Source organism: Triticum aestivum, chromosome 2B (genome assembly GCF_018294505.1).
Source record: "Triticum aestivum cultivar Chinese Spring chromosome 2B, IWGSC CS RefSeq v2.1, whole genome shotgun sequence".
NCBI classification, from domain to species: Eukaryota; Viridiplantae; Streptophyta; class Magnoliopsida; order Poales; family Poaceae; genus Triticum; species Triticum aestivum.
The window spans coordinates 393,250,819-393,322,907 of NC_057798.1; the positions used below are offsets into that span (position 1 = coordinate 393,250,819).

Consider the following 72,089-nt stretch of genomic DNA (forward strand, 5'->3'; position numbering starts at 1 on the left):
TTTTTCTTATGTATAAAGTTGTGATACAAAAGATTTTTATATTCCTTTATAGAGGGAGTGTCTCTCTGTCAAAAATATATTTATGTGTAACTAGTTACTCATGTCTTTCTAATTCCTTTAGCTGATATGTGGGGAATCCGGCAACGGGGTCCACGTGCCATATGCACCAAATTAGAGTGCACAACTGCACGATAGACACACCCCGGTCGTAGCACCGCAGTGATGCCCAATGAGCCGTCAAATCACAAAAAACCCCACCTTTTCAGCTTTAGTAGTAAGCTGGACGGACAAAACGACAATATTTCACTGGGCCTGAATCCCCTTCTCCCTCGTCTGCTTGTTCAGAGAAAACCCCCTCAGGCGGTTGCATAGGGTTTTCTGTTGGAGAACCAGGTACGAATTCTTCATCCATCCCCGATAAATCCAAGTCCCTTGGTCGCGGGTAATCCTAGGATGGCAGTCACCGCCGTTGATGCATTTTTCTTCCTACTGAATCTAGTGTGTTTCATTTGCAGTGCCCAAAGTGCGAGGACCCTACAGGTTTCTGCACCCTCGGCGAGACGCCACACTTATTCCTTCTCATCCTAACACAGGATTTTAAAACATGCACAGTATGTTCCTAAAATCCTCTTTTCTATCCGGGAGGGTGGGGTTTTTTTGAACATGTTGTCGACTAATTTGGAAATTTGGATTGCTATATTTGGATAAAAGGTACTAGTACGATGGTCAACACTAACATGAAGGAGGAAATTATTTCTCGATTTGGAGTGGGAATACATTGTGTTCTCATATTATTTTCCCTGCAGTGCATTATTTGCTCTGCCAGAACACATGTACTCAAGATGCTCTGCCTTGCCATAACTGAATACACCATTTTAATGGTCACAGTGAAGACAAGCTATGGATATAAGTTCCAAGTTGGGTTCATGAACCAAGAAGATCGCTGCTTTTTTTATGGCCGAACTTGGATAACCTTTCCCAAGTGTTACAGACTGAAAGTTTGCGCACGAATGTTGATGGAAATAGCAGAACCTGGTCTCATCTTCACTGTGATCTTCCACCCCGACGTTGTTCCAATTGTTCATCCATGTTAGTTTTGTATCTGGTTCTTGCTTGTTGCCTCGATTACTTCTTAATCCATGTATTCTGTCTAACTAATCACAATTCAACTTTAGAAGTAGCAACGAATCTCTCACAAAGATGCTACTTCTAACTAATATTTTCTTATAATTGGTGGCACGTGTAGGTTTTTTCAGAGTTAAACAGGCTGCTTGTTTGTTATTCTGTAAGAACTCGACTGTTACTGATGGCACTAAAGTTGACTGGGACGACATCCACAAGTTCCTACACTTTATTGATCGTCTTGAGGTCCTTGTGGGGCGTTTCAATGGTGGAAGGCCACATGGGATATTTGTACCACTGCTGCACTCGTTGAACAGGTCCAACTGTGTCGAGAAACTTATGGTATGAGTTGTTTTCTATTATATATGTTGTTCATAAACTATTGCTTATACACAATTTTACAGATGTGATCTTCTTGAAACATAAACTGCCTAGTTCTATTGTTCCTATACAAATGCCTGACCATGGTCGGGTCAGACTTGCGCTTGGTCACAACATGATGTTTATGTCGACCTACTCCATTCCCCTTGGAGGTGAACAGATACTTATTCATGGGTGGTCTTAAATAATGAAGGCCCGTCCATCTTGGAGAATAGGACAGAAGATTATGTTCCTGCCTTTCCATGGCTCTAAAGCGAATATCCTATTTATTGACCACATTGCGAGATGAAGCCGCTTTTAGAAGGTTGTGGATGCGCGGGGTGGCGCTTGGGCCTTGTCATGGGGCTTGGCGGCCTCACCCTTGGTTAACTGTAGGCAAAGTAGCATTGTTCGAGGCGTGCTTTGTACGGTTGAATCTGTATAAGTACTCATACTGCTTTCAGCTATGGTTGTTAAGTGCCCCTACTGATTTCAGATAAGGTTGTTAAGTACTCCTGCTGCTTTTACAGTCTGTCGTGTTTCTTCAGTCATGTCTTCCTCCAGCCGCCAAAACCAAACCAGCGCCGGCGGGGCCGCCTACTTCCGCCTCCCACAGCTGGCTACACCTCAGCGCATGCATCGCTGCCCGATGTCCGAGGCCTCGCCGTCGTCCTCCGCGCACTCGCCGCGGTGTCGCCCTCTCATGTTGTCAACATGGTCAACAAACAACAGGAATCGGCAGAAGTACGTGGAGAGGATGACAGTAGGGGCCCACCATGTCAGCGTATGGAAAAAGAAAATGCTTCCTCCTGGTGGTTTCCTGACATCTGAGACCCACGACATTGTGAGCGTATATAGTCAATAGACAAGAGAACAACACGAGATCGGCTGACACCTGGGACGTAGTTGCTCGAGCAGTATTTTTTTTGTTATTGTTGAGACGGAGCAGGGTTTCAATTGGGTTGGCCCGTCTAGCCTAGGCTTATATTTTATGTTCACCATATGACCAGCCCAACTATTTTTTTTCTTTGTGAAAATGAGCCCAATTTTTTTTTTTTGGAGAATACCCAATCTAGGCCTACTTATTTTTCTATGCCCTGATGGGCTGCAACTCTTTCAAGACGCCAGCAAATCTTGAAAGTAATATAAAATGGGTAGTAAATATAAAAACAAATGACAAATTGGCAGTTATTTTATAATTTCAGAATTTTTTCACATTTTCAGATTCCTATTTCACTGGGCTTTAACCTAATTTAAATATATCTTCAAAGTACTTTAAATCTGGCTCGACATTTCAGTATTAAAAATAGTTTGGAACCCACAGAAATATGTGAAATTTCGTTTAAATTTGTAACCCTGGCCCTGGCCAACAAAAAAACGGACTGCAATAAATTGCATAAGAAGTTGCAATGAGCTATATATAAATTATTAAAAAAATAGGGAATGGTCTGACTTGTGGGCCTATTAAGTTGACGCGTATGCAAGATTTTTTTAGTTATTATATATGTCAACAAACGATTCTAGCAGACGTAACCGTTGGATGTCAATCCAACAGCCGTCGTGTTTCTTCAGTCTCTGATCTTCTTGCTCTAGCTGCCAAATCCAGCGCCGGCGGGACCGCCTGCTCCCACCTCCCATGGCCGCCTGTGCTGCCGCACAGGCCTCACTGCCCCTACTACTCCCACCGCTGGCCAGGGCATCCCGCTACTCACCCACACCCCATGTTATTCTGCGGCGCTGGCAGCCTCACACCGCAGCCAAACCAGTGAACCCTCATACTCCTCTACGCGTGGGCTTCCACTGCCGCGTCTTCCCCGGCTCCGTGTCGTCCCCTTCCTAGGCCTCTCCGTCGTCCACCGCCCTGGTTCTCTCGGCGCGGCGTGGTCAACATTGTTAAGGAATGACTTCCATTAGAAGAGTACTATACATGGATAGGCTGACAGCTGGGTCCACGGCGGCCGCAAGGAAGTGCCTCCTTATTACGCGCAAAATAATTATTCCTCCACCTGACATCAGGGACCCACCGGACGGGCCACCGTATTTCATGAAAAAAACGTTCCCCCCAGACTGTTGGGACCCACCAGCTACATCTTCGCATGCAAGGAAGTGCGTCCATATTACGGGCAAAAAAATGATTCGCCCCCCTGACTGATGGGACCCACCAGCTACATCTTCGCACGCAAGGAAGTGCCTGACAGTTGGGACCCACCTAGTCAAAGCATACGTAGTGTTGTCATTCTGGTCGCGAACATGTATATACATACTGGTCGACGTAGAGGCGTCATGTCTACTACACAACCTTCTTCTTGTAGACGTTGTTGGGCCTCCAAGTGCAGAGGTTTGTAGGATAGTAGCAAATTTCCCTCAAGTGGATGACCTAAGGTTTATCAATCCATAGGAGGCGTAGGATGAAGATGGTCTCTCTCAAACAACCCTGCAACCAAATAACAAAGAGTCTCTTGTGTCCCCAACACACCCAATACAATGGTAAATTGTATAGGTGCACTAGTTCGACAAAGAGATGGTGATACAAGTGCAATATGAATGGTAGATATAGGTTTTTGTAATCTGAAAATATAAAAACAGCAAGGTAACTAATGATAAAAGTGAGCATAAATGGTATTGCAATGGTAGGAAACAAGGCCTAAGGTTCATACTTTCACTAGTGCAAGTTCTCTCAACAATAATAACATAATTGGATCATATAGCTATCCCTCAACATGCAACAAAGAGTCACTCCAAAGTCACTAATAGCGGAGAACAAACAAAGAGATTATGGTAGGGTATGACACCACCTCAAAGTTATCCTTTCTGCTCAATCTATTCAAGAGTCCGTAGTAAAATAACACGAAGCTATTCTTTCCGTTCTATCTATCACAAAGTTCATACTAGAATAACACCTTAAGACACAAATCAACCAAAACCCTAATGTCACCTAGATACTCCATTGTCACCTCAAGTATCTGTGGGCATGATTATATGATATGCACCACACAATCTCAGATTCATCTAATCAACCAACACAAAGTACTTCAAAGAGTGCCCCAAAGTTTCTACCGGAGAGTCAAGACGAAAACGTGTGCCAACCCCTATGCATAGGTTCATGGGCGGAACCCGCAAGTTGATCACCAAAACATACATCAAGTGGATCACGTGATATCCCATTGTCACCACAGATAAGCACGGCAATACATACATCAAGTGTTCTCAAATCCTTAAAGACTCAATCCGACAAGATAACTTCAAAGGGAAAACTCAATTCATCACAAGAGAGTAGAGGGGGAGAAACATCATAAGATCCAACTATAATAGCAAAGCTCGTGATACATCAAGATCGTGCCATAGAGAGAACACGAGAGAGAGAGAGAGAGATTAAACACATAGCTACTGGTACATGCCCTCAGCCCCAAGGGTGAACTACTCCCTCCTCGTCATGGAGAGCGCTGGGATGATGAAGATGGCCACCGGTGATGGATTCCCCCTCTGGCAGGGTGCCGGAACAGGCTCCCGAGAGGTTTTTGGTGGCTACAGAGGCTTGCGGCGGTGGAACTCCCGATCTATTGTTCGCTTCGATGTTTTTAGGGTATATCGGAATATATAGGCGAAATAAGTCGGTCGGGGGAGCCTCGAGGGGGCCACGAGGGTGGAGGGCGCACCCAGGGGGTGGGTGCGCCCCCTATCTCGTGGCCTCCTCGACGCTTCCCTGGCTTGCACTCCAAGTTCCCAGGATTGCTTCTATTCCAAAAATAACTTTTCCGAAGGTTTCATTCCGTTTGGACTCCGTTTGATATTCGTTTTCTTCGAAACACTGAAATAGGCAAGAAAACAGCAATATGGGCTGGGCCTCCGCTTAATAGGTTAGTCCCAAAAATGATATAAAAGTGTAAAGTAAAGCCCATAAACATCCAAAACAGGTAATATAATAGCATGGAACAATCAAAAATTATAGATACGTTAGAGACGTATCAAGCATTCCCAAGCTTAATTCATGCTCGTCCTCGAGTAGGTAAATGATAAAAACAGAATTTTCGATGTCGAATGCTACCTAGCATAATTCTCAATGTAATTTTCTTTATTGTGGCATGAGTGTTCAGATCCAAATGATTCAAAATAAAAGTTCATATTGACATAAGAAATAATAATACTTCATGCACACTAATCAAAGCAATCATGTCTTCTCAAAATAGCATGGCTAAAGAAAGTTATCCCTACAAAATCATATAGTCTGGCTGTTGCTCTATCTTTATCACACAAAGTATTTAATCATGCACAACCCCGATGACAAGTCAAGCAATTGTTTCATACTTTAGTAATCTCAAACTTTTCCAACTTTCACGCAATACATGAGCGTGAGCCATGGACATGGCACTATATGTGGAATAGAATGGTGGTTGTGGAGAAGACAAAAAGGAGAAGATAGTCTCACATCAACTAGGCGTATCAACGGGCTATGGAGATGCCCATTAATAGATATCAATGTGAGTGAGTAGGGATTGCCATGCAACGGATGCACTAGAGCTATAAATGTAAGAAAGCTCAACAAAAGAAACTAAGTGGGTGTGCATACAACTCGCTTGCTCACAAAGACCTAGGGCATTTTGAGGAAGCCCATCATTGGAATATACAAGCCAAGTTCTATAATGAAAAATTCCCACTAGTATGTGAAAGTGACAACATAAGAGACTCTCTATCATGAAGATCATGGTGCTACTTTGAAGCACAAGTGTGGTAATGAGGATAGTAGCATTGTCCCTTCTCTCTTTTTCTCTCATTTTTCTTTTTTTTTCTTTTTTTCTTTTTTTCCCTTTTTCTTTTTCTCCCTTTTTTGGGGCCTTTTTCTTTTTTTCTTTTTGGCCTTTCTCTTTTTTTCTCTTTTTTTTCTATTTTTTTCATAAAGTCCGAAGTCTCATCCCGACTTCTGGGGAAATCATAGTCTTAATCATCCTTTCCTCACTGGGACAATGCTCTACTAATGAAGATCATCACACTTTTATTTACTTACAACTCAACAAGATATGACTCTCTATGAATGCCTCCGGCGGTGTACCGGGATATGCAATGAATCAAGAGCGACATGTATGAAAAGTATGAAGGTGGCCTTGCCACAAATACGATGTCAACTACATGATCATGCAAAGAGCAATATGACAATAATGATGCGTGTCATATAAACGGAACGATGAAAAGTTGCATGGCAATATATCTCGGAATGGCTATGAAAATACCATAATAGGTAGGTATGGTGGCTGTTTTGAGGAACGTATATGGTGGGTGTATGGTACCGGCGAAAGTTGCGCGGCACAAGAGAGGCTAGCAATGGTGGAAGGTGAGAGTGCTTATAATCCATGGACTCAACATTAGTCATAAGAACTCATATACTTATTGCAAAAAATCTACAAGTCATCAAAAACAAAGTACTACGCGCATGCTCCTAGGGGGATAGATTGGTAGGAAAAGACCATCGCTCGTCCCCGACCGCCACTCATAAGGAAGACAATCAATAAATAAAATTGTGCTCCAACTTCATCACAAAGCGGTTCACCATACGTGCATGCTACGGGAATCACAAACTTCAACACAAGCATTCTTTAAATTCATAATCACACAACTAGCATGACTTTAATATTACCACCTCTAATATCTCAAAACAATTATCAAGTATCAAATTGATCATAGCATCCAATTCACTTTCTATGATAGTTTTTATTATACCCAACTTGGATGCCTACCATTCTAGGACCAAATTTATGACCATAGAAAATACCATGTTGTTCTAAAAGACTCTCAAAATAATATAAGTGAAGCATGAGAGATCTACAATTTCTACAAAATATAACCACCGCCGTGCTCTAAAAGATATAAGTGAAGCACTAGAGCAAATGACAAACTACTCCGAAAGATATAAGTGAATATCAATGACTAGTCAAATAATTGTGCAACTATGTGAAGACTCTCTAACATTTAAGAATTTCAGATCTTGGTATTTTATTCAAACAGCAAGCAAAACAAAGAAAATAAAATGACGCTCCAAGCAAAACACATATCATGTGGTGAATAAAAATATAGCTCCAAGTAAAGTAACGATGAACGAAGACGAAAGAGGGGATGCCATCTGGGGCATCCCCGAGCTTAGGCTCTTGGTTGTCCTTGAATATTACCTTGGGGTGCCTTGGGCATCCCCAAGCTTAGGCTCTTGCCAGTCCTTATTCCATAGTCCATCGAATCTTTACCCAAAACTTGAAAACTTCACAACACAAAACTCAACAGAAAACTCGTAAGCTCTGTTAGTGTAAGAAAATAAAACCACCACTTAGGTACTGTAATGAACTCATTATAAATTCTTATTGGTGTAATATCTACTGTATTCCAACTTCTCTATGGTTCATACCCTCCGATACTACTCATAGATTCATCAAAATAAGCAAACAACACATAGAAAACGGAATCTGTCAAAAACAGAACAGTCTGTAGTAATCTGTATCAAACGTATACTTTTGGAACCCCAATAATCCTACCAAATTAGGAAGTCCTAAAAACTTTGTGTACCAATCTAGAGCGAAAAGAATAAAATCAGAATCACGTTTCTGTGAATTAGCAAAACTATTTTACTGGGTGCACAAGTTTCTGATTTTCAGCAGGATCAACACAACTATCACTGTAAGCTATCCTAAAGGTCTTACTTGGCACTTTATTGAAACAAAAGCTATAAAACATGATTACTACAGTAGAATAATTATGTGGACACACAAAAATATTAAGGGTAAATATTGGGTTGTCTCCCAACAAGCGGTTTTCTTTAATGCCTTTCTAGCTAGGCATGATGATGACAATGATGCTCACATAAAAGTTAAGGATTGAAACATAACGGGAGCATCATGAAGCATATGAATAGCACATTTAAGTCTAACCCTCTTACTATGCATAGGGATTTTGTGAGCAAATAACTTATGGGAACAATAATCAACTAGCATAGGAGGGCAAAACAAGCATAGCTTCAAGATTTTCAACACATAGAGAGGAAACTTGATATTATTGCAATTCCTACAAGCATATGTTCCTCCCTTATAATAATTTTCAGTAGCATCATGAATGAATTCAACAATATAACCAGCACCCAAAGCATTCTTTTGATGATCTACTTGCATAGAAAATTTACTACTCTCCACATAAGCAAATTTCTTCTCATGAATAGTAGTGGGAGCAATCTCAACAAAATAATTATCATGTGAGGCATAATCCAATTGAAAATTAAAATCATGATGACAACTTTCATGGTTATCATTATTCTTAATAGCATATAAGTCATCACAATAATCAACATAGGTAGCAACTTTGTTCTCATAATCAATTGGAACCTCTTCCGAAATAGTGGATTCATCACTAAATAAAGTCATGACCTCTCCAAATCCACTTTCATCACAATAAGATTCAACATCTTCCAAAATAGTGGGATCACTACTTCCTAAAGTTGACACTCTTCCAAACCCACTTTCATCAATATAATCATCATAAATAGGAGGCATGCTATCATCAAAATAAATTTGCTCATCAAAACTTGGGGGACAAAAAATATCATCTTCATCAAACATAGCTTCCCCAAGCTTATGGCTTTGCATATCATTAGCATCATGGATATTCAAGGAATTCATACTAACAACATTGCAATCATGCTCATCATTCACATGTTTTATGCCAAGCATTCTATGTAATTCTTCTTCTAGTACTTGAGCATAATTTTCCTTTTCATCATACTCACGAAAGATATTAAAAAGATGAAGCACATGAGACAAACTCAAATCCATTTTTTAGTTTTATTTAATAAACTAAAGTAGTGATAAAACAAGAAACAAAAAGATTTGATTGCAAGATCTAAAGATATACCTTCAAGCACTCACCTCCCTAGCAACAGCGCCAGAAAAGAGCTTAGTTGACGGGGTGTGAGTGCCGCTTACCTAGCCTCCCCGGCAACGGCGCCAGAAAAGAGCTTGATGTCTACTACACAACCTTCTTCTTGTAGACGTTGTTGGGCCTCCAACTGGAGAGGTTTGTAGGACAGTAGCAAATTTCCCTCAAGTGGATGACCTAAGGTTTATCAATCCGTAGGAGGCGTAGAATGAAGATGGTCTCTCTCAAACAATCCTGCAACCAAATAACAAAGAGTCTCTTGTGTCCCCAACACACCCAATATAATGGTAAATTGTATAGGTGCACTAGTTCGGCGAAGAGATGGTGATACAAGTGCAATATGGATGGTAGATATAGGTTTTTGTAATCTGAAAATATAAAAACAGCAAGGTAACTAATGATAAAAGTGAGCGTAAACGGTATTGCAATGGTAAGAAACAAGGCCTAAGGTTCATACTTTCACTAGTGCAAGTTCTCTCAACAATAATAACATAATTGGATCGTATAACTATCCCTCAACATGCAACAAAGAGTCACTCCAAAGTCACTAATAGCAGAGAACAAACGAAGAGATTATGGTAGGGTACGAAACCACCTCAAAGTTATCGTTTCTGCTCAATCTATTCAAGAGTCCATAGTAAAATAACACGAAGCTATTCTTTCCGTTCAATCTATCACAAAGTTCATACTAGAATAACACCTTAAGACACAAATCAACCAAAACCCTAATGTCACCTAGATACTCCATTGTCACCTCAAGTATCTGTGGGCATGATTATACGATATGCATCATACAATCTCAGATTCATCTATTCAACCAACACAGAGTACTTCAAAGAGTGCCCCAAAGTTTTTACCGGAGAGTCAAGATGAAAACGTGTGCCAACCCCTATGCATATGTTCATGGGCGGAACCCGCAAGTTGATCACCAAAACATACATCAAGTGGATCACGTGATATCCCATTGTCACCTCAGATAAGCACGGCAAGACATACATCAAGTGTTCTCAAATCCTTAAAGACTCAATCCGACAAGATAACTTCAAAGGGAAAACTCAATTCATCACAAGAGAGTAGAGGGGGAGAAACATCATAATATCCAACTATAATAGCAAAGCTCGCGATACATCAAGATCGTGCCATAGAGAGAACACGAGAGAGAGAGATTAAACACATAGCTACTGGTACATACCCTCAGCCCCGAGGATGAACTACTCCCTCCTCATCATGGAGAGCACCGGGATGATGAAGATGGCCACCGGTGATGGATTCCCCCTCTGGCAGGGTGCCGGAACGGGCTCCCGAGAGGTTTTTTGTGGCTATAGAGGCTTGCGGCGACGGAACTCCCGATCTATTGTTTGCTTTGATGTTTTTAGGGTATATGGAAATATATAGGCGAAAGAAGTCGGTCGGGGGAGCCTCGAGGGGCCCATGAGGGTGGAGGGCGCGCCCCCCTATCTCGTGGCCTCCTTGACGCTTCCCTGGCTTGCACTCCAAGTTCCCAGGATTGCTTCTGTTCCAAAAATAACTTTTTCGAAGGTTTCATTCCGTTTGGACTCTGTTTGATATTCCTTTTCTTCGAAACACTGAAATAGGCAAGAAAACAGCAATATGGGCTGGGCCTCCGGTTAATAGGTTAGTTCCAAAAATGATATAAAAGTGTAAAGTAAAGCCCATAAACATCCAAAACAGGTAATATAATAGCATGGAACAATAAAAAATTATAGATACATTGGAGACATATCAAGGCGCGCACGTGTCGTAGTAGAGGCGCGCATGTAGCATGTACACGTACGTACAGTGGATAGGGTGCAAGAAAGTAAATACGACCACGTACATACATACGGGCAGGGTCTCGAACGCCTACTCGCACATACGTACGGCCAGGGCTCGTGTACATGGCTGGGTCGGAACGGAGAAACTGCGCTATCGTGATATTCATGGGGAGCCAACCGGCTGGGTCAGAATGGAATGCATCGCGTGTTCATCGAGAGGGCTTGGACGGAACAGCCGATGGAAACGAGGCGAGGCGTACCGCAGAACGAAGGAAACAGCCTTGTGTTCGACCAACCACGATCGAAACGAGATCCTGTTCATCGGGGGGTCTGGCGTACCACAAAACGGAGGAAACAGACTTCTGTTGGACCTCCTATGGTCAAAACGGGGTCCTGTTGATCGGGAGGGGTGTGGCGTACCGCAAAACGGAGGAAACGGGATTGTGTTTGAGCGCTATGGTCAAAATGGGGGTCCTGTTCATCGGGAGGGGTGTCGCATACCGCAAAACGGGACTCCACGGGATACTGTTCATCTCCACCGTCGACCACCTCTAGCCTCCACGGGCTACTTTTCATCCACCGTCGACCTCCTCCAGCCTCCACCTGTGACTGTTCATCCACGGGCTCCTGTTCATCCAGCCTCCACCGCGCGCTCCTCCATCGGCTACTATTCAACCAACCCTCTCCACAAGGTCATGTTCAACCACCCCTCCACGGGCCACTGTTCATCCAGCCCTCCACCGGCTACTGTTCAACCATCCCTCCACGGGGTCGTCCTGTTCATCCACGAGGTCCTGTTCATCCACCCCCAACCGGCTCGATCGGAGTCTTGTTCATCCACAGGCAACACCACGGGGTCCTATTCATCCACCCCCATCGGGAACTGTTCATCCAAAAAAACCAACAACGCTCACTGTTCATCAAGGGAAGGAGGCAGCAGGGTTTGATCGGCTTCAGTTAGCAGCAGTAGCGAAGGAATCACTCGGGTTCAGTAACGTAGCTAGTGCAATCACTCGGGTTCAGTTAGAGCCCAACGCCTCGCACACACGCGTACGTGTACGAGAGAAACGTGCATCGCTCGGTGCTACGTCTTGAGCTTGCGTTGGTTTTCCTCGAAGAGGAGAGGGTGATGCAGCGATAGTAGCGTAAGTATTTCCCTCAATTTTTGAGAACCAATGTATCAATCCAGTAGGAGGCTCATCAAAAGTCCCACGCACCTACACAAACAAACTGAGAACTCGCAACCAACGCAATAAAGGGGTTGTCAATCCCTTCACGGCCACTTGCGAATCTGAGATCTAATAAAGATAGTAAGATAAGATAAATATATTTTTGGTATTTTATAATATAGATGCAAAAAGTAAAGATGCAAATAAAGGTAGATTGAAAGCAAATATGATAAGAGATAGACCCGGGGGCATAGGTTTCACTAGTGGCTTCTCTCAAGATAGCATAAGTATTACGGTGGGTGAACAAATAACTGTCGAGCAATTGATAGAAAAGCGCATAGTTACGAGATTATCTAGGCATGATCATGTATATAGGCATCACGTCCATAACAAGTAGACCGACTCCTGCCTGCATCTACTACTATTACTCCACACCGACCGACTCCTGCCTGCATCTAGAGTATTAAGTTCATAAGAACAGAGTAACGCATTAAGCAAGATGACATGATGTAGAGGGATAAACTCAAGCAATATGATATAAACCCCATCTTGTTATCCTCGATGGCAACAATACAATATGTGCCTTGCAACCCTTTCTGTCACTGGGTAAGGACACCGCAAGATTGAACCCAAAGCTAAGCACTTCTCCCATGGCAAGAAAGATCAATCTAGTAGGCCAAACCAAACTGATAATTCAAAGAGACTTGCAAAGATAACTCAATCATACATAAAAGAATTCAGAGAAGATTCAAATATTATTCATAGATAAACTTGATCATAAACCCACAATTCATCGGATCTCGACAAACACACCGCAAAAAGAGTTTACATCGAGTAGATCTCCACAAGAGAGGGGGAGAACATTATATTGAGATCCAAAAAGAGAGAAGAAGCCATCTAGCTAATAACTATGGACCCGTAGGTCTGTGGTAAACTACTCACAACTCATCGGAGGGGCAAGGATGTTGATGTACAAGCCCTCCATGGTCGATTCCCCCTCCGGCAGAGTGCCGGCGAAGGCTCCAAGATGAGATCTCGCGGATACAGAAGGTTACGATGGTGGAAATTGTGTTTCGTTGTGCCCTGGATGTTTTCGGGGTACGTAGGAATATATAGGAGGAAGAAGTACATTGGTGGTCGCTAGAGGGGCCCACGAAACAGGGGCGCCCCCTATAGGAGGGGGGCGGCCTCCTATCTCGTGGGAGCCTCGGCAGCTTCTTGGATTGCATTCCAAGTCCTCTGGATCACGTTCGTTCCAAAAATCACGCTCCCAAAGGTTTCATTCCGTTTGGACTCCGTTTGATATTCCTTTTCTTCGAAATACTGAAATAGGCAGAAAACAACAATATGGGCTGGGCCTCCGGTTAGTAGGTTAGTCCAAAACATGATATAAATGTGTAAAATAAAGCCCATAAACATCCAAAAGGGGTAATATAATAGCATGGAACAATCAAAAATTATAGATTCGCTGGAGACGTATCAAACATCCCCAAGCTTAATTCCTTCTCGTCCTCGAGTAGGTAAATGATAAAAAGAGAATTTTTGATGTGGAATGCTACCTAGCATAATTCATAATGTAATTTTATTTATTGTGGCATGAATGTTCAGATCCAAATGATTCAAAATAAAAGTTCATATTGATAAAAGAAATAGTAACACTTCAAGCATACTAATCAAAGTAATCATGTCTTCTCAAAATAACATGGCAAAAGAAAGTTCACCCCTACAAAATCATATAGTTAGGCTATGCTTCATTTTCGTCACACAAAGATGTTCCCAACTTCTATACCCCCGATGACAAGCCACACAATTGTTTCATACTTAAATAATCTCGAACTTTTTCAACCTTCGCGCAATACATGAGCGTGAGCCATGGATATAGCACTATGGGTGGAATAGAATATGATGATGGGGATTGTGTGGAGAAGACAAAAAAAGAGAAAGTCTCACATTGATGAGGATAATCAATGGGCTATGGAGATGCCGATCAATTGATGTCAACATGAGGAGTAGGGATTGCCATGCAACGGACGCACTAGAGCTATAAATGAATGCTCAACAAAAGAAAACTAGTGGGTGTGCATCCAGCTTGCTTGCTCACAAAGACCTAGGTCATTTGAGGAAGCCCGTCGTATGAATATACAAGCCAAGTTCTATAACGAAGAATTCCCACTAGTATGAAAAAGATAACTTATGAGACTCACTATATGAAAAACAATGGTGCTACTTTGAAGCACAATATATGAGACTCACTACATGAAGAACAAGGTGCTACTTTGAAACACAAGTGTGGAAAAAGAGATAGTAACATTGCCCTTTTTATTTATTTGTTTTTTTTCTCTCTTTTTTCTTTGGGCCTTTCTTTTTTTTGGCCTTTCTTTTTTTTCCTTTTTTTTCTTTGGGCAATGTTCTAATAATGATGATCATCACACTTCTATTGATTATAACAAAAGAATTACAACTCAAAACTAGAACAAGATATCACTCTATATGAATGTCTCTGGCGGTGTACCGGGATGGTGCAATGAATCAAGAGTGACATGTATGAAAAATTATGCATGGTGGCTTTGCCACAAATACGATTTCAACTACATGATCATGCAATGGCAATATGACAAAAGTAAAGTATGTCATGATGATTAAAAACAGAACGGTGGAAAGTTGCATGGCAATATATCTCGGAATGGCTATGGAAATGCCATAATAGGTAGGTATGGTGGCTGTTTTGAGGAAGATATAGGGAGGTTTATGTGTGATAGAGCGTATCGTATCACGGGGTTTGTATGCACCGGCGAAGTTTGCACCAACTCTCAAGGTGAGAAAGGGCAATGCACGGTACCGAAGAGGCTAGCAAAGGCGGAAAGGTAAAAGTGCGTATAATCCATGGACTCAACATTAGTCAAAAGAACTCATATACTTATTGCAAAAATTTAGAAGTCATTAAAAACAAAGTACTACGCGCATGCTCCTAGGGGGATAGATTGGTAGGAAAAGACCACCGCTCGTCCCCGACCGCCACTCATAAGGATGCACAAGCCAGGTACACTTCATGTTTCAAATTTGTTACACAACTTTAACCATACGTGCATGCTACGGGACTTGCTAACTTCAACACAAGCATTCTTTAAATTCATAATCACCCAACTAGCATGATTTTAATATCACTACCTCCATATCTCAAAACAATTATCAAGTATCAAATTGATCATAGCATCCAATTCACTTTCTATGATAGTTTTTATTATACCCAACTTGGATGCCTACCATTCTAGGACCAATTTTATAACCATAGCAAATACCATGATGTTCTAAGAGACTCTCAAAATAATATAAGTGAAGCATGAGAGACTAGTAATTTCTCCAAAATTAAGACACCATCGTGCTCTAAAAGATATAAGTGAAGCACTAGAGCAAAAACTATCAAGCTCAAAAGATATAAGTGAAGCACATAGAGTATTCTAGCAAATTCTAATCAAATAGGCTTCTCCCAAAAGGTGTGTATAGAAAGGATGATTGTGGTAAACTAAAAAGCAAATACTAATATAATACACGACGCTCCAAGCAAAACACATATCATGTGGCGAATAAAAATATAGCTCCAAGTAAAGTTACCAATGAACAAAGACGAAAGAGGGGATGCCTTCCCGGGGCATCCCCAAGCTTAGGCTTTTGGCTATTCTTGAATATATTGGGGTGCCTTGGGCATCCCCAATCTTAGGATCTTGCCACCCTTTATTCCAAAGTCCATAAAGGCTTTACCCAAAACTTGAAAACTTCACAACACAAAACTCAACAGGAAATCTTATAAGCTCTGTTAGTGAAAGAAAACAAAACCACCACATAAGGTACTGCAATGAACTCATTCTTTATTTACTTTGATGTTAAACCTACTGTATTACAACTTCTCTATGGTTTATAAACTAATTTACTAGCCATAGATGCATTGAAATAAGCAAACAACACACGAAAAACAGAATCTGTCAAAAACAGAACAGTCTGTAGCAATCTGTAACTAATGCAAACTTCTGTAACTCTAAAACTCCTACCAAAATAGGAAGTCCTGGACAATTTGTTTATTGAACAAAAGAAAAAATAATCAACGCAAAATCACATTCCTGTGATTTAACAAAATTATATTCATGTGCGCAAAGTTTCTGTTTTTCAGCAGAATCAAATCAACTATCATCGTAGGTTATCCTATAGGTTCTACTTGGCACAAACACTAATTAAAAGATAAAAACGCATCTAAACAGAAGATAGATGCAGGATTTATTACTAAACATGAGCAAAAACAAAAAAATAAAGAAAATTGGGTTGCCTCCCAATTAGCGCTATCGTTTAACGCCCCTAGCTAGGCATAAAAGCGAAGATAGATCTAACGAGTGCCCTCTTTGGTACTAAATTCATAAGTAGCCCGCATGATAGATTCATAAGGTAATTTGACTTTCTTTCTTGGAAAGTGCCCCATGCCTTTCTTTAATGGAAATTGGAATCTAATATTCCCTTCTTTCTTATCAATAATCGCGCCAATCGTTCTAAGGAAAGATCTACCAAGAATAATAGGGCAAGAAAGATTGCAATCTATATCAAGAACGATAAAATCCACGGGCACCAAATTTCTATTTGCAACAATGAGAACATCATTGATCCTTCCCATTGGCTTTTTAATGGTGGAATCCGCAATGTGCAAATTTAAAAAGCAATCATCAAGATCATGGAAACCTAGAATATCACATAAAGTTTTCGGAATCGTGGAAACACTAGCACCCAAATCACACAAAGCAAAACACTCACAATCTTTAATTCTAATCTTTATAGTAGGTTCCCACTCATCATTAAGTTTTCTAGGTATAGAAACTTCCAAATTAAGTTTTTCATCATAAGATTGCATCAAGGCATCAACGATATGTTTAGTAAAAGCTTTATTTTGACTATAAGCATGAGGAGAATTAACAATGGATTGCAACAAGGAAATACAAACTTTTAAAGAGCAATTATCATAATCAAATTCCTTGAAATCCGAGATAGTAGGTTCAATGTTATTAGAAGTTGAGGACTCTCCAATCTCACTTTTACCAAATTTAGCATCAAGATCTAAAGACTCCGAATTCTTGGGACGCCTTCTAGCCAAAGTTGATTCATCATCAGTCCCATAATCATAAAAATTCATATTGCAAAACATAGATCTAATAGGAGACACATCAATAACTTTAAGATCCTCATCATTATTTTCATGGAACTTTTCTGGTTTAGCGGCCATCTTATTGACTAAGGTGGCTTGCTTATCAGAAATTTTGGCTATAGTATTTTCAAGACGGGTAATTTGAGCATTAACACCATAAAAATCTTTATTCATATCATCAAGCTCTTTGTTCATAAACCCCAAAAAATCTTTTTGTTCCTTAAGCACTTTTCTAAAGAAATTATTATGCTCAAATTGCAAATTCATAAAGCTTCTAATATTTGATTCAATCTCATCCATCCTTCTGAGAAGGTGGTCAGGACCCTTAGGCGAAGCCATAAAGTCAAAAAAAGCACACAAGCACACAGAAAAAAGGCAAGCGAAAAGAGAGGTGGAGATTGGGAAAGAGAGGGTGAATAAAACGGCAAGGGTGAAGTGGGGGAGAGGAAAACGAGAGGCAAATGGCAAATAATGTAAATGCGAGGGAGATGGGTTTCTGATGGATACTTGGTATGTCTTGACTTGAGCGAAGACCTCCCCGACAACGGCGCCAGAAATCCTTCTTGCTACGTCTTGAGCTGGTGTTGGTTTTCCTCGAAGAGGAGAGGGTGATGCAGCGATAATAGCGTAAGTATTTCCCTCAGTTTTTGAGAACTAAGGTATCAATCAAGTAGGAGGCTCCTCAAAAGTCCCACGCACCTATACAAAAAAACTGAGAACTCGCAACCAACGCAATAAAGGGGTTGTCAATCCCTTCATGACCACTTGCGAAAGTGAGATCTAATAAAGATAGTAAGATAAGATAAATATATTTTTGGTATTTTATAATATAGATGCAAAAATTAAAGATGCAAATAAAGGTAGATTAAAAGCAAATATGATAAGAGATAGACCCGGGGGGCCATAGGTTTCACTAGTGGCTTCTCCCAAGATAGCATAAGTATTACGGTGGGTGAACAAATAATTGTTGAGCAATTGATAGAAAAGCGCATAGTTACGAGATTATCTAGGTATGATCATGTATATAGGCATCACGTCCATAACAAGTAGACCGACTCCTGCCTGCAGCTACTACTTTTACTCCACACATCGACCGACTCCTGCCTGCATCTAGAGTATTAAGTTCATAAGAACAGAGTAACGCATTAAGCAAGATGACATGATGTAGAGGGATAAACTCAAGCAAAATGATATAAACCCCATCTTATTATCCTCGATGGCAACAATACAATACGTGCCTTGCAACCCTTTCTGTCACTGGGTAAGGACACCGCAAGATTGAACCCAAAGCTAAGCACTTCTCCCATGGCAAGAAAGATCAATCTAGTAGGCCAAACCAAACTGATAATTCAAAGAGACTTGCAAAGATAACTCAATCATACATAAAAGAATTCAGAGAAGATTCAAATATTATTCATAGATAAACTTGATCATAAACCCACAATTCATTGGATCTTGACAAACACACCGCAAAAAGAGTTTACATCGAATAGATCTCCACAAGAGAGGGGGAGAACATTGTATTGAGATCCAAAAGGAGAGAAGAAGCCATCTAGCTAATAACTATGGACCCGTAGGTCTGTGGTAAACTACTCACAACTCATCGGAGGGGCAAGGATGTTGATGTAGAAGCCCTCCATGGTCGATTCCCCCTCCGGCAGAGTGTCGGCGAAGGCTCCAAGATGAGATCACGCGGATACAGAAGGTTGCGGTGGTGGAAATTGTGTTTCATTGTGTCGTGGATGTTTTTGGGGTACGTAGGTATATATAGGAGGAAGAAGTACGTTGGTGGCCGCCCGAGGGGGCCACGACACAGGAGGGCGCGCCCTACAGGGGGGCGGGGCGCGGCCTCCTATCTCGTGGGAGCCTCGGCAGCTTCTTGGCTTGCACTCCAAGTCCTCTGGATCACGTTCGTTCCAAAAATCACGCTCCCGAAGGTTTCATTCCGTTTGGACTCCGTTTGATATTCCTTTTCTTCGAAATACTGAAATAGGCAAAAACACAGCAATATGGGTTGGGCCTCCGGTTAGTAGGTTAGTCCCAAAAATGATATAAATGTGTAAAATAAAGCCCATAAACATCCAAAAGGGGTAATATAATAGCATGGAACAATCAAAAATTGTAGATACGTTGGAGATGTATCACTCGGCCCCCGACCACCCATCGTAACCGGGAACTCCCCGAAATTTTCCTCGCCCTTGCTTCTACCACGGTTTTTTCCGTCATGGACGACCCAAAGAATGTCATACAGCTGCGTCTCCGGCCCGCCCAGGATGAAAAGCCCATTTTCTGTCATGATTTTTTGTCATAGAAGTAGGAACCCACCACATCTATGATGATACCGGGTTTTGTCACAATTATCATCACAAAAGTGTCATAAGTATGACATATTTTTTTCGTTCGGCCCAAAATGTCACGGATGTGTCTTTTTTTTGTAGTGACCCCCTTGGACCCCCTCCACACACACACACACACACACCAAATCCCCCGCTCACACACATACACACCACTATTGGGGAATGTAGCAGAAATCAAAAAAATTCTACGCATCACCAAGATCAATCTATGGAGTAATCTAGCAACGAGGAGAAGGAGAGTGCATCTACATACCCTTGTAGATCGCTAAGCGGAAGCGTTCAAGAGAATGGGGTTGAAGGAGTCGTACTCATCGTGATCCAAATCACCGGAGATCCTAGTGCCGAACGGACGGCACCTCCGTGTTCAACACACATGCAGCCCGGTGATGTCTCCCATGCCTTGATCCAGCAAGGAGAGAGGGAGAGGTTGGGGAAGACTCCGTCCAGCAGCAGCACGACGGCGTGGTGGTGGTGGAGGAGCGTGGCAATCCTGCAGGGCTTCGCCAAGCACCGCAAGAGACGAGGAGGGAGAGAGGTAGGGCTGCGCCAGGGAGAGGTGAAAACTCATGTGTTTGCAGCCCCAAAGACCTCAACTATATATAGGGGAGAGGTAGGGGACTGCGCCCCCTCTAGGGTTCCCACCCCAAGGGGTGTGGCAGCCCCTAGATCCCATCTAGGGTGCGGCCAAGGGGGGGAGAGGGGGAAACTTGCCCCCCAAGTAAGGTGGAGGCGCCCCCTCCCCAAACCCTAGGCGCCTTGGGCCCTGGTGGGGGGTGCACCAGCCCACCTGGGGCTGGTCCCCTCCCACACTTGGCCCATGCAGCCTTTTGGGGCCGGTGGCCCCGCCTGATGGACCCCGGGACCCTCCCGGTGGTCCCGGTACATTACTGATAGCACCCGAAACTTTTCTGGTGACCAAAACAGGACTTCCCATATATAAATCTTTACCTCCGGAACTCGCCGTGACGTCTGGGATCTCATCCGGGACTCCAAACAACATTCGGTAACCACGTATATCTATTCCCTATAACCCTAGCATCATCGAACCTTAAGTGTGTAGACCCTACGGGTTCGGGAGACACGTAGACATGACCAAGACGTTCTCCGGTCAATAACCAACAGCGGGATCTGGATACCCATGTTGGCTCCCACATGTTCCACAATGATCTCATCGGATGAACCACGATGTCGAGGATTCAATCAATCCCGTATGCAATTCCCTTTGTCTAGCGGTATTGTACTTGCCCGAGATTCGATCGTCGGTATCCCGGTACCTTGTTCAATCTCGTTACAAGCAAGTCTCTTTACTCGTTCCGTAACACATCATCCCGTGATCAACCCCTTGGTCACATTGTGCACAATATGATGATGTCCTGCCGAGTGGGCCCAGAGATACCTCTCCGTCACACGGAGTGACAAATCCCAGTCTCGATTCGTGCCAACCCAACAGACACTTTCGGAGATACCCGTAGTGCACCTTTATAGCCACCCAGTTATGTTGTGACGTTTGGTACACCCAGAGCATTCCTACGGTATCTGGGAGTTGCACAATCTCATGGTCTAAGGAAATGATACTTGACATTAGAAAAGCTTTAGCATACGAACTACACGATCTTTGTGATAGTCTTAGGATTGGGTCTTGTCCATCACATCATTCTCCTAATGATGTGATCCCGTTATCAACGACATCCAATGTCCATGGTCAGGAAACTGTAACCATCTATTGATTAACGAGCTAGTCAACTAGAGGCTTACTAGGGACATGGTGTTGTCTATGTACCCACACATGTATCTGAGTTTCCTATCAATACAATTATAGAATGGATAATAAACGATTATCATGAACAAGGAAATATAATAATAATAACTAATTATTGCCTCTAGGGCATATTTCCAACAGTCTCCCACTTGCACTAGAGTCAATAATCTAGTTCACATCGCCATGTGATTACACTGATAGGTCACATCACCATGTGACCAACATCCAAAGAGTTTACTAGTGTCACTAAACTAGTTTACATCATCATGTGATTAAGACTCAATGAGTTCTGGGGTTTGATCATGTTTTGCTTATGAGAGAGGTTTTAGTCAACGGGTCTGCAACATTCAGATTAGTATGTACTTCGCAAATCTCTAGGTCATATTGTAAATGCTGCTTCCACGCTCCACTTGGAGCTATTCCAAATGGTCGCTCCACTATACGTATCCGGTTTGCTACTCAGAGTCATTCGGATAGGTGTTAAAGCTTGCATCGACGTAACCCTTTACGCCGAACTCTTTATCACCTCCATAATCGAGAAACATATCCTTATTCCTCTAAGGATAATTTTGACCGCTATCTGGTGATCCACTCCTTGATCACCTTTGTACCCTCTTGCCAGATATGTAGCAAGGCACACATCAGGTGCGGTACACAGCATAGCATACTGTAGAGCCTACATCTAAAGCATAGGGGACGACCTTCGTCCTTTCTCTCTTTTCTGCCGTGGTCGAGCTTTAAGTCTTAACTTCATACCTTACATCTCAGCCAAGAACTCCTTTGACTGATCCATCTTGAACACCTTCAAGATCATGTCAAGGTATATGCTCATTTGAAAGTACCATTAAGCATTTTTGATCTATCCTTATAGATCTTGATGCTCAATGTTCAAGTAGCTTAATCGAGGTTTTCCCTTGAAAAACTCATTTCAAACAACCCTTTATGCTTTCCAGAAATTTTACATCATTTCGGATCAACAATATGTCATTCACATATACTTATCAGAAATGTTGTAGTGCTCCCACTCACTTTATTGTAAATACAAGTTTCTCGTAAACTTTGTATAAACCCAAAATCTTTGATCATCTCATCAAAGTGTATATTCCAACTTCGAGATGCTTACTCCAGTCCTTAGAAGGATCGCTGGAGCTAGCATACCTTTTAGCATCCTTAGGATCGACAAAACCTTTCTGATTGTATCACATACAACCTTTCCTTACGAAAACTGGTAAGGAAACTCGTTTTGACATCCATCTGCCAGATTTCATAAATGCAGCTAATGCTAACATGATTCCGACGGACTTAAGCATCGCTACGGATGAGAAAATCTCATCGTAGTCAACTCCTTGAACTTGTGAAAAACTCTTCGCCACAAGTCGAGCTTCATAGATGGTGACATTACCGTCCACGTCCGTCTTCTTCTTAAAGATCCATTTATCTCAATGGCTTGCCGATCATCGGGCAAGTCCACCAAAGTCCATGCTTTGTTCTGATACATGGATCCTATCTCGGATTTCATGGCTTCTAACCATTTGTCGGAATATGGGCCCACCATCGCTTCTCCATAGCTCGTAAGTTCATTGTTATCTAGCAACATGACCTTCAAGACAGGATTACTGTACCACTCTGAAGTAGTACGCATCCTTGTCACCCTACAAGGTACGGTAGTGACTTGATCCGAAACTTCATGATCACTATCATAAGCTTCTACTTCAATTGGTGTAGGCGCCACAGGAACAACTTCCTGTGCCCTGCTACACACTAGTTGAAGTGACGGTTCAATAACCTCATCAAGTCTCCACCATCCTCCCACTCAATTCTTTCGAGACAAACTTTTCCTCGAGAAAGGACCCAATTCAAGAAACAATCCCTATTGCTTCTGGATCTGAATTAGGAGGTATACCCAACTGTTTTGGGTGTCCTATGAAGATGCATTTTATCCGCTTTGGGTTCGAGCTTATCAACCTGAAACTTTTTCACATAAGCGTCGCAGCCCCAAATTTTTAAGAAACGACAACTTAGGTTTCTGCAAACCATAGTTCAAACGGTGTCGTCTCAATGGAATTACGTGGTGCCCTATTAAAGTGAGTGCGGTTGTATCTAATGCCTAACCCATGAACGATAGTGGTAATTCGATAAGAGACATCATGGTACACACCATATCCAATAGGGTGTAACTATGATGTTCGGACACACCATCACACTATGGTGTTCCAGGCGGTATTAATTGTGAAACAATTTCTACAATGTCTTAATTGCGTGCCAAAGCTCGTAACTCAGATACTCATCTCTATGATCATATCATAGACATTTTATCCTCTTGTCACCATGATGTGCAACTTCACTCTAAAATTACTTGAACCATTCAATAATTCAGACTTGTGTTTCATCAAGTAAATATACTCAGTATCTACTCAAATCATCTGTGAAGTAAGAACATAACGATATCCACTGCGTGTCTCATCACTCATTGGACTGCACACATCAAAATGTGTTACTTCCAACAAGTTGCTTTCTTGTTCCATTTTATTGAAAACGAGGCTTTCAGTCATCTTGCCCATGAGGTATGATTTGCATGTCTCAAGTGATTCAAAATCAAGTGAGTCCAAACGGTCCATTTGCATGGAGTTTCTTCATGCATATACACCAATAGACATGGTTCGCATGTCTCAAACTTTTCAAAAACGAGTGAGTCCAAAGATCCATCAACATGGAGCTTCTTCATGCATTTTATACCAATATGACTTACATGGCAGTGCCACAAGTAGGTGGTACTATCATTACTATCTTATATCTTTTGGCATGAACATGTGTATCACTACGATCGAGATTCAATAAACCATTCATTTTAGGTGCAAGACCATTGAAGGTATTATTCAAATAAACAGAGTAACCATTATTCTCCTTAAATGAATAACCGTATTGCGATAGACATAATCCAATCATGTCTATGCTCAACGCAAACACCAAATAACAATTATTTAGGTTTAACACCGATCCCGATGGTAGAGGGAGCATGTGATGCTTGATCACATCAACCTTGGAAACACTTCCAACACATATCGTCAGCTCACCTTTAGCTAGTCTCCGTTTATTCCGTAGCTTTTATTTTGAGTTACTAACACTTAGCAACCGAACCAGTATCTAATACCCTGGTGCTACTAGGAGTACTAGTAAAGTACACATTAACATAATGTATATCCAATATACTTCTATCGACCTTGCCAGCCTTCTCATCTACCAAGTATCTAGGGTAATTCTGCTCCAGTGGTTGTTCCCCTTATTACAGAAGCACTTAGTCTCGGGTTTGGGTTCAACCTTGGGTTTCTCCACTAGAGCAGCAGCTGATTTGCCTTTCATGAAGTATCCCTTCTTGCCCTTGCCCTTCTTGAAACTAGTGGTTTCACAAACCATCAACAATTGATGATCCTTCTTGATTTCTACTTTCGCGGTGTCAAACATCGCAAATATTTCAAGGATCATCATATCTATCCCTGATATGTTATAGTTCATCACGAAGCTCTAGCAGCTTGGTGGCAATGACTTTGGAGAAACATCACTGTCTCATCTGGAAGATCAACTCCCACTCGATTCAAGTGATTGTTGTACCCATAATCTGAGTACAAGCTCAACAATTGAGCTTTTCTCCCTTAGTTTGTAGGCTAAGAAACTCGTCGGAGGTCTTATACCTCTTGATGTGGGCACGAGCCTGAAATCCCAATTTCAGCCCTCGAAACATCTCATATGTTCCGCGATGTTTCAAAATCGTCTTTGGTGCCTCAACTCTAAACCATTTAACTGAACTATCACGTAGTTATCAAAACGTGTATGTTAGATGTTCGCAACACCCACAGACGACGTTCGAGGTTCAGCACACTGAGCGGTGCATTAAGGACATAAGCCTTCTACGAAGCAATGAGGACAATCCTCAGTTTATGGACCTAGTCCGCATAATTGCTACTGTCAACTTTCAACTAATTTTCTCTAGGAACATATCTAAACAGTAGAACTAAAGCGTGAGCTTACGACATAATTTGCAAAGATCTTTTGACTATGTTCAGGATAATTAAGTTCATCTTATGAACTCCCACTCAGATAGACATCCCTCTAGTCATCTAAGTGATTACATGATCCGAGTCAACTAGGCCGTGTCCGATCATCACGTGAGACGGACTAGTCATCATCAGTGAACATCTTCATGTTGATCGTATCTACCATACGACTCATGCTCGACCTTTCGGTCTCTTGTGTTCCGAGGCCATGTCTGTACATGCTAGGCTCGTCAAGTCAACCTAAGTGTTTCGCGTGTGTAAATCTGGCTTACACCCGTTGTATGTGAATGTTAGAATCTATCACACCCGATCATCACGTGGTGCTTCGAAACAACAAACTTTCGCAACGGTGCACAGTTAGGGGGAACACTTTGTTGAAATTTTAATGAGGGATCATCTTATTTGCTACCGTCGTTCTAAGCAAATAAGATGCATAAACATGATAAACATCACATGCAATCAAAAAGTGACATGATATGGCCAATATCATTTTGCTCCTTTTGATCTCCATCTTCGGGGCTCCATGATCATCATCGTCCCCGGCATGACACCATGATCTCCATCATCGTGTCTCCATGAAGTTGTCTCGCCAACTATTACTTCTACTACTATGGCTAACGGCTTAGCAATAAAGTAAAGTAATTACATGGCGTTGTTCAATGACACGCAGGTCATCAATAAATTAAGACAACTCCTATGGCTCCTGCCGGTTGTCATACTCATCGACATGCAAGTCGTGATTCCTATTACAAGAACATGATCAATCTCATACATCACATATCATTCATTACATTCTTTTTGGCCATATCACATCACATAGCATACCCTGCAAAAACAAGTTAGACGTCCTCTAATTGTTGTTTGCATGTTTTATGTGGCTGCTATGGGTTTCTAGCAAGAACGTTTCTTACCTACGCAAAAACCACAACGTGATATGCCAATTTCTATTTACCCTTCATAAGGACCCTTTTCATCGAATCCGATCCGACTAAAGTGGGAGAGACTAACACCCGCTAGCCACCTTATGCAACAAGTGCATGTCAGTCGGTGGAACCTGTCTCACGTAAGTGTACGTGTAAGGTCGGTCCGGGCCGCTTCATCCCACAATACCGTCGAAACAAGATTGGACTAGTAACGGTAAGCATATTGAACAAAATCAACGCCCACAACAACTTGTGTTCTACTCGTGCATAGAAACTACGCATAGACCTAGCTCTGACACCACTGTTGGGGAACGTAGCAGAAATCAAAAAATTTCTACGCATCACCAAGATCAATATATGGAGTAATCTAGCAACAAGGAGAAGGAGAGTGCATCTACATACCCTTGTAGATCGCTAAGCGGAAGCGTTCAAGAGAACGGGGTTGAAGGAGTCGTACTCATCGTGATCCAAATCACCGGAGATCCTAGTGCCGAACGGACGGCACCTCCGTGTTCAACACACATGCAGCCCGGTGACGTCTCCCATGCCTTGATCCAGCAAGGAGAGAGGGAGAGGTTGGGGAAGACTCCGTCCAGTAGCAGCACGACAGCGTGGTGGTGGTGGATGAGCGTGGCAATCCTGCAGGGCTTCGCCAAGCACCGCAAGAGACGAGGAGGGAGAGAGGTAGGGCTGCGCCAGGGAGAGGTGAAAACTCATGTGTTTGCAGCCCTAAAGACCTCAACTATACATAGGGGAGAGGGAGGGGGCTGCGCCCCCTCTAGGGTTCCCACCCCAAGGGGTGCGGCAGCCCCTAGATCCCATCTAGGGTGCGGCCAAGGGGGGGAGAGGGGAAAACTTGCCCCCCAAGTAAGGTGGAGGCGCCCCCTCCCCAAAGCCTAGGCGCCTTGGGCCTTGGTGGGGGGCGCACCAGCCCACCTGGGGCTGGTCCCCTCCCACACTTGGCCCATGCAGCCCTCTGGGGCCGGTGGCCCCACCTGGTGGACCCCAGGGACCCTCCCGGTGGTCCCGGTATGTTACCGATAGCACCCGAAACTTTTCCGGTGACCAAAACAGGACTTCCCATATATAAATCTTTACCTCCGGATCATTCCAGAACTCCTCGTGACATCCAGGACTCCGAACAACATTCGGTAACCACGTATATCTATTCCCTATAACCCTAGCATCATCGAACCTTAAGTGTGTAGACCCTACGGGTTCGGGAGACACGTAGACATGACCGAGACGTTCTCCGGTCAATAACCAATAGCGGGATCTGGATACCTATGTTGGCTCCCACATGTTCCACGATGATCTCATCAGATGAACCACGATGTCGAGGATTCAATCAATCCCGTATGCAATTCCCTTTGTCTAGCGGTATTGTACTTGCCCGAGATTCGATCGTCGGTATCCCGATACCTTGTTCAATCTCGTTACTGGCAAGTCTGTTTACTCGTTCCATAACACATCATCCCGTGATCAACCCCTTGGTCACATTGTGCACATTATGATGATGTTCTACCGAGTGGGCCCAGAGATACCTCTCCGTCACACGGAGTGACAAATCCCAGTCTCGATTCGTGCCAACCCAACAAACACTTTCGGAGATACCCGTAGTGCACCTTTATAGCCACCCAGTTACGTTGTGACGTTTGGTACACCCAAAGCATTCCTACGGTATCCGGGAGTTGCACAATCTCATGGTCTAAGGAAATGATACTTGACATTGGAAAAGCTTTAGCATACGAACTACACGATCTTTGTGCTAGGCTTAGGATTGGGTCTTGTCCATCACATCATTCTCCTAAGGATGTGATCCCGTTATCAACGACATCCAATGTCCATGGTCAGGAAACTGTAACCATCTATTGATCAACGAGCTAGTGAACTAGAGGCTTACTAGGGACATGGTGTTGTCTATGTACCCACACATGTATCTGAGTTTCCTATCAATACAATTATAGCATGGATAATAAACGATTATCATGAACAAGGAAATATAATAATAATAACTAATTTATTATTGCCTCTAGGGCATATTTCCAACAACCACCCCTCCCTCGCTCGAAACCTAGCCAGGTCACCGCCGCCGCCGCCGCGCCGCCTCCATCCTCAACCTCTGCTGGTCTGAAAATGTAGGTTACCCACCGATATACATACCCTCGCCGCCCTAAGTTCCTTAGATGACGCCTGTGAAACACCCCCTTGCCCTTAGATCCCCATCCCCACCTCCTCTCCCACTCTAGAGCGTCGCAACCTAAACCTGGCTAAGCTTCCCGGGGAGCTCGAGGAGCGAATGGCCTAAAAGAGCTTTACCGCGGCCTCTTCGCCCGACGTCGGCGAGGTGGCCGCCAAGGAAGCTAATGACGATGACTGAACGCAGCCTTTCAATCAGCGGGCTAGAGTACTCTAGCATGTCGTGGACGCCGGCTACGACATGGAGGTCATCGACAACGATGGCTTGACGCAGGCAATGTCACATGTTAAGTTGACTACCCCCAACCCCTTGGGTTCGACAACCATCGAACTCATCGATGGCCCTACCGCTGATCTCTTGCGGCTCGTTATGAACAATTTTCCATCCTTCATCGCCATGGAGCCCATTTTGTCATTTCTGAAGGATACGTTCTGCGATGCTAGCTTGGGATCCTCAACTGCAAAGTCAGACCTCATCGACGGCGACCACGAGGAGGAGCCAATCTGGGACAAGTGAGGAAACCCATGATTTGTTTTGTCGTGCCTCTTCACCAGGGAATTCCATGATTCTCGAACCCCTTTTGTAGTGAGAACCTATCCAGTATTTATTGCTATATCTGGTTGTTTGCATTACGCCTTGTTTATTTCTATGGTTTTTGGTTATTCGGTTGTTTGTAGTTAGCATATGTCCAGTTTCAGTTGCCATCTTTGGTTGTTCGTAGTATGCCTTTTTTATTTCAGCTATTCACAATGTGATGTTCTATATGTGCTAGTATGAACTATGCAGTTCAATTTCATCAATACCAATTTTAACAATAGCTCTATGAATGACTATATTTGGTTGTTGTTAAGCATGTTGTACTCCCTCCTGCCCTTTTTAGTTCGCATATAAGATTTGTCTAAAGTCAAGCCTCGTAAAGTTTGACCAACTTTATAGAAAAAAATACCAACATTTACAATATGAAATCAATATCAGTAGATGTGTCATGGCTTAAATTTTCATATTGTATAACTTTAGCATGGTAGATGTTGATATTTTTTCATATAAATAAGGTCAAACTTTATGAAGTTTGACTTCAGACAATTCTTATATACAGAGTAAAAAGGACCGAAGGGAGTATTTAATACGCCTTTCCATTTGATTTAACAATAACTAGTGTACTTAGACCTACACAATACAAGTTTGAATGACTATGTTTGCTTGTTTTAAAAATATTACGCCTGTTGTAGTTAATAACACACCTTTCCACTTCTTGTTTTTCTTAACTAGCGTGCTTAAACCTTCGCCATGAAGCTATCATTTGGAGATTATGTTCTCTACCATGGATATATTTGGTTGATATTTAGCCTGTTGTGCTTATCATGCCTTTAGATGTACTTACATAGGACAATATTGGGAACATCTGATGTTTACCATCGAGGTTAGTTTCATCCCATGGCTTATATATACTCATTGTTCAGGATATTGGTAGCTGGTACCATATAGGCCGAGAGCTGATAAGGGATTAAACATTGAATCGGACATTTAACTGAATATATCTATAACCCATTTATCGGTAGGTTAACTAGGGCTATATCTAACATATCCGAGGCTACATAGCAAGATGCATTGTACTGAATGACTACATATGCAATCCTAGGCCACACAACAACAAGGAAGGATTGTTTGGTTCTAGGCCTAGGAGTGCCACACTTTGCCATACACTGTTGCCAAACTTGCCAACGGGTTAGTTCTTCAAAACGAGAGCCACAAATTGGCACGCCTAAGAGAATCTTGCCACACATTGTGAGTGTATGTGATGTGGGAACATAGTGTGGCTTGAACCAAACACACACCTAAGTTGGTCAAACTTGCCTAAGCTTTGGTGTGGCAACCTTTGGCAAAAGTAGTCTCAAACCAAGAGTGTTACCTTAATGTTCTGATGATGTCTAGATATACATAGAAGAGCAACAAGAACACCAACAACACAACATCAGTTAACTGTAGTTAATTGGCTGATACTTGTAGAAATGTAATAAACTCCCTCAACCCCATAATATAAGATGTTTATTCATCCACACCGTGAATATATTGGATGCTATAAGATCTTATATAATGGGATGGAGGAAGTGTTGTACCACATCATATTGCAATTGTTGTTTAACTTCTAATGTTAACTTGGTGCTTTTAGGTACATGTCATTGGTAAAGATTCGTGCTTTGATCCTTTCTGCGTATGGGGCAATGAGATATTCATGAACCAACTTCAAGAGAGGAACTGATAAAGATTGTTATTAAAATGGGTCAAAAGATGTCAATCGAACTATTTGTTTACACTTTATGCAAAACAACAGTGAATTGCAGCATGGTAAGTAAGAACTCTGTAGCCTTCTTTTTACCGCCCATAATGAGTTGTGTTAGATGACAATGTCTGAATCTTTTTCCTTTGTAGTGGTTCTCGAAGCAGTTTACTCAAGACTACCTCTCAAATTACATGATTGGTGGGCATGCAAAGGTTAAAGTATTTCTACAACAACACAATGACTATCTAGATGCCCTCATGAGTCATGAACACGGTCGACCATCACAAGGGGTTGGACTAAGTCGTGCATGCCTTCTGCATGGAGGAGAGCACAATACGGGCATTCCACTTCACCTTGTTCAACAACCAGAATGTCTTTTGCATCTTTCTTTACCGTGTTTAATAGTACAAGTATACAACCCTGGTTCATCATTCTTTATTTGGTGCTTATGTACTTCTTGAACATGTGTATCTATGAATCGAATAATGCATTGGTTGTTTAACCTGATGGATATGAATAAAGTTATAGCCAACTTTCAAATTCAAAATCGGTACAATTTTAAATAGCAATGATTTAATTAGGGTCAAAATATGCTCTGCAGGTCGTTATGGCGCACACGGTCTGTAAAGCACAAACGTGTGTGATATACATGTACTTCCGACACGGTTTGCAGAGAGGAAACATGTGCGACCATGCACACAGTTGCCGTTTGCGAAGCGTGTGTGATGTCAGACAATATCACAAACGATGCGAGCAAACTAAATGTTTGTGATAGTCGCCTTATCATACACGGTTTACAGTCATGAACTATTTCAGATGTCGTAGGCATCATAAATGTTGCACCACATAATAGCGTGTGCGATAGTTATCCTATACGACACTGCTACAACGGTCCTACATTTTGTAATCCTATCCAACACTCGTACGATGATTAGGTAATATTCTTTATTACAGATCACATACAGTTTGGGAGAAGTGAATGTGTGCGATAGTCTCCTGATCGCACACGTTTGGCAATCATGAACTGTTTGTGATGGAGTGCGCATCATAAACGTTGCACCGCATAATAGCGTGTGCAATGGTAATGCCAGCACACACGAGTAGTAAAGATGGAGCGTTTGGGATATTCGATATATCACAACCAGTTGTGTGAAGAATCGCGTTTGGGATAGATGCCCACATCGCATATGCTTAGTTATGCAAAACATATGCATTCCTACTACCTATCCCCGACGGTTTCTGAGTCGTGTGGGAAGGACCCCTTATCGCCCACACTCACTAGGCGGCGATTTTAAATGCCGGCGCGGAAAGGGGTTAAAAACCGTTTGTATAGCAGCTCGCTGTACCCATGCATTTTTAGACCTGGGCATGCCAAATAAAATGTGCCAAATCCAAAGATCATGTGATGCAAATACTTCAAGAATGATGGTGGGCTTCTTAACATGACCCTAATATTGCCCTCGTAAAGCCTTCAGACAGTTCTTTCATTTTCAATGCATGCAGTCAAGAGATCCAAGCAAACCTGGGCACTCTCTTGCTTCTGAGATTGCAAGGAGCCTCTCGGTGTTTGCCACCGTTGTTTCTCTTAGGTACCGAGGTCCGAACACCTCGACCAAGGCAGTTGCAAACCTAACAATGGCATCTCTGCATGTGCTCTCAGAAATCCGTAGGTACTCGTCCCACGAATCAGTGGTCGTGCCATATGCAAGCATCTGGAGTGCGACCGTGCACTTCTAGTAACCAGAGAAACCAATCGTTTCCACGACGTCCTTCTTCAGGATGTAGTCATCGTAGGACCAGACATCAGGGACAAAGTAGTCGACCATCAGTGTCAAATGGCCGCGCACCGTGTTGCGGTCGAGCACTCGATGACCCTTGATCGAGCCCTTGAAATTGAGAACATGCTCCTAAGCACGCTCCGTGTCTTAAAGGACCGCCTGCATCATCGTTGTCTCATCGGTGTACTCCTCGTCCGACGATCCATCAAACGACTTAACATACTTCTCGATATGTACTCCAAATCGGAATCCATTGCTAGAAAGAAGAAGGGACACCTGTTTTCAGCTTAGTCGATACATCAAATAGTTGCCGGGCATGGTGAGAATAGCAGTAGCGAATGGTACCTGGCGGGGCGGGCGGAGGACAGGGGTTGGACGGAGACGGAGGAGAAGCGGGTTGGAGGCCTATTGTATCGTTGGAGGTGACGGAGACGCAGATTTCCGACAGGGGTGTGACGTGATGGCAGAGGTGGTGGAGCGGCAGCGACGGCAATAGAGAAAGAAGGCAGGAGAGGAAATGAGGATGATGGAGTCACGGGGTCCGGAAAGGTTTTGGGTGGGCCTAGGGTCGGATTCCTATGTTTTGCGCGTCCGGACTCCCGCAAGGCTTTCCCACTTCTGTCTTTGTTTTGCGATAGAAACTGTGTTCGGATCGCCCTGCAGATCAATACAGTCCCGCGTTGGATGTGTCCCATGGTCCGGACAGTTGGGTCCGGACGGATGGGGGCGGTTTGTGAGTCCGCCTTAGAGATGCCCTAATATATACTAGTAGAGTGCCCGTGCGTTGCCACGGGCTCTTGAAATAGTTTATCAGAATTACATGTTAAAATCCACACATACAAACAATATAACACAAACTGAAGTCCATTATTGCAATGTCACAAGCTGAGTGATGTTACAACTTAACATCTATTACAAAAATATATTAATATCTAGATGATGCGCTTGAGAAATTCTTTCACAATATCAGGAAAGTCTACTCTAGCTTCATTCCCGTGATGTTTTAGCAAGTATAATAAAAAATGCTTCCTCAATTCATACCCATCCTGCAGGAAAAATAAATGTAGTTTGTATGAAAAATTCACGGAGAAGTTCTTAAAACATGTAACCCACAATACTCACCGTGCAAACCGGCTTGACCAATTCTTTACCGTTCCACCAGAGCACAAAATGAAAAACAAAATAGCCAGAGACATTCCTGGAAAACTTTCAATTAATATTATAAATAATATAATGATAACAAAAGTAAATATTCTTGTTACGAATTCATTACCCGTCTATACTCGTTGGAACACCGGCCGAAAATAAACGATGCCATTTAGATATATCAGAATTCCACCCAGGCAGCTTTATTTCGAGTGCTTCTTTGAAATCCCTTGAAAAACTTTTTAATTTCAGTGAATGCCTCAAGTTTTTATCCTCTGACGATTGTGATGATTGAGGATCCATAATATATAGACGACGTGCCTCTTTGTCGATGATGTACAAGATGTATCGGCCGATGGATGCATAGGGAAGATAAATCTACAAGTTGAGATATTAGAAACTAAAACAAACCATGATTACAATGGTCAAATTATTTCATTTACCTTATTGCAAGATGAGATGTCGGTCTCCATCCCAGGCCAGCTATCAAATAATGTTGCCAGCGTCTGGATAGTTTCCTTCTCACAAAACTTCTGACCTCATGTTTACTCTAGCAGCATGGACTAAGTAAAAGAAAAATAATAATGTTTCAACATGTTGATAATAATGACACCTAGAATGAAGAGTTACAGTAACTTACACAAAATCGTAGATCCATGTAGTGTATAGGAGGGTCTGTGAACAATACTCCCTCGTCACATGCCAGCATAAGCACGGCGGTGTTGAAGCAATCATTGTCCATGGGCTGCTCCATGTTAAGTATGAACTGAAGTTTCTTAAGACTTAAGCTCATTGGATCGGGTGTGGAGCTCCGGACCCATACCTTCCTATAATTTGGATGGTAAGAAGAACAATAATATATATCCGCACATTAAATATTGATACATGATACTTACTCCAAAGATCCAGCATCATTAATCAACACGATGTATTTACAGAGGCCGGCAAGTATTTCACGTTGGTCCGTAAGAATGATAGTGATTGGGGCGGGACGATTCTCTTCGACCACGTCAGATGGATCATCCAGTATCTCAAGATCAGAATTAGATAAAGTTTCTTTTTTGAGAGGTTGATGGTACATGGGACATCCTTTTAACTTATTAAGCTCTGAATCAAGCAAAATAATTGCTAATTTTTGTCGAAAATGTTTCATATCCTCCTACAAAAAAATACAAAAACATTTTAAAAGATTTTTTGATAAAGCATTATGAGTTAATGTATAAAACTAAAATACCTGCTAAACTGGTCTAACAGTCCATGTGGTGTCCAGTATTCCATATAGTTTAGCATGAACAATCCACATGATACGCTATAATATTATAAAATAATGCTTTAGAATATCACACAGATGAATCAAAAAACAAACTATTGAAAGAAGTGCTTACCCATCGGTTTGTATTGCCTCCTGAATTTGCTTTACAACCGTCCATTTTGTAACATTGAGATCATGCCACTTATGACTTTTGATAAACTTCGGACTATGCTCTGCAAGTTTCAGCCATTTCTCGAGCCCTAATAACTTTTATAAATATATATGAGAAATGTTAATAATGAAGTCAAACAAAATAAATGCTAAGATGATAAAAGAAATAGATAGTTACCGTAGTAGCAAGGTCATTGCGTTTGACATTCTCACCAAGTGAGTCCAATACTTGGATCTCTCGTTTTTTGGCGTTGGCAACTGCTAGATACCAATGGTAGCCCGGCATGTTAATCGGGATGAACAACTGGTGTAAATAAGATACAAGTCACAATCACGATTAGATACAGTTATTAATAAATCATTAAACATATGAACTAAATAAAAACAATCCATTATTATATGCATGGATTACGAGACAAAAGCTAACCATATCTTGTTGTAGATAACTATTAACATGACGCACGATGCGACGATATTTTGATGGGTCTATGTCTCTTTCTCTGTCTTCTTTTATCTGGCCCGATACAAACGTGCTAATAATGTGTACCTTTTCACCCGCCCTGTGTTGTAGATGCTCGTGAGCAAGCATACAATATATGTAAGCATTTATCACCTGCAAACAATATTTAGATTATATTTATAAATTATGGTATTATATATAATCAATTAATTACAAAGATTGTGCAATTGGTCTTACACCGTCATGTAAGAACATGTCATTTTTTATAAGGCATTCCAAATCGTCTTTTGCTAACAAGGCATCTCCAATGTCCACAAATTGGGTTTTCTTAGGGGCAGACTTGATTGTTTCGATGACTGTAATATCTCTAGGGGTATAAACATAGTCTATGAAATTCATAAAAAAGTGAGACAGCTTAGTAAACAATAAAGGCCAAAAGAGTTGAATACAAAAGACAATATCACAAATAATGTTGATAATAATATAAAAAAATACCTTGTGGGATAACATGTAAATTAGCATCCTTTTTTGGTTTATTACGAGATATAACCTCTTCTACGTGATTATGTTGTGAATTTCCGGCCCCTTGCAGCGACATTGCATCTGAACCCTCAATGGATTCTTTCCGTGAATCTCCAGAGTCCATATCCATGTATACTATATTCTGAGAAAACAAAAATATAAAAACACCATTCATTGTATCGTATATATATATAATATATATACAGAGTAAGGTTAGCTATATGCACCTCTTCTCGCGGTGTTTCAGTGCGGTCTGTCATCGTTGCATCAGTGCGTATGTCGGAACCCATCAATTTATATCTATGCTAAAATATATTTAATATTTTTTACTACATCATAAAACTATACATAATATATAATAGAACTGTATCTGAAACTAAAACAACTGTTTTATCTGATAATAATAAAAGCATTTGGTTATATTAGAAACAAATGCCGCTTAAATCATTATACAAACAGAACAATTCGGGGAAAACAAAAATCTATATTGTTCATATAAGTTAGTAGGCGTTTGAAATTGCTTAAACTATTTTAAATTAAATGATAGGCTATGGAAAATTGGCAAACAAAAACAAAAACAAACAACCCAACATTAACAAAGTTTATTTGTTTCAAAGTTTATGATTTTCAAAGTTTGTTCTCAATATTCAAAAAATGTTTGTGCTTGTAAAAAAATGTTCACGCTTCCAAAATTGTTCAATTCTTTTAAAATGGATCTCATTTTCGAATGTACTTAAAAGATTCAAAAACAGTTTGTGGTCCCAATTCTGTTCAATTTCATCAAAATTTTCATTTGTTTAAAAGTTTCTTCTCAAAATTGATAATAATTTTTTTTTGCAAAATTTGTTCACTTTATCATATTTGCTATCTATTTCCAAAAACATCCATGTATTCAAAAGAGAAATAATGTGATGAAGCAGAAAAGAAATAAATATAAATAAAAAAGAAAAATAATTTGGGCCGGCCCAGTTGGGACGAACCCTTTGCGATGTATAAAAATAATTAAAAAAAAGTTCTTGTATGAAAAAAAAAACCTAATTTAAGTGAAAATAAGAAAACCTAATTTAAGTGAAAATATGATATTTCCTACTGGATCATATAATTATATATAATATATAATAAGAATTTATGTGAAAATAAGAAAAAATTTTGTATGAAAAAAAACTAATTTATATTATTATAAATATATGTTGTTTAAATAAATGTCGTACCCCATGAAAATCCAGGAAAAACAACTAACTATAGTATTCTTATATAAGTAAGTAATTATCTGAAAAATATTTAAATTATTAATTTAGTCTATGGAAATATATGCAACAAAATAAAATAAAACATGCAAACAAACATTATTCAACCAAGTATATTTAATAAGTATAAAAATATATATATATGGAACCAAGTCTATGGAAATAAGGTTAGCTATGTTGTGATGCCCTTGGTTTATTTAATAAGTATAAAAAAAAATATTTTTATGAACCATGTATATTATTATACACTTTTATTGATTTTGTGAGGTATGTATAATTTTTATATATATATATGGACATTTGTTTTGGATACACAAAATTACAGAGGGCCACATAAAAGGCTGGGCCAGGCCCAGCCCGTGGCAACGCACAGGCGACGGCCCACCTCCACCACGCGACGGCCCACATCCCCCGGGCGACGGCGCTCCTACCCCGGCCGACGGCCCACCTCCCTCGCCTCCCACAAAACCTATCGCCACCTACCCCTCGCAACCTTATCCCATTCACTCCTCACTCCACTCTCTTCAACTCCCCTTTCCCCTCCGCCGCCGCATCGCGCGCGCGTCCACGAGACGCCGGCCGCGCGCGTCCACGAGCCGCCGGACGCGCTCCTCCGCCCACTGTTGCCGCATCAGGCCCTCACCTATCCTCTCCACCCTCGCCAGTCGCCACATCTAGCCCGCTCACCTCCCCCTGCCGCATCGTCGCACACGTCGCCTAGCCCCCAACGTCCACGACTCCGCCAGCCGACCACCGCAGCAGTCTCCGGTGACCCGTGTGCGGCCGCAGGTGACGCACACATCGAGCAACATCGACCGGGCACGGGTGCTGGATCTGGTCGCCGTTCGGAGAGCATGTACTAATCTCCGGCGAGTTCCTTGCGCAGATCAGAAGAGGGGTGCCTCGATCTGCCACAGCATATGGTCAGGTACGCCTATCCGAACCCTGAGTTGGATTCGTTGACTGTTGGCTGCTTCCGTGGTTTCGTTTTCTGATGGATGCATTTTTGCTTTGCGCCGTAGGCTTCGGCGGGATTGGCAGGCCTGTGGCCAGGGTTGCGCTCTAGAGCCACGATGTCGAGCTTGTCGCCGTCAAAGACCCCTTCATCACCACCGACTACATGGTACCGTTCTCGAATCTCTTAGCTTATGAGATCTACGGGCACGTATGGTAGGGTCGTTTTGGATCCGTGCATGAGACACCCGTTTATATTCACTGGATCCGAAACCTGAGTTGGATTGTTGACTGTTGGCTGCTTCCGTGGGTTTGTTTTCTGATGGATGCATGCACTGGCGGAGCCTTATGGACGCAAAACGGGGTCGTGACCCCCCATTTCAAACTGCACTTGTGTTACTATACGTATATATGAGGTATATGTATTAAGTGTTTTACCCCAGCCATCGGTGGATGACTCCCATTCAATCCAATTAAATTGTGTAGTCCATATATACTCCATAATTCCATCTGTACAAAGCTATAGCTAGCTAGCACAAGCAGCTTGATTAATTGTTCGTACAAACTTAGGTAGCTAGTACAAGCAGCTTGATCCATAAATGTACGAGTAGCTTCCTGCTTGTTACTTGTTGCATCTTCTGCCATCACTAAGATTTACCATCTACTTGCTACTGCATATGCATGGAATACGACGAGTCGGCAACCAACAATTGATGAGCCTGACTGCCAGAGAATGGAAGGAGCAAGATGTGCTTGATTACCATGTAATTTTTTACGATTCACATCTGTTTTCATGCATATTTTGCTTTGACTTAGAACATTGCCCCCCCCCCTTAATTGCTTGTCATGCTCCGCCACTGGATGCATGTTTGCTTTGCCCTGCAGGTTTCGTCCGGATCGGCAGGCTTGTGGCCAGGGTTGCTCTCCAGAGCCCCGATGTCGGGCTGGTCGCCGTCAACGACCCCTTCATGAGCACTGACTACATGGTATTGTTCTCGATTCTCCTAGCTTATGAGATATACGAACACGTATGGCAGGGTCGTTTTGGACTCGTGCATGGGACACCCATTTATATTCACTGGATTATGAGCTTGGATATGTGCCAAACATGAATGGATTTGATCTTCTAGTTACACGCTGATGCTTTGCTACACAATCATAAGCACAATTAAATAGCGATGTACATGAATCTAGTGAATGTCTCTACATGTATGTCTGTATCATCAGTTAGGTAGTTCCAGATTTGAGGAATCTATTTGTTCCACGCAGTGACTATTGTTCCATTGTGGTATTTATAATATATGTACACCTGGTAGTATTCTGTCTTATCTTACTAAATAAGACACATGCAGGCTCCATGCCAGTTAGTACTTAATTAAAGCATAGCGCTGCTAATTGTCTCATATTATAGTTCTGAATTATGTGCTTGTAACTGGCAGACCTACATTTTCAAGTATGACACTGTCAACGGACAGTGGAAGCACCATTGAGTTAAGGTGAAGGACTCCAAGCCCCTTCTCATCGGTGAGAAGGAGGTTGCTATGTTGTTTTCACTGACAAGGACAAGGCTGCAGCTGACATGTAGGTACATTCTTTCACACTTTCCTTTTCATGGTACCTGAATATTTCTTGTATATAATTTACTAAATTAGTTTTCTGTGTCACCACTTTCAGGGTGGTGCCAATAAGGTCATCATTTCTGCTCCCAGCAAGGATGCTCCCATGTTTGTCTGTGGTGTCAATGAGAAGGAATACAAATCTGACATCGACATTGTCTCCAACGCTAGCTGCACCACTAACTACCTTGCTCCTCTTGGTAAGGTGCTTATCATTGAAGTTTTGTGCAGCTCAAACCAACCGCCAATATTGGGAATTGTATACTGATAATTTGTTTCTTTCAGGTTATCAATGACAGGTTTGGCATCGTTGAGGGTTTGATGACAACAGTTCATGCCATGACTGGTAATGCATTACACTGGGTTTTTTCTTCAACATTTTATATTATATATTTGACTATTGTATGCTTATGTGTGGCTGAAATTTAAATTTACAGCAACCCAGAAGACTGTTGAATGTCCTTCCAGCAAGGACTGGATAGGGGGAAGGGCTGCCAGCTTCAACATCATTCCGAGCAGCACTGGTGTCACAAAGGTATATTAAGCTGGCCTTCTATTATATGATCAGTTAACTGATTGAACAATGTAGGTTGATGGATTATCTGATTCTTGTTGCCCGTAGCAACACATCGTAAAGTTAACTTATTGAATTGTCACGGCTTGGATCTTATCGAATGTTTAAATCTACTATAAGAATATACAAGCTGATGCTTCTTGGTTTAATGTTAGTTTTTCTGGCTCAAATATATTTATGAGATTTCATTAAAAACTTAGGCAGTCAACTATGGTCAGAATAGGCTGTTAGCCTATAATATCTGAAAGAAATGTTTGTATTCAGTTGTAGCCCACCTAATTGGACTGCTTTATTAGATCTAAAATCAATTGTATTGCCTATGATAATTTTATAACCTGGCACTATCTACAATGGTGTTCTTTCTTTGCAATTTGATGGTATGCCTCACCAAGCATGATCCTAATCTAATAACTGTTAAACTTTTACAGAATAGATAGATCCAGAAATTTTCATACCTAGAGGACGATGCCTTCTTGGTGCTCCTTGCTTACAGCAGGTACACCTCCGGAATTTGTCCTCCAAGTCTGGGTATTTTGATGCTTTTCTATATGTGATGGGTGAAGGGAAAGTAAGGAGGGGTGTGAGGGATGGCAGAGGAGTTTAACATATATAGGTAGGGCAAAAGGGGAAGGCTGGGAAGCAGATATCTTTCTAGTTCTACCATGTATAATTATGTATGGTGCAGATATATTTCCTTTTTTCATCATACACATACCTCATAATAAATTAGAAAAGATGTCAGAAATCATAACTTACTAAAATATTAATTTGTTGTATTAATTAATTTGTCAGGAATCATAACTTACTATAATTATGCATGCCATATAAAAACGAAATATCTTATATGTATGTTTAAATATTGATTCTATTTTTATTATTGTTCAGTTTGAAAAGGTAAACATGAACTTTCTATTTAACTTATGTGTATTTAATCAGTTCAACGTGTAAAAAGTTAAATTATCAAACAAATAATCTTAAATGTTTTGTTTCTGAAATATGGCAATTAACTGCCATATGATTTTGTTGTATGCACAATCAAAACACAGATGCACCTAATGCATCATCGATCATTTACAAGGGAGCGTGGATCCGAAACCTGAGTTGGATTTTCCTTTTGCTTCTTGGCCTTCTCCTTTGGCTTCTCCTTCTGAATGAGTATCTTTATGTTTCTCTTCGCGGTGGCTCGAGACAAAGCAACATAGAGCTGACCATGTGAGAACACAGGATTGGGTAGGTAGACACCAACAATCGGGATGGTCTGCCCTTGAGCCTTGTTAATGGTCATAGCAAAGCTAAGCCTTATTGGAAATTGCTTCCTCTTAAACTTGAACGGAAACATGTCATTTTTAGATGGGCAGAGAGGGATTCGAGGAAGGAAGACCCTCCTGCCAGCGTGTTGTCCAACTACGATTTCTGCATCAATGGTGTTCCTCTCAAAACCTCTAACAACAAGCCTAGTGCCATTACACAGTCCATTAGCTGGATCAATGTTCCGTAGAAGTATGATAGGGCAGTTCAGCTTTAGCTTGAGAGCATGCGGAGGAAGACCATTAGGAGTCAATCCATTCAAAAACTCCTGAGCATAGTAGCCATATGGGTCATCCTCCGCACTGTCAAAGCTATGATAGATCACTTCATCACCATGAAAACGCTCTATCATGCGGATGTTTATCTTGTCTACATTGTCATTTGTTGTCGAAAGTATTGCTCGACATGTCATGTAATTCGAATCAGCCATGTTGTCGTCTAGACTCGGAAATACGTGTTCAATAAGCTTCTCTAGGTCCTCAACCTCGCCTGTAGACGGCAGACAAATATCTTCAGGGAGTACTATGTTGCCTTGAAGGCCGACATCCTCAGTGCCATTGCCGACCCTTAGCAAATAATAGGCAAACCACGTATCATTATGAGCCCTCATGTTGGTGATGAGCCGAAGCTGCCGCATACCTTTCCACAGATGAGAACTTCGAAGGGTTGCATCAATTATCTGGCCCCGCGACCCCCTTCTGATGACCGGAAGAACCTGCCTAAAGTCCCCACCAAAAACAACAGTCTTTCCTCCAAAGGGTCGGTCCCGTATTCCCATGATGTCGCGCATGCTATTGTCCAATGCCTCAACCGCTTGTCGCTTCGTCATGCTGGCCTCGTCCCATATTATCAATGATGCCATACGTAGCAACTTGGCGGTCCCACTCTGCTTGGTGAAGTTGCACGAGGCCCCATCATCACAACTCAATGGGATCTTGAACCTCGAGTGGGCAGTCCTGCCGCCAGGCATGATAGAAGCGGCGATGCCGGACGTCACAGTAGCGATACCAATCTTTCCCTGGCTCCTCACAGTGGCAAGCATCGCCCTATAAAGGAAGGTCTTCCCTGTACCTCCAGGGCCATCAACAAAGAATACACCCCCATCACCGCGTTCAATAACCCCAAGTATCTCATCGTATGCGGCCCTCTGTTCCAAGTTTAGGGAAGCTGCCAATTTAGTGTCATCCATGTCAAACTGAACGGTTGATTCCTCTATGACCTCTCGACACTCGCCCTCGGTTGGGTCAAAGGCATCATCGATGCTTGGAAGAGCAAAATCAACAATGTCTTTACCCATGGACTGCAACATACCCCTAATGTCAAGCAACACCAACTGCTCCACCTCGTGCGGGGACGTGCGTGTTCGACGATAGTCATCTGACATAGGCTCGAGATGCCTATCCCATAAACCTTGCACGTCGCCTGGCTCGCAGTGCACCAAGATGGTTGCAAAGAGCCTCCTAAGAGAACATGGCATCGCCCACTGCTCAGCCTCATTAAGACAGTCATCGAGCGTGCTGTCTGCCTCGATAAGACCTAACCGTTCAGCAGCCTCTCTAAAGCTGCCACATAGCACGCCGTCCACGGTGAGCAAATCGTCGAAGGATGTTTTGCCCGTAACATGGTTTAGCAATACACGCAGGTAGTATCGCTCACCTTCGGCAGGATTGGCAGACACGATGCGTCCAATCTGGAAACGCTCGACCCGAGGCTTCCAAGTCTTCTTTTGTTGTTGCCACGTGAAGCTTCCGGGAAAATTCTTGTACAATATATTCCTAGCCCAAGGGTGTTCCTGGTTAGCCTTGAAGTACTCAGTTAACATGGATTTGGAAGCTTTTTCTGAGGCAACAACATTCTTCAAGTCAGCCTGCGCATTGAATGCAACCCTGTGCATATTCGGCAGATGAAGAGGCAACTGCAAGACAGGTGGATGATTGGCGCACAGTGGGAAGCCAAATATCCTCCACATAGCCTCCGGAGGGGTGACCCACCTTGCGTCAACGTGCCTCTTGATCTCATCAATGTTTCCATCGGCGTCGGGCTGGTCGATGCTGAAAGAAGCCTTATCATGGCCCTTGTAGATGTACTTGTAAAGATATTTGACGGCCTTTATGCTAGAGCAGACCTCAACGTTGATGTGGCAATTGAACATCCGCAGAAGGTATGGGTTGTAAGGCACAACCCAACGGTTGTCCAACATCTTCCCTCGGACCTTAGCACGTCTTCCATCGTCTCTGCGGCGATAAACTGGGTACGAGTCCTTGCCCTGTGCTGTGTTGTCATTGAACGGCCGCGGGTATCTGCACTTGCATTCATTATCTTGCATGCAAACATTTTTCGAGTTGAGAGCACCGCATGGTCCGTGCATCATATGTTTTACCACCATTGCATACAATTCCGGATACTTCTGCTTGTCTGGGAGTTCTGCGGAAATGAGTTGGTCATACTGCTCCGGGACAAGAAGTTTATAGTTTGAATCCATGATCAACAAAAAATGTGCGTGGGGGAGGCCTCTTTTCTGGAACTCGACTACGTAAACATAAGTAACAACAACACCCAGGACCATCTTCTTGAGCAACATATCTTTCATAGCCTCTAGTTTGCCATAGAACACGCGAGCCACAATATCAGGTCGGTCTTGCGTCGTCTGTCCGGGAAGCAACTCATTTGTTATCTCTTCCCATTTAGGGTTGCAAGTCATGGTCAAGAAGATGTCAGGTTTCCCGTATGTATGTACAATTGCCATGGCATCCATATGTCTCTTCTTCATGTCGCGGTCGCCACCAGGGTAAGTTCCAGGGAGTACTATTCTCACCCCAACAGCGCTTGCTCGCGTCTCCCTCGATGTTATCGCATCAACAACTCCTTTATACAAATCGGCACGGATCTGCGTCTGGTTCTTCCTGTACCACCTTAACCGACAACTCTCAATCTTGATGTACATGTCAACCGCCCATTGTTGCAGTAGGCGTGCTCCACAGAGTATTGGATTGAAGATCGCAGGCCTTGTTTGCAGCATGTAACAGTAGTAGTCTCTAACGGAGACGCATAACCTGCTATTCCCCTTTGCACACGATTGATTCGGATCGCGTGAGCATTATTTTTAAAAAAGTAATTATTTGTAACAAAGTGGGACACAAAACGACATACCTGCATCATCCTCATCATCATGACACAAACAAGGATTTTGTACAACCTCCCAATCAACATTACGTTTGGGTAGCTTCGGATGCCAACCTAGCTCCCCCATTGGATAGAATAATGGATATGACAACGGGTCGTATGCCCCTGAGGTCACACGTATACTATGCCTTTCGTTATTGTTACCGTAAAGTGTTATCTTGCGGTCAAACCTTTTTGTTAGGTCAGTGCCCTCAACCCAAATTGCAGCGACCTCAGAGGACACCGGTCTATTATATCTTCTTTGGTCAAGCCTCTTATCGGTGTTTAGGTCTATCCTATAATCATCGAGGTTGTCCTTGTGTGCACCCAAACTCCTAAATTGCTGGGAGTATGGGTTTTCTTTGAGTATGTCTACTAACCTCTTCACGACATCCTGGTCTAATTGCTTGGTGGCAGCCTTACGATGATCTAAGTTAGGGTCATCGTCATAGAAGTACAACTGCAGATGTTCTGGACGTGAGCTAGGCCCGAAAGAATAGACATTGTGGTAGATGGTGCCGTGAGCTCGAAATGTGTACACCCCAGACCTCATGTTTGTGTAGTTTTCATCAAGGCTGACGCCAAGGGTGGTGAAGGCGAAATGGCCGTTGAAGAACCGTATGTTCTCCCAAAAATGTCTCAAATCTGCATCCATGCTGGACCATAGCCTCTTTAGCTCTGGGATTGGTTCCGGTTGCTTAAGCTGGATCTGGCCATTGCGACAGCAGAAGCCGTCAGTCTCAGATTCAAACTTCCTGGCCATACAGTGTTTGCAATTTTCATCGAGTTTCAGGACGTGAGTGCTGTCTGGAATGTTTGAGTAGACAGTGTCAAATGGATCAATCTCGCTAAGTTTATCGGTAGACTTGCTCGCTTCCTCATCATCATCCAATATGTCATTATCGGACCCTACGGGGATTTGTTGCAAAATAACGTACAATTCACTAACAACAAATAAATGAGACAACAATAGAGCTCCAAAGTGTCAATAGTGCAGGGTTTGCAATACCTTCGTTGCAAAACATGTAGTACTCCTCATCAATCAATTCATGTGCTTCCTGCTCATGACGCATGGTGCCGCTTTGGAATACATCGATGTCATCTGCATTGTCGTCATACAGATAGTGATAACGGACACAATCATGTTATAACGACATGATGAGAATGAGCTTAAGAAACTGAGATTCGCAAATTCTTACCAGTGGCACCGGCAGAGTATGTCGGCATATTCGTCCCCGGATCATCATCAGATGAATCATCTTTTGCGGCCTGGGAGACGGGTGATGCGTGGCTTGGGCATGTGGGACATTCGGAGTCTGAGTTTGCTAGGTCTGTAAGGGGGATTGCGATGCATTCTTTGCACGGTGTTTTTTTCCTTCGGTCATAATTGGCCTTCCTCTGTGCACTTGACTCCCCCTTCTCATTCGCTGACATGCTTTTGCGGCGTTGCACGCTCCTCTCGCGTCTTTTTTCGTTCATTAATTCTCTGACCTCGGACGTTAATTCGTCACTTCTCTTCTGATGGCATGCTCTGCTCCTTGCGTTTTTCGCCTCCCTTTGATCGTTTGTTAAATTACGTTTCCGCTCATTGTCAGTCTGCCTGCTAGCTAGAACAGTGTCCTGAATGATAGACGCCTGTAAAGTTGAAGGGGGACATGTTGCTCCCTCTTTCGTTAATTCTGTAACGCTAGGGCTATTTTGGTCGTCTGGATCAAAAATAAGTTCAATTCTTATTTAGTTAATTTTGATTTATTGGATTTGGAGGAGTCACTTATAGAATAGCAGGGACTGCCGTAGAAACGGATATTAAACGGACGCGCATACCTGAAGTAGCAGATGCATATTTGTTTTGATCCTGGATACGCTTATCCTTGTTCCTCCAATAAGCAGCTCGCCTTAGGGCATTTCTATGGTCTCTCTTGCGTTCTTCTTCAGTTCTTTCATTTGTTTCTTGTATGTCATTCAAGATCCCGTCTGGAGCCATTACAAACATTACAGAAAATAAAAAATCATGGAACTAAGATGGAAGCAATTTCTGTTATAGTAGAACAAAATAACACTACCTTGTAGCTCTATGTCATTAACGATACCAGTGGAGACCTCCGTTGAATCAGGAAATGCCGACGCATCAAACGAGAATGATGTATAGTTAGAGCTAGTGTGGTTGCCTTGCATACATAAGTTGTCCAGACATATTATTGCTTATTGATAAAAACCGGTCTTAACATAATGATTAAATCATTAATAGCATACCTGATAAATGCAGGTCGTGTGCATGTTCAACTGTAACGGTAGATTGTTTCTTCCGCCGATAGGAAGCCCTCCTCAGGGCGTTTCTATGGTCTCTCTTGCGTTCTTCATCCATTTTATGCTCTGCTTCTTGGGTGTCTTACAAGATTACATTCCCGAATATTAGAGAATAAAACAGATACGCCCACGAAATTGGTGGATGATTAGGAACATTATGATCACCTTGATGCTCGGTGTCACAGATGATTCCAGAGGACATCGTATTTGAACTTGGAAATGACTTCGAGCTGGTTGGGTTGTCTGGTGAACCAGATTTGACCAAACAAAATTATGCTAATTGGTTAAGACGATACCAACTATAATGTTAAAAACATCTTGAACCTTACCTGTTAACACAAGGGTCTTTGCAGTTTCATCTTGGACATTAGGTACCTTTTTCCGCCGATAGGAGGCCCTTCTCAGTGCGTTTCTATGGTCTCTCTTGCGTTCTGCCTCCGTTCTATTCTCTGTTTCTTGGTTGTAATACTGGTTTGCTACTGCATCTGATGTCATTAGGGGGAAACACAATATTAGATAATATAACAGAAAAATGTGAGCAATTTGTTCAATGAGTACTCAAAATATGATCACCTTGACTTTCTTTCTCATTAACGAGACTAGAAAGGCCCGTAGTTGTAATAGAAAACGTTGACGCATCATGCGAGAATGCTGTATAGTTAGAGTTAGCTGGGTTGTATGGTTCACAAAAGTTGTCCAAACACATGTCAGCTAAATGGTTTTGACATACCGAATATCATGGATAATACTCTTTAAGCTTACCTGATGATTGAAGGGCAAGTGCATTTTCATCTTGGACATTAGGTTTAGTTCTCTCCCTATCTTCGAGAACATTTGTGATATCACATAGAGACTGGCGACGGGCAGACTTCCCAATGACTTGTTGGTTACCCAAAACATCTGACAACTTGTTGCGATAAGCAGCCCGCCTACGAGCGTTGATAAGATCCCTATGATCTAATAAGTGGCAAATTATTGTGCATCATATTTTCTGTTATCCGGGATATAAGCACAATATTACCTACTACGCAACATACGTATGCACATCAAACTAAGAGTGTCCATCAAGCTTACCAGATTTTGCAACTACCGGCTGATTCTCATTTTGTAAGCTGACAATATCCTCATTTCGTTTAATCCGATAAGCTGCACGCTTCCTTGCATTGTACTCCGCCCTTGCATTATCCGCGTATTTTTTGCATTCATTATTTAATGATAGAGTTTCATGATGTTCGGAAGCAGTGTCGTCTGCATGTATAAATACAAATAAGAAAACAAATAAAACGACGGTTGGGAAGGTGGATATCATGCCTATGGATACCTTGAGAATTATCTCGTAGCTGCATGTTATGAATGGCATGATGGAGTGTTAGGCTAGCCGTAGGTGTTAATGTTTGACCATCATCATGGTACCCAGGCCTTACCTTTTCCGGTCCTTCTGTAGAGTATAGTAAGCATGAATACAACTTCAATATTTGTCTGGTATGCATGCAATCAATCATGTACCTGTCTCCGTCCTGTAAAAAGGATCAACATCTGCAGCTATGGATATGATGTTTGGATTACCATCTTTCATTTTTGTCACGCTCGTAGGTGCTGCAAGACATTAAGCATGGTACAAGTCATTGTTAGACTTGCACGTCAGGCATCACATCATAGTATTTTCACAGTTTATATACCTGGCTCAATCGCGCAAATAGCATCTACTTGTTCATCAACGGGTACCAAGTTTGCATTGTATTCTTCAACATGTTTTACGCTCGTCTGATCTGCAACACATTATGCAAGAAGCGTAATATTAGCAGAAAAGCAAGTATTCATAGTGCAGTGAACACTACCTGTAGCTATGCCGTCTTCTTGTTCATGTTCACCGGCTTTGCTTCTTGCATTACCCATTCGAAAATGAAATGACCGCTGGCTCTGGTGTTTTTGAGGCCTGGGAGATGATCAGATGGATATAATGTATGCAACATGAATGCAAGAGAGATGGCGAACTTGAAGGCATGAATAAGAAGGTACTTTAATTCAAAGCATCACCAGTCAATCATTGAGTTCCTCGACTTTATTCTATATTGAACTTTACGCAGATCTTGAACTTTAATCTAAACATAGAACACATTTAGCAAAAGGCACATGTAGAGTGCCTGTTAGTGATTACGCAGATCATGGATAAATTGTACAGTGCGTTTTATACATGTCAAGCTGAGACCTGCACAATGATCCTCTTATTCTACCTCGCTGAACTATCGATAAATATTGATTATACTGAACTCTGTTCTTTCTTTGCTGAATAAGAACTCATCTTTTCTCCTTTCTCCTTGGTGTTAGACCAACTGCTGTAGCAGTGGCTAATGTTTCTACTCGAAGAGTGGAATCCTGAGTTCTGATGTTACGGAATATTCCTTTGGCAGGCTTAGGCTGGAGTTTGCCATGTGATATTTGGAGTGTTGGTTGCATCCTCGTTGAGCTATGCTCGGTTAGATTGCTTGTGATGCCTGTCTTTCCTCTTTTACCTTGATATATGGTCCTAACCCTAAAGTTTATAGGGGGAGACATTGTTTCAGACACATGAGAACCTGGAACACCTAGCAATGATGGAGAGGGTTTTGGGACCCATACCAGAGAGCACATGATACGGAAGGCTAGGTTCGTATTTATACCGTTAATTTGATTATCATTTGTTAATTACTCGTTGAGCTATCATTAACAAACAAATTATCTCCATCTGTGTCCTGGAGGTCCAGGATTACTTTGAGAACCAAACCCTTATTATTGGGCTTGTTTCTCAAGAGAATGGCAGTATCTCCACTTGTATCCTGGAAGTCCAGGGTTTGAGTCAGTATCCTTAAAATGTTGGTTAAGAACCTAATAATTCCCTTTCCCAGGACCCCACAACAAGTGGGAGCTTTTGATTCTGGGATAACCTTTGGTTATATTTTTGAGAGTGAAATATATATCATTCTCCTTTTCACTAAAGCTTCTGCATCAAATGTTTTGAAGAACTCTGGCACGTCCTACCTGCAAAGAAATATTTCTTTTATTTTTACACGCAGTCACATTTTTTTTGGCTGTGGTTCCTTAAGTTCTACGGTTTATAGTTGTTCACTGGTTTGCTACTCAGAAGTAGTTTTGGCTCCTTTGCACTAAAGCTTCTGCATCAAATGTTTTGAAGAACTCTGGCACGTCCTACCTGCAAAGAAATATTTCTTTTATTTTTACACGCAGTCACATTTTTTTGGTTGTGGTTCCTTAAGTTCTACGGTTTATAGTTGTTCACTGGTTTGCTACTCAGAAGTAGTTTTGGCTTGCATCTATTCTGTTATTGATTTGTATATTGTGAGTTTCATACCATTGTCTTTGTGTCTGTATGTAAATTTCAGATATGTCTTGTGTGCATGTGCTGGCAGTGTGTATGTAATGGCTGTGTATATGAAATCATGTAAATTTCACGTCTGCTATGTAGGTTCATACCATTGTCTTTGTGCATGGATGTAAGTTCCAGATCTGGATGTAAATTTCAGATATGTGATACCTGGAGGGCGGATCTTGTACGCCGTTGAAGCTGGCGCCACGTCCTGGACCTGTCCAGCGTCAGGTCCAGAAGGGGATCCGCGCCGGCGCAATGGATACCGGCGGTTTTGATCCGCGCCGGATCCTCGAAGCGCTCAACGGGGAGTCGTGCCGCGGACCAGCGCCGGAGCAATGGAGGGATGGCGGTGAAGGACCGATGGGCGGCGGCGGGCGAAGGAGGGCACTCGCAAGATCCAGACGAGACCTCGCTCGAGGGCACGAGTACTCGTTCGAGACCAATGCCGTTTTTTTTTCGCTGATTAATCTTCGACGGTCTGTGGCCAACGGTTTTTTAGGTTTTTTTTGCGTTCATCTCAGATGATAAGAATGGGAGGTTGTGCAGGTGCGGGACTCCATCGTAGGTTTTTTTTGGGTTTTCCACGGTTGGGAGGGAGGTGGGAAGTAGTATCAAAGAGGTATCAAAATAGACCGGGGTAGGTGGGACGAAAATAAACCCGGAACGCGACCTACCAACTGAGACATTAGGAGTAGAGAAAGGTTTTTGACACTTAGCTCGGATTGGGCCCACCATACACGTGCCAGTTGGGTCCCAACACGAGCTCCTTTGGCGCACCCCCGTGGACCCACCTGTCAGTTGCACTGACCGCGCTTCTCCCACGCCCCCCACCTACATCCCCAAAACAATATCCCCAAAAACATGTTTCTCAGGAAAACCAATCGTACTTGTTGAAACCCTAGCGCCATCTCGCCGCCGGCGATGTCCGCTTGACGGACGCGCCGCCGAGAAAGCACCAAACTCCTCCGAGCCCTCCCCTCTCTCTGATCCGTCGCCCGCCCGCGGGATCCGGATCGTCTTCAGCCATGTCAAAGGCCAGGGTCTACGCCGACGTTAACGTGGTGCGCCCCAAGGAGTACTGGGATTATGAGGCCCTCGCCGTCCAGTGGGGGTGAGTCGAATCCGCCCGTAGCCAACCTCGCCCTAACTCTCAAGTTCTTTTTTTTTTCTCTTTTCGTTCCCGTGGCGCATCTGCGTGTCGTGGATCCTTTTCGTCTGTTCGTTGCGAGGCAGTTCAGGGACTATATACAATGGCGCTTCGACTTCTCGATGCGTCTTCGGAGGTCTTGTCACGCACGAGCGTGACTGTGCCGTGCGGTTAGAGAAGGCCCGCGTGTTGTAGATTGAGAGGGGGAGTTGCCAGATGTGCTTGCTCAGATAATTCCGGCAGTTGCTTGATTGCTTCGCTACAATATATCCGACTTCAGTAGTCACTTACTCGATCTCACTGTTTCGTGATACTTTTGGTAGTTCAGTACGAAATTATGCGTCTGTACATCTTACGTGGACTTTGGCAGATTATTCATAGTTTTATACATCTTTAGTGGACTTTCATTAACTTTCCACAAATTGAGCACCCGAATCCAAATGTCAGATTCTGTCACCCGTGCTCATTTACCAGCAATATTCTCCCTGTCCAAATATTTTGCTGAATTGGCAAATTGGGCACTTGAACCTGTCTTGGACTACAACACCAGCACCCAAGTGGAACGAACACTGTCCATGACCTCTATATGTTCTAATTTTATTGTTTTGAACAGTTGCTAGTTCGTGTGTTTTCCCCTTCTTGGAAAGCGTGCTGCTCTATTAATGTCACACTTTGTTGATTGAGCTGGACTGATTATTTCGTGTTATCGCTAGTTTTTCAGATAATATATGGTTGTATTTTCCAAAAAATATCATATCATACCTAATTTTAATCTCAAAGCAGCTGTTCCAAGTAAAAACCACATTTACATTAAGGCCCATGCTGAAGAGAATTTACTCCTGTTCTGTTTCTGTTGAATTGATAATTCCGCTCAGCAACATGAGATAAATAAGGCTCCACTGTTGGAGACCTTGATTTGTGAATTAGTATATGTTTAATAAATACAGTGATATGCAACTATATTTGAAATTGTAACAAGCTCTGCCTTTGTGTAACTTCTCATTGGGACCCAGACATTTTTTTGTCCTCCCTTGAGCTTGACATGGGGTTTTATTGCCCTCTTATTTTTATATAATGAAAGAGGATAGAACTCAAGTATGAAGCATCAGTTTGTAGAAGTTGGGTAATTTGACCTTTGTCTTGCACGAAAAATATATGTACTCGTTTATTTTGATGTAACAATACCCCAAAAGTGTCATGAGATATCTTTATAATAGTTAGGTGTTTTCTCTTTGTTCTCCATCATACAAACAGGAAAAGAAAATCTTATGCCTGGAACAATCCAAACTGATTACTTTTAGCATGCTAGCTGCAAGTATCCCTGCCCCCACAAGGATAGTACACTTACCATTTTGGTTTGAATGGTGTGGTTATTTGTTACTTCTGGTCCCTCTGAAAGATATCATGTGATTGTTAAATTACAGAATGTCCTAATGGACCAGTACATCCAGCGATGAGTTCTGACTGTTATGATGTTTTTCAATCAGTGAGCAGGATGACTATGAAGTTGTGAGGAAAGTTGGAAGGGGCAAATACAGTGAAGTCTTTGAAGGTATCAACGTCAACAATAATGAGAAATGTGTTATTAAGATCCTGAAGCCTGTGAAGAAGAAGAAGGTAACTTATCTGTGCCTTATATGGTCACGGTTTAACTATGATTTTAGTTTTTTCACGTTTGTCATGCTTATCCAGATCAAAAGAGAGATCAAAATACTACAGAATCTCTGTGGAGGTCCAAATATTGTGAAGCTGCTTGATATTGTCAGGGATCAGCATTCAAAAACACCAAGCTTGATCTTTGAATACATCAATAACACAGATTTCAAAGTGCTATATCCGACACTGACAGATTATGACATTCGCTATTATATCTATGAGTTACTGAAGGTATGAATCTTTCCCAAGTTTCTGTTGATATAATATTGCCAAGAACACTGATTGTTAAAACATCTAAAACTTTTTTTGCTCTTCTGATAAAGCCTTGAAGATACATTAAATACTTACATGTGTAACTGTCTAGTTTGAACATCTGGCTAGACTCATTTCCTAGGACCCTTTCTTATGTTCGTGGATGATATTTGTGATAGTAAGGAATGAATAATCCCTTATCAATGCTAACAAGCAACCATACCAGTCAGTGTTTTTCCCCTCTTTTGAGGAGACCAAGACAAGTTGCTGTTAATTTGATTGCTGGACCTAGATGTTTCGTATCCTATATTCTACTTATGATTTATCACAGTTTCCATTTCCGTGTGCAGGCTTTGGATTACTGCCATTCACAAGGCATTATGCACCGAGATGTGAAGCCTCACAATGTTATGATAGATCATGAGCTTCGAAAACTCCGGTTAATAGACTGGGGCCTTGCTGAATTCTACCATCCTGGAAAGGAGTATAACGTTCGTGTTGCATCAAGGTAGGTACATAGAAATACGTTGTTGCTATTTAATTATATTAAACCTACTTATTGATACCAAATAACCTTATTTGCTTGTGCACTTCCCAACAATTGGTCTTCTTCTGGTCACTTGTGAGGCAATACACAGCCAAAATTTAGTTTATTTAAATCAACATTTTATGTGGAAAGGGTATTTCTTTTGGTAATATTTGTTTTCATTTGTAGAAATCTCAACGTCATAATACACATGAACAGAATGAGTGATGTGGTGAATGATTGCTTCGTACAGTAGTTAATGCTCCATTACGTAACTTGCATATTCCAAATATTTCCATATGATCATTTTCAAAATATTTGCTGACATTTCCTTTTTCACTGGGATTTAGGTACTTCAAGGGACCTGAGCTTCTTGTTGACTTACAAGATTACGACTACTCTTTGGACATGTGGAGTCTTGGCTGCATGTTTGCTGGAATGGTATGACCGCCATGATAGTACAGTTGATATTATTGATAGCTTTCTTTTGTATCTCAGACTTTTGTTCAACTGGTGATGATCTTATGAATCATGTATTGTTGGTTGCAGATATTCCGCAAGGAACCATTTTTCTATGGCCATGACAACCATGATCAACTTGTTAAAATTGCAAAGGTGCTTATTAAGTTTATTCCTTTTATTCTTTGTAAAGATAGGTTATAACTGATAAAAGGATTATTTTTGGTGGCATCTGATATTCTTTAGAGTTGCCATATATCATTTGCTATTATTTACCTTAGTGACTGAGTGGTTCTGGCTCAATGTTTTGATGAATTTGTACTCATGCTCACATGTAATTTCTAGCTTTATTCTAGCGGTGTAGTCCTGTTTGAACTTAACATGAGCGCTAAGTCTGACCACACCCCTGTATTCACAGGTACTTGGAACAGATGGGCTAAATGCTTATTTGAACAAGTACAGAATTGAGCTTGACCCTCAGCTTGAAGCCCTTGTTGGAAGGTATATCGCCACCCAGCACTAATTTTGATGCAAGATCTCTATTTGTCATCTAATTTACAGTTTCTATAATTTCCACACAGGCACAGCAGAAAACCCTGGTCGAAGTTTATCAATGCAGACAACCAGCATCTAGTATCCCCTGAGGTCTGTCAATAATACATATATATCTCAAGTATACTTTACTAGCAGTAACCTGTTCCTGGTTTCTCAACGAGGCCTTTTCCTCTCCATTTTAGGCCATAGATTTCCTTGATAAGCTTCTGCAGTATGATCACCAGGATAGGCTCACTGCACGTGAAGCTATGGTAAGTCTTACTGTTTTCGACTGGTTGTAAAGTGGCTCCCAGCCAATCGTGCTTAATGTCCATTTGACCATGCAATTATACTTTCTTTTCTCATCTCCAGCTCCTTGGTGCTGCATGATGTGTTTGAGCATTTGGTTTGTGGATAGATTGATTAGTGCGGTTGCTTAGAGGATGTCATGTTTGGAGTTACAATGGTTCCTGTTCTAATTTTAAAGGTGTAATGCAGGCACATCCATACTTCCTCCAGGTGAGGGCTGCCGAAAACAGCAGGACTCGTGTGCAATAGCAATAGCAAGACTGTTGCTGACATTGAACGAGCAGCGCTTGATGAAGCGCATCCTTGTAGTGACTTTGTCATGTATTATGACTCGATAATGGTTGGGTCAGCTGGGAAAGGTAAGAGCCTGTGTGGTGTGTGCCTCTCATCGACGAGGCGGAAAAGAACTGTGATTTGCTCCTGTTGTTTGTGTATGGAAACCAGATTGATTGAAACTTCGCAACACACTTTTCATGTAACGTGTTTGGTAACATTGTACGATTCTGCTTGTAAAGAATATCATTGGTAAATTGCTTTGGATTCAAAATTCTGTTTGGTCACTGGATTATTAGCTTGTTATTTTGATGAGCCGTCCAACTCCTTTCCTATTGGGATCCATCATTTCTAATAAAAAATCAAGTCTCTTTCTTCTGTGGTTCCGGCCAGATCGCAGTCAAATTGCCGTCCCAAGAGCATCTCCAACTGCTCCACTATGTCTAATCGCCGTTTGCGGCAAGTTGGGGGGTAGAAAGGTCTCTTCAACGGTTCCTGAAAGTGGCCATAACTTAACTCGAGAGGCTCCCGTAAACTGGTCCTTTCCTTCCATAGTAAGATCATGAAGTAGCACAAGGTTGTGGAGGAGCAACTCCACCTTACTGTTATAGCGAGTGTTGAAGGAACAACTTCAATGTGTGCGCTAGATATCGCTTTAGAAACATGAGCAGGGCCAAATCTTAAATGAGAACATCAAGTTCTATAATAGGTAGTGGGGTATATAGTCTTGTTACAAACTAGAGGTGACGACCTTTATTTTTAGGACTATGAGAAGCCTTCACATACTCCTACTTATAGGTATAACGCTTTAGAAAACATTATCTAAGATTCATCATTCTACTAGCTAGAAGACTCTAAAAGACAGTAGGTAGGGTTGAGAAAAGAAAAAAAAAGAAATATTAGACTACAGTAGAAGTATCTAGAAGTAGCAAAACATATTTGGCATATGATTTTATTTTTATTTTTGTCATCTATTGTTCCTCGTCATTTTTCTCTGGTTGTATATATGGAACTCGACCTTGAGTTATCTTTTCATGGAGAGCTTTTTTCGGATGGTAGAGAGTCAAGTCCGCAATGTTGAAAGTGTTGAATATACCCATGTCACTTGGAAGATCTATCACATGAGCAGTATCATTTGTCTTCCTCATAATAGAGAAGGGCCATACTTTCGCCGCCTAAGCTTCCCTTCAACACCTATAGGCGGCCTCTCTTTTTGGAGGAAAAGCATCACCTTATCACCGACTTGGAATGATTCCAGTCTCCTTTTGCGGTCAGCAAGTTGTTTATATTTCTGATTTTGTCCACCAAAATATCACAAATCTCTTCAAATAACTCAGTGTAATTATCAGCAAAGGATAATGCTGATTTTGAGTTTCCCCTTGATGGTACATCAGGTCCACCACATGTATTGGAACTTTAGTATAGATAATGGAAAAGGACTCCTTCCTGTGAATCTATGCTTGGAGTTATTGTAGGAGAACTCTGCAAGAGATAAATCCAAATCCCATTGTCCCTTTCTTTTTCCACAAATGCAACGGATTAAATTACCCAAAAAATTGTTTACCACTTCCGTTTGTCCATCTATTTGTGGATGAGCAGTGCTAGAAAATTTTAATTCAGTGTTGAATTGTTTACACAAAGTGAGCCAAAATGCAGCAAGAAACTTGCTATCACAGTCTGTGACGATGGTCCTTGGAACTCCATGAATTCTGACCACTTCTCGAAAGAATAGGTATGCCACATGATGAGCATCCGTTGTCTTGCGACATGGGATGAAATGAGCCATTTTAGAGAATCTATCCATGACCATGAACACGACATCACTCCCTTGTCTTGTTCTTGGTGGAGTCCATAGAGATGTCCTCCCATGGAGCAACAGGAACATGCAAAGGCATGTATAACCCTGTGTTCTAGACTTGGCCTTTGCAGGTTTGACCTATGGGGCATCACAGAACAAACTTTCCAGCATCTCTCTTTAGTTGTGGCCAAAAGGAATGAGCTTCCAGGTTAGCGACAGTCTTTTCTCGTCTAACATGGCCACTAAGATCACTTGAATGGAGCTCTCTAATTAGTTTGTCATGCAGAGAACTCCTTGGGATGCACAAATGATCATTTTTAAGAGATAGCCATCATGCACCAAATAATCACCACCTAATGGTTGGCACCTAAGGTGCTTTACCCAAACATGTCCAAAGTCTTCGTCATCCCCATACAACTCCTTTATTTGATCCATGCCTGGAAGTTCAGCCTCAAAAGAAGTCAAGGGGCATGCACGATGATTCAAAGCATCAACCACTCGGTTAGTTGTTCCAGATTTATGTATGGTGAGATAGTTAAACCTCTTGAGATATGTTGCCCATCTTGCAGCATGCGATCAACATGCTTTTGGTTTCTAAAATGCTTTAAGGTTTGATGGTCACTATAAATGATGAACTTTTCAGGCAGCAAATAGACTTCCCAAGTTTTCAAAGCTCTGAAAATGACATACAATTCTTGCTGATAAGTACCCCATCTTAGCCTTTTTTTTGCTTAATTTCTCACTGAAGACAATAATGGGCTTCCTTTCTTGAGATAGATCAGCTCCAATGCCTACTCCTTTGCATGTTTGACCTATGGGCATCGCTGAACAAACTTGCACCAATTATCGAATGATCTTCTAGGTTTTGCTTGATTCTTTCTTCAAACACTCGATAATTGGTGCCATGACAGTGCTAAAGTTCTTTACAAATCGCATATAGAAAGTTGTAAGGCCATGAAAACTTCTTACCTCAGAAATGTTATTCGGAGTTGGCCATTCTTAGATTGCTTCAACCTTAGAGTCGACAACACGAATACCATTGCATGTTATGACGAATCATAGGAAAAGAAGTTGTGTTTGTAGGAAAACACATTTCTTGAAGTTGACATAGAGATCATTTCCCTTAATACTTGTAGCACCTTCCGAATGTGGTCAAAGTGTTCATCCTCATCCTTGCTATAGTCAAGATGTCATCAAAATACACCACACCAAAATGGGATAAGAAGGGCTGAATGACTTGATTCATCAAGTGCATAAAGGTACTTGGCGCATTTGAGAGTCCAAATGGCATGACTAGCCATTAAAAAATACCTTCCTTTGTCTTGAAGGCTGTCTTCCATTCATCCCCGGGTTTGATACAAATTTGATGATATCCGCTTCCTAAATATAGCTTTGCGAACACTCTTGCTCCACTAAGCTGATCCTACATATCATCCAGATGGGGAATAAGGACTCTACAACTTACGGTGATCTTGTTAATGGCTCTACTATCTGCACACATGCACCAAGATACATCTTTCTTTGGCATGTGCAGGGCTAGTACAACACATGGGATAATACTTTCTCAAATGTGCCCCCTTTGTAGCAATTCCTCCGCTTTCTCCTTCAATATATCATGCTCTTTTGGACTCATTTGATAGTTTGGAAGATTAGGAAGGCTTGCTCCCGAGATTAAGTCGCTTCTATGTTGAATTCCTCTCATCGTTGGCAGGCTCCAAGTATGTTATGAAATTCTGCTAATAAGCCACATACCTTTGCTGGAATTTCAATAGTCGAGGTGCTCTTCTCCTTTAAAATAAGTGCATCACACAAATCTGCCTCCTTTAAGTCTTCCATAAACTCAATAGAGGTGAGGGAGATAGTTACATACTTTTCCCCTCCTTTGAGATATTACCATCAGTTTTGTTTGGTAGAATAATGATCTTTCTATTGTTCCAAATGAAAGAGTAAGAATTTTTCTTGCCCCTGTGTGTAGTATCCACATCAAATTGCCAAGGTCTCCCAAGAAAAACATGGCTGGCGCCATATCAAGTATGTCACACAACACATTCGAGCGACAATGCTTACCCAAAGAAAGTGGCAAATTGCATTGTTTGGTGATCCTCACATTCACTTCTTTATTGATCCATCCAATGGTGTAGGGGTTTGGGTGATCACGAGTTTCAACCTTTAAATGGTTCACCAACTTCTAGGAGATACAATTTTCACAGTTGCAATGTAAGTCACGTGACCTCTTGAAGAGGTGGACTAGCAGATGTAGGGGAAAGTAGGTGTACCGGTCCGCCCGGAGTAGAGAGTTAATGTTTCAGAAAGACTATGTCTCGATCATCCGATCATGGATGCGGTCGAGTATTGTGGGGAAAAGTGCGCAAACCTCTGCAGAGTGTATAAACTAATCATGGTTAGCTGTGTCCCCAGTTATGGACATCTTGAGTATCTAGTACTTGAATCTATTGATGTGATCTCATCACTTTACTTAATGAACTTATAGGGTTAATGATGATACTTTTAATTGGGATTTGAGTTGGGGTTACCTTCTCAAATATTGGGCAACTTGGGAGTAGTTAAATAAATTTATTCCTTTGTTGTAGGAAAAAACTAGCTTTATGCAAAAACTTAAACTTACAGCCTCCACCAGCCAAATATTGCATGTAGAGATAGTTCTTGCATTTCATTGCTTTACAGTGTAACTCTGCCAGCATATTCAATGTGCTGACCTACATGGCTGCAACGTCTCATATTGCAGACTACTCAGACGACGAATAAGGTACGATAGGTCGTTGCTTTGCACTCAGCTATGCCATTGGAGTTGATGGACTCATTTACCTTCGAAGCTTCCGCAATTATTTAGTTTAGATGGCCTTCAGCCATGATATTTTTGTGTAATCATACTCTTTATGAGGACTCGATGTAATAAGTGTGTGATTGAAACTCTGTTATAATTCTTAGAGTACTGTGCGTGTCAGCATTACCGATCCAGGGATGACACTGATGCACAGAGACTTGACCGTTTGAGGCCGGGTCGCTACAAGATGGTATCAGAGCACACGCTGACTGTAGGACACGACCACTAGAATAAGCCACATGATTTCTCTTCTCTACTCATTTCTAATTCTCCTCTCTTTCTACTCTATAGATGGTGGATCCCAGGAGCAAGTTCACTTAGCCGGATGACGACACCCCTTTCGGACGACACTTGAAGGAAGTCACTAAGTATCTGAACATCGGACTACCAAGCTTCATGGGGACTTTCTCTACATATGTACCGGAAGAGGAGCGCTGGAAGATCAAAGTCTGGGTACCTGGGAGGACATTTGCGCCAACAACGGAGCCTATTGATTTCTACCTGGATGCACCAAGCCGGAGTATAGGAAAGAGCATGGCATCCCATATCACCTTTGGACGCATATGTGAAGTGTACCACAAGGAGCTAGAGAACACCATTTATCAAATATGTGGCCGTCGAGATGAAGAATGGGAGATGATTCGTATCGGGAGGGATGGATCAATTGCAGCCTACATTCAAGAGATGGGAGATCATATTCGTTGACAAGAGAATCATCAAATTATCCACAAAGAAGATCAAGAAGCTGATGAAGAGAAACAACGAGATAGAAGAGGAACTTAAGTCTACACGCGATGGATACGAGGAAGAGATTGTCGTACTACTGGAGAAGCATGAAGACCTGAAGAGCAAGGTAGGAATACCAGTGGAGAATCACAAGCGAGAACCAACCAAGGAGATCCGTTCGGAGGACTACATCATCCTGGATGACACCGACACAGTTAGTGATGCAAATGATGACAGCGATGACGACTACGTTGACAAAGCTGGAGCAGATATAATGGAGTCTTCCTCTGATGAAAATTTCTAGATGACCACCATTGTAACTAGTAGTATTCCTCCAAGTAGTTAACAACGATCGAGTTTGTAATCATAGGTTAGACCGATTGTGTGATTTTGTGTGCTATTGAATGTAGTGAATTGATTGTGTTTGTCTCATGAGCATATGGGTAGTGAACTTCTCTTAGACCTCATTTCTATTCTGTTTCCTCACCCCTTCTAACCCATCAGATGCCTCCGAGACATTACAATGGATTTGCATTCCCACCAGAGCTCACTCAGTTGATCCAGTAACAAAATGCCTTGATGTAGATGCTAGTCCAGAACCAGAACCAAGGCAATAAAAACAACAACCCACCACCACCACCCCCTGTTGACCACCTAGCCCATTTCCTAAGGTTGAATCCGTCGGTGTTCTCTAGTAGCACCGAGCCGATTGTTGCAGATGATTGGCTCCGCAAGATTGGGAGAGAGCTGACCACTGTAGGATGCACAGATGCGGAGAGAGTGCGTTTTGTCGCGCATCAGCTTGATGGACCCGCGGCATCTTGGTGGGAGAATTTCACCACCACTTACCCCATTGACACTGTTACATGGGATCAGTTTCAGCAGGCTTTCCGCACCGCCCATGTTTCAGCAGGAGCTATGAGCATGAAGAAGCGCGAGTTTCACAACTTGCGCCAAGGAGGGCGAACAGTAGGCCAATATGTGGATGAGTTTAGCAAGTTAGCATGCTATGCCCCAGATGACGTAGCCACAGATGCCGCTAAGCAGGAGAAGTTTCTTGAGGGACTAAATGATGAGCTGAGTATGCAGTTGATGGTGGCAACATTCAACAACTACCAGGAGTTGGTAGACAGGACTCTCATGATTTAAGGCAAGCAGCAACAGATTGACAATCGCAAGAGGAAGTATGGACAGGGGAGGTACACTTCTGGAGCTCAGCAGAAGCCCCGCTATTCCCCATACTCGAGAGGACATACCCACAACCATGAAGGCCATAACCATGGAGGACATGCACACAATGGAGCAAGTTTGCACAACCACAGTGGCCCCAAGAATGGAAATGGGAATGGAGGAAGCAACAGCCAGAACCGTTCCAACCCCGCAACACCAGCCAAGAGGGATCTGAGCCACATTACCTATTTCAAGTGCCAGAAGACCGGACATTATGCCACTGAATGTCCTGAAGCGAAGAATGGAAATGACAATGGAGGTTCTACCAAGAAGCCCAACCCCTTCACCAAAGGACAGGTGAACCACGTCAGCGTGGAGGAGATTGAGGATCAACCCGACGCAGTTGTCGGTAAGTTTTTTATTAATGCATTTACCGCACTTGTTCTTTTTGATACTAGTGCATCGCATTCATACATATCAAGGGGATTTGTGGATAAGTATAACCTGCCAACCGTAGCCCTTAAGTCACCTATGTTAGTAAGTTCCCCAGGAGCGGAGTATATGGCTAGTAGGGGATGCTATCAGTTGCCACTAACCATAGGTAGACATGTTTTCCCCACCGACCTAATTGTTCTAGAGTCACAAGGATTGGATGTGATACTAGGAATGGATTGGCTATCCAAGTTTGAAGGAAACATCGACTGCGCCACTAGATCAATTCTTCTCACCACCCCAGAAGGAAAGAGGATCAAGTATGTATCCCGGCATGCGCCGAGGAGAACTCAGGTGAATTCCTTATCAGGAGTTGTTCAGGAGGAAGTACTAGTGGTGAAGGATTATGCCGAAGTATTTCCGGAAGAGTTACCAGGCATGCCACCAGATCGAGACATTGAGTTTTTGATTGAGCTATTGCTAGGCACCGGACCAATATCAAAGAGATCGTATCGGATGCCCGCAAAGGATCTGGAGGAAATTAAGACGCAGATAAAGGAGTTACTAGAGAAAGTTTACATTCGACCAAGTTCATCATCGGGGAGCCCCAGTGCTTATAGTTGAGAAGAAGGATGGATCTTTGAGGATGGTTGTTGATTATCGTGTGCTGAATGAGGTGACGATCAAGAACAAATACCCTCTGCCGGTGATCAATGATTTGTTTGACTAGTTGCAAGGAGCTAAAGTTTTCTCCAAGATTGATCTTCGATCAGGTTATCAGCAGTTGAAGATCCAAGAGCAGCATATACCTAAGACAACTTTTACCACAAGGTACGGGCTATATGAGTATACCGTTATGTCATTTGGTTTGACTAACGCACCTGCCTATTTCATGAATATGATGAACAAAGTGTTTATGGAGTTTTTGGATAAGTTCATTGTGGTGTTCATTTATGATATATTGATCTACTCGAAGAATGAAGAAGAGCATAAGGAGCATTTGCATTTGGTTCTTGAGAAGCTTAGAGAACATCAGTTGTATGCCAAGTTCAGCTAATGTGAGTTTTGGTTAAAGGAAGTTGGATTTCTCGAACATGTTATATCCAGAGAAGGAATAGCAGTAGACCCTACCAAGTTTGCTTCTGTTACTAAATGGTTGGCACCCACATCAGTTGGAGAGATCAGAAGTTTCCTCGGACTCGCAGGTTATTACCGGAGGTTTATTGAGAATTTCTCCAAGATTGCAAAGCCCATGACGGAGTTATTGAAGAAGGACACCAAGTTTAAATGGACCGAGGATTGTGAGGCCAGTTTTCAGGCGTTGAAGAAACGTTTGGTTACAGCCCCGGTGCTTATTCTCCCAGAGCAATGTAAGGATTACCAAGTATATTGCGATGCTTCACGTCGAGGACTTGGAGGTGTACTTATGCAGGAAGGAAGAGTTGTTTCATATGCCTCACGTGAGCTTTGACCTCATGAGTTCAACTATGCTACGCATGATTTGGAGTTAGCAGCCGTAGTGCATGCGCTGAAGACATGGAGACACTTTCTCATTGGAAATCATTGTGATGTATACACGGATCATAAGAGTTTGAAATACATCTTCACGCAGAAGGAGTTGAACCTCAGGCAAAGGAGATGGTTGGAGCTCATAAAGGATTATGATATGAAATTGCATTATCATCCCGGAAAGGCCAATGTTGTAGCCAATGCGTTGAGCCGCAAGAGTTATGTTAACACGCTCATAACCGTAGGATTACCAAAGGAGTTAGCAGATGATCTTAGAGAGCTATGCTTGGAGATAGTTCCGAGAGGTTATGTTGCAACATTGGAAATTCAGTCCACTTTGATGGGTAAGATCAGAGAAGCCCAGAAGACTGACAAAGAGATTGCTGAGATAAAGGAAAGGATGAGTAAAGGAAAGGCTAAAGGATTTTGTGAGGATGAGCACGACACCTTATGGTTTGAGGATCACATATATGTGCCTAATGACCCCGAGATCAGGAAGTTGATTCTGCAGGAGGCCCATGATTCGCCGTACTCGATTCACCCAGGCAACACTAAGATGTATCTGGATTTGAAGGAAAGTTTCTGGTGGACAGGAATGAAGAAGGATATTGCCGAGTATGTAGCAGTATGTGATGTATGTCAGAGAGTCAAGGCAGAGCATCAGATACCAGCAGGATTGCTACAGCCATTGCTGATACCCGAATGGAAGTGGGATAAACTTGGCATGGATTTTATCACTGGATTACCCAGGACTCGTTCAGGCTATGACTCAATCTGGGTTTTAGTCGATCGTTTGATGAAAGTAGCTCATTTCATCCCGGTGAAGACAACCTATACGAGTGCTAAGTTGGCAAAGATATACATGACCAGGATTGTATGTCTGCATGGAGTTCTGAGGACCATTGTATCAGATAGAGGAACCTAGTTTACTTCAAAGTTTTGGAATCAGTTGCATGAAACTTTGGGCACCAGGCTAGAGTTTAGTACAACCTTTCATCCACAGACAGATGGACAGACCGAGAGTCAATTAGATTCTGGAGGACATGTTGAGACCTTGTGCGCTAGATTATGGATCTAGTTGGAATGACAATTTGCCATATTGATGACCCATAAGTATAGGGGATCGCAACAACTTTCGAGGGTAGAGTATTCAACCCAAATTTATTGATTCGACACAAGGGGAGCCAAAGAATATTCTTAAGTATTAGCAGTTGAGCTGTCAATTCAACCACACCTGGATAACTTAGTATCTGCAACAAAGTATTTAGTAGCAAAGTAGTATGATAGTAATGGTAACAGTGGCAAAAGTAAATATAATAGTTTTGTAGCAATTGTAACAGTAGCAACGGAAAAGTAAATAAGCGAAGCACAAGATGTGAAAAGCTCATAGGCATTGGATCAGTGATGGATAATTATGTCGGATGCGATTCCTCATGTAATAGCTATAACATAGGGTGACATAGAACTAGCTCCAGTTCATCAATGTAATGTAGGCATGTATTCCGAATATAGTCAAATGTGCTTATGGAAAAGAACTTGCATGACATCTTTTGTCCTACCCTCCCGTGGCAGCGGGGTCCTAGTGGAAACTAAGGGATATTAAGGCCTCCTTTTAATAGAGAACCGGAACAAAGCATTAACACATAGTGAATACATGAACTCCTCAAACTATGGTCATCACCGAGAAGTATCCTGATTATTGTCACTTCGGGGTTGTCGGATCATAACACATAATAGGTGACTATAGACTTGCAAGATAGGATCAAGAACACACATATATTCATGAAAACATAATAGGTTCAGATCTGAAATCATGGCAATCGGGCCCTAGTGACAAGCATTAAGCATAACAACATCAATCTCGGAACATAGTGGATACTAGGGATCAAACCCTAACAAAACTAACTTGATTACATGGTAAATCTCATCCAACCCATCACCGTACAGCAAGCCTACGATGGAATTACTCACGCACGATAGTGAGCATCATTAAATTGGTGATGGAGGATGGTTGATGATGACGACGGCGACGAATCCCCCTCTCCGGAGCCCAAAACGGACTCCAGATCAACTCTCCCGAGAGAGATTAGGGCTTGGCGGCGGCTCCTTTTTTTTATGCGATGAAACTTTCTCTCTGATTTTTTTCTCCACGAAACGAAATGTATGGAGTTGGAGTTGAGGTCAGTGGAGCGTTAGGGGGCCCACGAGACAGGGGGCGCGCCCAGGGGGGAGGGCGCGCCCCCACCCTCGTGGACAGGGTGTGCCCCCCTGGCCTTGATTCTTTCGCCATTATTTTTTATATTTTCCAAAACTTATCTCCATGGATTTTCAGGTCATTCCGAGAACTTCTGTTTTCTACACAATAGACAACACCATGACAGCTTTGCTGAAAATAACGTCAGTCCGCGTTAGTTTCATTCAAATCATGCAAGTTAGAGTCCAAAACAAGGGCAAAAGTGTTTGGAAAAGTAGATACGTTGGGGACGTATCAACTCCCCCAAGCTTAAACCTTTGCTTGTCCTCAAGCAATTTAGTTGATAAACTGAAAGTGATAAAGAAAAACTTTTACAAACTCTATTTGCTCTTGTTGTTGTAAATATGTAAAGCCAACATTCAAGTTTTTAGCAAGTATTATGAACTAACCATACTCACAATAACACTCGGGTCTCACAATTACTCATATCAATGGCATAATCAGCTAGCGAGCGATAATAATAAAACTCGAATGACAACACTTTCTCAAAACAATCATAATATGATATAACAAGATGGTATCTCGCTAGCCCTTTCTGAGACCGCAAAACATAAATGCAGAGCACCTTTAAAGATCAAGGACTCAGTAAACATTGTACTTGATGGTAAAAGAGATCCAGTCAAGTCATACCCAATATAAACCAATAGTAATGAATGCAAATGACAGTGTGCTCTCCCGCGGGTGCTTTTTAATAAGAGGATGATGACTCAACATAAAAGTAAATATATAGGCCCTTCACAGAGGGAAGCTGGAATTTGTAGAGGTGCCAGAGCTCGGTTTTAAAATAGAGATGAATAACATTTTGAGCGGCATACTTTCACTGTCAACGCAACAACTATGAGATGGCGATATCTTCCATACTACATGCATTATAGGCGGTTCCCAAATAGAATGGTAAAAGTTTATACTCCCCCACCACCAACAAGCATCAATCCATGGCTTGCTCAAAACAACGAGTGCCTCCAACTAACAACAGCCTTGGGGGAGTTTTGTTTAATTATATTGATTTGCTTTGATCTTTTTGGATCATGGGACTAGGCATCCCGGTTACCGGCCCTTTCTCGTGAATGAGGAGCGGAGTCCACTCCTCTTGAGAATAACACACCTAGCATGGAAGATACAGGCAACCCTAGTTGAAACATGAGCTGCTTGAGCATACAAAACAGAATTTCATTTGAAGGTTTGGAGTTTGGCACATACAAATTTACTTGGAACGGCAGGTAGATACCGCATATAGGAAGGTATGGTGGACTCATATGGAACAACTTTGGGGTTTAAGGAGTTTGGATGCACAAGCAGTATTCTCGCTTAGTACAGGTGAAGGCTAGCAAAAGACTGGGAAGCGACCAACTGAGAGAGCGACAACAGTCATGAACATGCATTAAAATTAATTCACATAGAGTACAAGCATGAGTAGGATATAATCTACCATGAACATAAATATCATGAAGGCTATGTTGATTTGTTTTAACTACATGTGTGAACATGTGCCAAGTCGAGTCACTCAATTCATTCAAAGGAGGATACCATCCCATCATACCACACCACAATCATTTTAATAGCATGTTGGCACGCAAGGTAAACCATTATAACTCATAGATAATCAAGCATGGCACAAGCAACTAAAATCTCTAAATGTCATTGCAAATATGTTTACTTCATAATAAGCTGAATCAGGAATGATGAACTCATCATATTTACAAAAACAAGAGAGGTCGAGTTCATACCAACTTCTGTCATCTCAATTAATACATCATATATCGTCATTATTGCCTTTCACTTGCACGACTGAACGATGTGTATAATAATAATAGTGCACGTGCATTGGACTAAGCTGGAATCTGCAAGCATTCAACTCAAGAGAGAAGACAAAGTAATATGGGCTCTAAGTTAAATGAACAATCATGCATAAGAGAGCCACTAAACATTTTCAATATGGTCTTCTACTCTCGACCCCCAAGGAAAGAAAAGAAAATAAAACTATTTACACGGGAAAGCTCCCAACAAGTAAGAAGAAGAACGAGAAATCTTTTTGGGTTTTCATTTTAATTACTACAAGCATGGAAATTAAACTAACTATTTTTTTTGTTTTTTCTTAAGGTTTATCGAACACACAAGAAGAAAGCTAGAAAAAGAAATTAAACTAGCATGGATAATACAATGAAAGAGTATGAGCACCGACAACTAGAATAGTGTGTGAACATGAATGTAAAGTCAGTGAGAAATACGTACTCCCCCAAGCTTAGGCTTTTGGCCTAAGTTGGTCTATTGCCACGGACCGCGGCTACTCTCCCCTGTGTACTGAGGGGTGTAATCAGGATACCATTGGCTGGCCATCTCCTCCGAATCCCACTGGTAAGATGATGCACGATAAGAGTCCAGTGAAGGTTCCAGCTCAGGCTCAAGCTCTAGAGTGGATGCTTGGCCTCGAGGAGTGTACACCACTTCCGGCGTGACAAGATAATTAACTGTAGTCAAATCAAACAATAGAGGCGCAGGCAGAATAATAGTCTCATTGTGTTTCTTATTAAATCTCAGGTTATCAGAAGCATCTTATCTTCGTTGTCAACAATAAACTCATGCGCTACCATACTCCTGTAATCTAAAATGTAAGGAGGCAATATTGTCTCCTCTTTCTCATGGTGCCTAATAGGTATCTCAAAATATTTAGCAAGACGTGCAGCATAGATACCTCCAAAGATGGGGTCTTTTGTACGGTTCAGGCTTAGCCGTTTAGCAATGACGGCACACATACTAAAACTATTATCACCAAACAAGGCATGGTGAAGAATAATAATATCAGGAACACTGAAGTTTCCACTATTTCCATGACCAATTAAGCATCTACTAGCAAATATGGCAAAGTAGCATAAAACAGGAAAGTGTATGCCAGAGATTCTCACATCGGAACCCTTCTTTGGATCCCCTAGAGTGATGGTGTTAACAAAGCCATCCACATCTTTACGATGTGATTCATCTAATTTTCCCTCAAAGGGTATCCTACATACCGCGCAAAAATTACGTAAAGACATTTCCCTGAATTCATCATATAGATGAAATGATACTGAAGGCGGTGACTTCTTAGGATAATAATAAAAGTTTTGCACGAAAGTATTGGTGAGTAAGAGATACTGATCGATCCGGTCATGGAGGAAATCGGCGAGTCCTGCATTCTCGATCAAAGAATAAAAGTCTTCATAAATTCCGGTTTCTCTCAAGAAATCGTCATAGGGCCATTCACACAGCCATACTTCCTCTATGCGAGGAAGATTATACTTGGCCTTTTCCTTCTCTTTAGCTTGTTTTTCCTGGGAGCCTTGGCTAGAAGAGCCCCTAAAAAATCTCCTTAACATTTTCTGAAAATTTCTGAAATTTTAGTAACTTCAAAATAAAAGTGCATAGAACTAAACAAGATTGGTAGCAACTACTCCTACAAGTACGTAGGGCCTATATCATGCATTAGAATTACTTGGGACCTCATAAATTTAACATGCAAGCTCAAGAACAGGGTCACCTATGCAACAAAAAATTGCAATGAATAAAGCACTAGAACAAAAACTAATTGGACCAATGGAGGAGTCACATACCAAGCAACAATCTCCCAAAGCAGTTTTATGAATGGAGCTTTGAGCAAGGAGATCGAAAATCGCAGTAAAATGAGTTAGAACTCGTGCTTGAGCTGGATGGGGATTTTTTTGGGAAGAAGATGGAGTGTATGGGTGCAGGAATAAGTGGAGGGGGCCACCATGGGCCCACGAGACAGGGGGGCGCGCCCAGGGGTGTGGGTTGTGGGCGCGCCCTCCACTCTCGTGGCCTGGTGCTTGCCCCTCCTGCAGTGTTTTCAGTGCCTAAAATCCTCAAATATTCCATAAAAAATCATACTAAATTTGCAGGGCATTTGGAGCACTTTTATTTTCGGGATATTTTTTATTGCACGAATAATTCAGAAAACAACTAAGGAACGATCACGAAGATCAACTTGTGTTGTTGTGCCTAGAGGTGCCCCCTGCCCCTGTATATAAAGGAGCAAGGGGGAGGGTGTCGGCCGCCCAGGAGGGGCGCGCCAGGAGGAGTCCTCCTCCCACCGGGAGTAGGACTCCCCCCTTCCTTGTTGGAGTAGGAGAGAAGGAAAGAGGGGGAGATGAGGAAGGAAAAGGGGGCTGCACCCCTTGTCCAATTCGGACCAGAGGGGGGCTGCGTACCTCCTTCCTTTGGGCCTCTCTCCTCTATTCTCGTATGGCCCAATACGACCCATATACTCCCCGGTGAATTCCCGTAACTCTCCAGTACTCCGAAAAATACCCGAATCACTCGGAACCTTTCCGAACTCTGAATATAGTCGTCCAATATATCGATCTTTACGTCTCGACCATTTCGAGACTCCTCGTCATGTCCCCGATCTCATACAGGACTCCGAACTCCTTCGGTACATCAAAACTCATAAACTCATAATATAACTGTCATCGAAACCTTAAGCGTGCGGACCCTACGGGTTCGAGAACAATGTAGACATGACCGAGACATGTCTCCGATCAATAACCAATAGCGGAACCTGGATGCTCATATTGGCTCCCACATATTCTTCGAAGATCTTTATCGGTTAAACCGCACAACAACATACGTTGTTCCCTTTGTCATCGGTATGTTACTTGCCCGAGATTCGATCGTTGATATCCAATACCTAGTTCAATCTCATTACCGGCAAGTCTTGTTACTCGTTACATAATGCATCATTCTGTAACTAACTCATTAGCTACATTGCTTGTAAGGCTTATAGTGATGTGCATTACCGGGAGGGCCCAGAGATACCTCTCCGACAATCAGAGTGACAAATCCTAATCTCGAAATACGCCAACCCAACATGTACCTTCAGAGACACCTGTAGAGCACCTTTATAATCACCCAGTTACGTTGTGACGTTTAGTAGCACACAAAGTGTTCCTCCGGTAAACGGGAGTTGCATAATCTCATAGTCACAGGAACATGTATAAGTCATGAAGAAAGCAGTAGCAACATACTAAACGATCGTGTGCTAAGCTAACGGAATGGGTCAAGTCAATCACATCATTCTTCTAATGATGTGATCCCGTTAATCAAATGACAACTCTTTTGTCCATGGCTAGGAAATTTAACCATCTTTGATTCACGATCTAGTCAAGTAGAGGCATACTAGTGACACTATGTTTGTCTATGTATTCACACATGTATTATGTTTCCGGTTAATACAATTCTAGCATGAATAATAAACAT

The 72,089-nt window shown here is 42.1% G+C and overlaps 2 protein-coding genes and 1 pseudogene across 6 annotated transcripts; 2 read left to right on the forward strand and 1 right to left on the reverse strand.

The window, feature by feature from the left end:
* Window positions 1-35,158: 35,158 nt before the first annotated feature.
* Window positions 35,159-36,954, reverse strand: LOC123039229 (putative ubiquitin-like-specific protease 1B). The gene is made up of 8 exons (XM_044462480.1): window positions 36,642-36,954; window positions 36,388-36,556; window positions 36,130-36,278; window positions 35,860-36,045; window positions 35,611-35,736; window positions 35,395-35,528; window positions 35,244-35,318; window positions 35,159-35,168 (listed from the first exon to the last, which is right to left on the reverse strand). The coding sequence occupies exons 1-8, from the start codon at window positions 36,702-36,704 to the stop codon at window positions 35,159-35,161; spliced, it is 912 nt and encodes a 303-aa protein (XP_044318415.1). The 5' UTR covers window positions 36,705-36,954.
* Window positions 36,955-38,581: 1,627 nt separating this feature from the next.
* LOC123039230 (glyceraldehyde-3-phosphate dehydrogenase 2, cytosolic-like) lies at window positions 38,582-50,928 on the forward strand (annotated as a pseudogene).
* LOC123045091 (casein kinase II subunit alpha-2) lies at window positions 49,517-56,392 on the forward strand. Of its 5 annotated transcripts, XM_044468023.1 has the most exons (13): window positions 49,566-49,597; window positions 49,994-50,058; window positions 50,129-50,228; window positions 51,046-51,374; window positions 53,584-53,713; window positions 53,789-53,983; window positions 54,355-54,512; window positions 54,881-54,971; window positions 55,080-55,145; window positions 55,408-55,490; window positions 55,571-55,634; window positions 55,727-55,795; window positions 56,022-56,392. In XM_044468023.1, the coding sequence occupies exons 4-13, from the start codon at window positions 51,205-51,207 to the stop codon at window positions 56,079-56,081; spliced, it is 1,086 nt and encodes a 361-aa protein (XP_044323958.1). In that variant the 5' UTR covers window positions 49,566-49,597; window positions 49,994-50,058; window positions 50,129-50,228; window positions 51,046-51,204; the 3' UTR covers window positions 56,082-56,392. The 5 variants fall into 5 exon arrangements, with proteins under 5 accessions (XP_044323961.1, XP_044323959.1, XP_044323958.1 ...); XM_044468026.1 differs by lacking the exon at window positions 51,046-51,374 and having other exon boundaries at window positions 49,517-49,597; XM_044468024.1 differs by having other exon boundaries at window positions 49,523-49,597; window positions 51,046-52,060; window positions 53,584-53,983.
* The last annotated feature ends 15,697 nt before the right edge of the window (window positions 56,393-72,089 follow it).

What these genes read in the sequence shown, in the direction of transcription:
- LOC123039229 (XM_044462480.1), bottom strand. Translation starts at nt 36,704, where the DNA reads ATGGGTTCCGACATACGCACTGATGCAACGATGACAGACCGCACTGAA. An exon ending in GCAATGACCTTGCTACTACG is followed by an intron (nt 35,529 to 35,610) that starts GTAACTATCTAT and finishes TATTTATAAAAG; the next exon opens with TTATTAGGGCTCGAGAAATG. An exon ending in GAGGCAATACAAACCGATGG is followed by an intron (nt 35,319 to 35,394) that starts GTAAGCACTTCT and finishes ATAATATTATAG; the next exon opens with CGTATCATGTGGATTGTTCA.
- LOC123045091 (XM_044468023.1), top strand. Translation starts at nt 51,205, where the DNA reads ATGGATACCGGCGGTTTTGATCCGCGCCGGATCCTCGAAGCGCTCAAC. An exon ending in AGCCTGTGAAGAAGAAGAAG is followed by an intron (nt 53,714 to 53,788) that starts GTAACTTATCTG and finishes ATGCTTATCCAG; the next exon opens with ATCAAAAGAGAGATCAAAAT. An exon ending in ATATCTATGAGTTACTGAAG is followed by an intron (nt 53,984 to 54,354) that starts GTATGAATCTTT and finishes TTCCGTGTGCAG; the next exon opens with GCTTTGGATTACTGCCATTC.